We start from the raw sequence: 72,089 nt of genomic DNA on the forward strand, positions 1-72,089 counted from the left end.
GCTCAGGGAGCTGTGGGACTCTCCGCTCCCCCTCAGCTGCTTGCTTGCATATGTATGTATATCTGTTCTTATAGAGTTAAGTATGATTGTTTGATTATAATAGAGTCATAGATTTACATTAAAGTATTTTAGCTGTAATGCAAGGTATCCTACAGGCCACATCCTGTGTGAAAGCTAAGCAGTTAGTATACGTATGTTCGGGACCTTTGGCCCATATAAGTAATGATGAGTAAAAGGATAAGACATAGATGGTTATAACCTTTACCCTAGATAAGTCAGGAGACATCAAAACAGGGGGGGCTGTCACAGGTTATGCCCCAAGTAAACTTCACAAGTACACACAGAACCTACAAAAGGGCCAGAAATAACAAAGGTGAGATAAATGAACTGTCTGGAACCGTCTGGAAAGGATGTGGAGATGCCATTCATACGCATGAACCTGCCAGCCTATAGAATGGGTGTACCCTGATAGTTTGGCGGTGACAGATCCATGTTTGGACTTGGAAGGACCCATATTCTCAGGGTATAAGAAGGGGCAAATCGTGCTTCTTGGGGCGATTGATCGTCAGCTACTCCTCCTTGAGGCTTCTTTTAATTAGTGTTAAGATTTTGTTCTTCGTTTATACTTAGTATTATTTGTAGTGTTAGTCTTAGTCTTATAGTTCTTAGCCCTCGATCATTGCCTACTCCTCCCCTCTACTCAAGAGTTGAGGAACCAGACATTTCTCTCAACCAGGTCATCAGGGAAGGTGTGAGTATATTAATCCGAAGCATAGAGTAGAAATATACATATCATATGAGTCTCTAAAATTAAGACTGTATTATCCATTATCCATTTGATTGTTCATTTTCTCTATATCAGTCATTTGTCTATCATTGTATGTTACCTTAATAAAAGCTTATAAAATTTATACAGATTTGGCTATCACTGTGAACCTTTCTGTTGTGCACCCAGGGATCCCTATAAAACTCTTCTGGAGCCTAGTTCCTGGACAAGAACCTCATTATGTTCTGATCAGAAAGCAATTGGCGAGTCTATAACCCCATTCAAATGACTAAGACACCCAAAATCAGGCTACAGCTCCACACTGTAATCTCATCAATAGCTCTTTGTCATTGCTGCTTGCAGCAAGTCAGTTCTTTTGCCAGACCATCTTTCCGAGAAATAAGCACTGAATTTGTTTCTGGTGTCTCAATAAGCTACTCTCTCAACTTCTTACTAATTCCTTTCTCCTGGGATCAGGCTTGTCATGCCAGATCCAGCTTCTTTATTTTTCTTATTGATTTTCTCTCTAAAGTGTTACATGCAGTCTATACGCAATCCATTGCTATTCCTTTCACTTCCCAAGGTATTTTTTTAACTTTGCTTTCTCAGAAATGGAAGACCTTAAATGCCATGGATCTGGGTGATCTTCGGGGGTTTGATTGTTCAGCATTTTTGCTAACTCTCCACCATAGTTTTCATCGCAATCCCACACAAAGGGTTCAATGAGTGTCTGTGGGACCATTGGGACAATGGCTTGAATTCGCTTCTGACCTTGGCCAACGACTCTTGTTGTCAGTCAGGCAAGCATGCTGATGTGAATTCCCCTCTTGAGGCCGTGGAATCGTGGAAGAATCATGGAAGGTGAAGGTTGGAAGGGACCTCAGGAGGTCATCTAGTCCAACCCCCTGCTCAAAGTAGGACCAGTCCAGACCAAATCATCCCATCTCAGCTTCTGCAGCTAGCTGAATCAGCAGACCTCTTTAGCACTGCCTATAAATTACCACAGCCTTGGATCAGAGGTGAAGGCACTCAACCAGGTCTATTGCAAGCGAAGCACAGTTCTAGTGTCCCATAGGAGCTAGAGGTGCACTAGGATGTGTATGCTCGTCACACTGGACCGGCTCAGTTAACGGCGGGACTTACTGTTATCCCCTAGGCCGGACAGAGATGTCTCTGCTAAGATCCCCTTCTTATACCTTGATACAACCAAGTTACACAATGCCTCTTTGATATCTTTGATGTCGACTATTGTTCCTTGTCTCTAAGTCAAGCATAACATCTTCATCCATCCTCCTGTCTCTATTTTACGGTCGGGATGTCTCTGTTCTGTCTTTCATGATCGTGTTCGTGCATTATTGCATCTTGGGGAGAGCTTGTATCGTCTCCCTGTTTTGTACTGCTATTCGGAGAGTATTTGGATTGTCTCCCAGGATTATGTTTCTGCATTCACCATATATCAGGGGAGTTGTTCTTTAACAATACTGTGTGTTTCTGCTTCTGCTTTTAGGAATGCCAATGGATTACTAATGCTGTATTTCTGCCAACTTCCTGTATCAGTCAGTGAACTTGTAAACAAGCGAGCAGTTGCTGTTTCCTAAAGCAAGACTTTGGTTTAGGCCTCAGCTCTTGCATCCAGGTCCATTATACTAGGCCTCATGTCTCAGGCTCTCACTTTCTACTGCAGTCCTCCTCTTTTTGTCTTTTTATGGGGGCGATATTTTACCCATCGTCCTGGAAAAGTATAGTGCATGGACTGAAGATGTCCCAGTGGGCTAAACTCTCTTACATGGCCACCTTTTACTATCATCCACACATGCATTCCCCTCTGTCCCTTAGTCTGCACATTCTCTCATAGAACTGGTGGACAGCTGTTATTTCCTAATTATTTTTAGTCCTTTATGGTGGGCCTGGCAATGTTAGGTCTGGGACGATTCAATGAAGAAATGTAGTAGCCACCTTTTTTATTGCAAATATGCCTTCTTGTCTAGTAACCAGCAAGGGAGCAACAACAAAGTGCCCACAACCTCAGGTGCTGCCTCCCTCATTAGTAACCACACTCACATATGCATATCCTCTGCATAATCTCTGTGATATAACTTCAACCCTTCAGACACACAGAGCCTTTACTAAACTCAGTGTTTGCATGGTATCGTGCCCCATCAATGAGAGGCAAAGAAACCCCACAATAGTATATATGTGCATGGTGGTCAAGTCTGTCACTCACAGGACACCCCACCTTTTATCCTGTTGTTTTAAGTTGTAGGCAAAGTAATGATAGATGGATATTTCCATCTGGTACCTTACACAACTAAGCTAATAAATGCAATACAATTCTTCTATTACATACTAATAACATGCCTAAAATAAAATTGATTATACCCAGGCATAAAAATAAAACCACCACCAAAACAATAAACATTTAAACAGTATTCATTACCTTGACTTCATTAATGGTCGAAGCTAGCCCCGTATTCATATTATGCCATAATTTAATTCTTTTCCTTTGACAATGCAAGTAACAGCAAAATCCAAACAAGGCAGATATAGTTATCATTTGCACAAAACAAAAATCAGGCTGAGTGTTCTGATCACGGGTTGTAAAGTGACATCTTCCGGGATAGCCCACCAAGGTGTCTCACCTCCTTTTCTACATTTAATATTTCCTCAGATTGCTGTTGAATTAGAATAGTGATAGGTACCAAAGCATCTTTTGACTGTGCTGCCAGATCTTGTATATTTAGGTGCAATTGTTTAATAGACAGGAGTAATTCCATTATTAAATATAGATATGGTGTATATATGTATGTATATGACACCACCTCATATTTAAGTATCACAATCCTTTTCCAATCTGCTGTTGTAGTCTGGCCCTTTCACATTGGTACCGCAGATAGCAACACACTTCTATTGGGGCAGTTAGAGTTATCACCTGCACCATCAGTCGTTGTAGGCTGAGTGTTGAGATAGGCATTATTACAGTGTGTCCCACATTGCTATGTAGATAACTAGTACAACATAAATTTGGAGTAGTGACATTACAAATGAGGCCTTTATATATACATTTCTTGTGCTTAGCTACTACAGCACTGTCCATCCTGTCACCATCTGGTAAGCTTTGCTGGGCAGGAAACAGGAACTACTAGCTTCTCTGCTCCATCGGTTGCCTTGCTCTGTGTTACACCAGTAGCAGACATAGATCTAGTTGTACGTTATAGATGCTGTCTTCCAGATAGCCTACTGAATGGACAGTACCCCATTTACAAAATATTGCTGGGTCGGGATTTAGTATTGGTACCCAGATAGTTGAACAAGATCATTTTGAATAACATGTGCCTCAGTTAAGATGCAGTGTCACTGACTCCAAACTGTGATTCATACCAACAGGGGGCTTGTTTACACAATTTGTAGTTATTACGTAACTTAATAGTTTCTTTACCAGTTTAGTTTCTCCTTTCCTTCATGTTGTTTGCTGATATTAGTTTGTTAATTTTTACTGGTGTGTTGGTGAAACAGTTTAGCAATGCTATGCACATTGTAAATGGTGTACAGCAATAATGCTGCAGTAATACAGTTGCTTTTACACAGTAGCCAAATTCAAATTAAATGGCAGATTAACCAGGTCCAGCTAGTGGTTCTCTAGCTGATTGCCAACTTAATTGTCCGTACAAGCTATACTGAGGTGTACACCAGCCCAGTCTGTTGTTTATAAACTACTTCATTTTTCTTTTCTTGATGCCTGCTATTTTCTTCATTGTGTACTGATATCTTTTGGCATCTTCGATCTGTGGGAGGCAACCTTAAACAGCTTAAGTTAGTTAACATAATACAATTTTTGCATGTTTGTTTTACATTTTTGTTTTCAATATGCAAAACTTAATACACAGATTCAGTTAGTTTGTTTACAGTATAATAGGGGCCAAGTCCTTTATAACACAAGCTATACTTTTGTAATTGTCCTACATTCATTTTTACTTGAGGTGCATTACTAATATTTTATACTAAATATAATGCTTGCTGCTAAAATAGATGCTCACAACCTTCTATGACAAGGTGGACTGCTCTCCCCTGCTCAGCAGTCAGTTTTACCCAAAGAGTTAGTAACAGAATTTTTACCCAACTTTTTTAGACTGTAAGCAGGGTCTGAGTCATCGTTCCCTGCTGATCCAGCCAAAAGGGGTGGGGCACTGGATTTACATGGGCACTGAATTTGCATAAGCACACGTAGGTGCTCAGCATGATGGGAAATGGTCATTTTGGCTCGTGTCGGGTTACAAATCACTGCAGTGTTAATTGCGCAGTAATGAAAAGTTGTCCCCTTTTTGTATGAACAAAAGGCAGCAGAACTGTGCTTTGTCTGTTGTGATGAAAGAGTCATGGTCATCTGACAGAACTGGGCAAGCAAGGCTTTCGCATGCCAGAAGCTTTGTGAAGATAACAATGGGGATACAGAAAGGGTTATTTTCTCTTTGTGTGGTGAGGGTTTGTAAAAGGTTCTTAGGTATGGTTTAAGCATTTTCTAACACTGTTCAAAGGTGTAGCTAATGAAAATTCCTTTGGGGAGTGTTTTGTTTTATTCAAGTCAGGTACATCCGTGCTGTGTTGGCAATAATGTTTTCTCATATAGTCTGAGTTTACTGAAGCTGCACCAAGAGCTGAAATTATTAAAGGAATGGGGGAAACCTGGAGATACTGATCTGCAGGGGTCACAGTTGAGCTTAGTGACCAGCAGGCAGTGTGGCCAGTGGGGGAGAAGGCTAACCTAACCCAGCAATGAAGAGGTGAACAGTGCAGTGGTGCAGCTATGATTGTCAGTGGAACAAGCACTGTATCCTCCTTTCCCCAGCTAGTTGGGAGGTGGACTCACTTGGATACATCCCCAAGCTCTAGGTCATCGCCAGCCCAGGACAACGACTGTGAGTGGGAGTGAGGGTTATAAAGAAGGGAAAGATGAAGAACGCTGCCCCAAGTACTCAGGGAGGCGTGGGGTGGTTCTGCTTATGGTTCTTGTATTTATGAATTTGGTTAGCACTGGTTTCCCAAACTAGTGCTGAGTTACTTCCTTCCTTTTATTAAAAAGTTTTCTTTCTACACTGAGACTCTGTGCTTGCCAGAGGAGAAGTGTTGCCTGTGGGGGGGTGCCCAGGAGTAGTGTGCAATGTCCCATGTGATTGGGTGGGGGCTCGAGCCGGTTTGGTGTGTTATTGGTGAAAGGAACCCCTAGATTTTGAACCCGGCCCTTGTTGGTAGTCGGAAGGGTTACACTTGTCATACCAATTCCACTTTTGTTAACCATTTAGAAGCACAGATTTTAACAACCCCTACTTCCCTTAAACATAGCATAAAAGAAAAGAGCACACAAATGAATTCAAAATCAATTTTAAATGCAGGTCTATGTAAATATTTTGAGGGTATTAAACGCTCACGACACTTGGTTGTATTTGGGAGACAAAGTTGGAAACCTGTTGAAATTGTTTGGTTGGCATTAACAATTTGCAACATAACTATATATACTATTTCTGTCTAGCTTTTTTTTTGTACCATTTTTGCTATAACATTCTTATTCTCTAATTCAATATTTAATAAAGGTACAAACAAATTTCTAAAAACCCAAACAAAATTTGACATTTTACTAATATTACCTTTGCATTACAATTGAGGTTTTCCCTTACATTTTTTCCTTTGAATACTCTCCCGCACGATTAATAAAATAATTGTTTTTGTTTGCAATTGCATTATGTGTTTTGGCTAAAAATATATGTACATATATTTGTAACTGAGGCCTTTTGTAACTTTGAAAAAAATGTTATTAATAATATTATGATGGTATATCCCAATCATAATATTAAAATAGTGTGGTACCACTTATGTGAAAAATAAAGTATAAAATTGCCTTTTGTTACAACAAAATAAAAAAAGTACTCACATAACACACACACATTGAACATACATGACATGAAAGACAAGCTTTCCATTAAAAACAAATGGTGCCAGAATTATATTTACAACTATACACAAGAAAGCATTACGAGCTAAAATTATTAAGTCAATGCATTTCAGAATATAGACAGGTAAACCAAAGACTGAAACATTTAAATAAACCTGTTATTATCCCTTTTATATAAAGTTATTTGCCAAATTTGTTGCATTAATTTAGTAATGTAAGGCATTTTTCATTACTTTCTATTACTTTATTTTAAATTCTCCTATATGGAAATAATGAAAGCCCATGTTTCTAATATTAGTCAGTGGTTAGGATTCGAAGCAGTCTGCATTTCTGTTGCTTGACAATCATATCTTCAAAAAAGTTAGGAATATTTCCAGCTGTTGCATTCCTAACGGGTTAAAATAATTAATTTACTGGACTTAGTTAAAGTAAAGTTTTTACCTGTTTTTGTTTTGCTCTGTTTCATTTTCAGTTGCTTCGTCTTTTTTAGTGATGGTGGCTTCGGTAATAACCTTAACTTTTTAAAAGAAAAAATCAGAAGTGAGGAGAGGCAGGGGGAGGGGAGAGGGAAGAGCAACCTGACCTGAGACAAGAGAGAATAATTAAATGTATCAAGGTACCTTAAAGTACAGGCAGCAGCTGCGATTTTAGCAAACAGAAAAGAAATAAAGAAAAACTTAACCGGTACATAAAAATATTTAAGAAAGAAGGTGATATTATCAGCTCTGGTTTTTATCCTGGCTCTAAGAGGAGATTGGGGGTCATTACCTGATTTTGCAAAACCTGAATTTGTCCCTCCAGTGTCTGTTGCTTTTATTTGTATGCCAAATGGATTGCAGGAGTGCCCTTGCCTGCTGTATGTAGCTAACTGTTTCTGGATAACTCCATGTGTTAATGCATACATTTTAAGTATCCGATTGCTTACTCTTAGTTTTTCACTTTCAAATTCTTTTTATTCACTCCCCTGTGATTAAATCGCAGCTCCTGTCTTCTAATGTACTCTGTGAACTCTTCCATTTTTTCCTTCATCTGATTTACCAATCCAGTGAAAGAATTGTCTTCTATTTCTCCCTCCTGTGCACTTACTTCTTCCGTTCTGACAGGTATCAGTCTGGGTCTCGGTTTAAGTTTTACCGGAACTTGGCTCTCATCATATGGTGATGGTTGCAATGCAATAAAACCTGTGTTATTTTTTAATTTTGCTAGGGCCACCATTTTCCATTTCTGTCCCCATTCTTCAGGCACAGGGTAACTACTTGAAGTCTGCAGTTGACCACAAATATTTCTAATAGGGGACAGCATGTCTCTCTTCTGCAGATTCTTTACAGCTGTTTCCCATGTTTTATTTTGTTTCTGTGTTTGCTGTGGGGTATCATGTCTCTGGACTGCTTCCTGCCCTGCTAGGAGAGTTGAAACGTTCCAGGTCTGTGTTGCTGTTGTTAATTCTTTTAACACTTTCCTTATATTTGTTGCCACCTCCGACACCTTAAGGGCCAGCTGTCTTAGCCATCTTACAGCCATGGCCACAGCTTGTAATACTCTACACTTCTTATTCTTAGTACTATTTTTCAGGGCAACAGTCTCTGCCCTTGCCATACAAATTCCTGTCCATGTTTCCCCACTCTGTTTTTTAAACTCACATGGACCACCTTTACTTGTCACCCAGAGTGTCCACAACTCATCAAACTCTGTAGGGATTTGAAGGGATGGTAAAAGGGGATTCCCTAGATCGTAGCTTTCTGCCATGTTAGGTCACAACCCCTTCCAGAGGACAGCTCACTCACTTACCAAATCAGCGGTCAGGGTCACCAGTGTGGTCAGTCAGTCAGGGCGTGCGTGCTGGTGTGAGTTTCCCTCAGGACACCTTCTCAGCTTCTGCAGCTAGCTGAATCGGCTGACCTCGTTAGCACTGCCTATAAATTACCAAGACTTGGCTCAGAGGCGAAGGCATTCGGTCAGGTTTATTGCAGGCTAATGCCCCATAGGAGATATAGGTACACTAGGACATGTATGCTCGTTACAATGGACAGGCTCAGTTAATGGCGGGACTTTCCATTATGCTCTAGGCCGGACAAAGATGCCCCTGCTAGGATCCTCTTCTTATACCCTGATACAACCAAGTTACACAATGCCTCTTTGATGTCTTTGATGTCAACTATTGTTCCTTGTCTTTAAGTCAAGCATAAGGTCTTCATCCATCCTCCTGTCTCTATTTTACGGTTGAGATGTCTCTGTTCTGTCTTTCATGATTGTGTTCATGCATTACTGCATCTTGGGGAGAGCTTGTCTTGCCTCCCTGTATTGTATTGCTGTTCAGAGGGTATTCGTATTGACCCCAGGGATTAAGTTTCTGCAATCACCATATATCGGGGGAGTCGTGTTTTAATAATAGTGTGTGTTTCAGCTACTGCTTTTAGGAATGCCAGTGCATCACTAATGCTGTATTTTTGCCTAGTTCCTGCATCAGTCAATTAACTTATAAGCAGGAAAGCAGTTGTTGTTTCCTAAAGCTAGACTTTGGTTCAGGCCTCAGATCTTGCATCTAGGCCCAATATTGGTCTCATGATCTTACTTTCTACTACAACTTTCTTCAGAGTTCTCTGTTAGGAAGGTGTCCCTCCTTGAGCCACTCCTCGATTTAAATAAGTATTTTATTCTGCTGAGAAGTGCTTCCTTCCCCTTCAGCTGTTAGCAGCTGGAATACACGAGAGTGGAATACGCTTGGGTGGTGACCATGGTAACCCCACAAAGTTTTCCTTGATTCTCTCTTAGCGCTGTAGTGCAGAGGAGAGTTTTGGCAAGTTTATTGATGACAGTGAACCATCTGACTCAGTCTGTTGCGCCTGATAGGGGCTTTGCCCGTATGCAAGTGCTGGGTGCCTCACACACAACGGCTATTTGTCTAATTTGTACTACTCTATGGTAATCTGCCCCTTAAATATTACTTGTCAATAAAACATTTCACTCATTTTAAGTACCTGTGGCGTCAATGGAAGTTTTGGGCCCCCTACTAGAAAAAGGATGTGGACAAGTTGGAGAGAGTCCAGCAAAGGGCAACAAAAATGATGAGGGGGCTGGAGCACAAGACTTATGAGGAGAGGCTGGGGGAACTAGGCTTGTTTACTCTGCAGAAGAGAAGAATGAGGGGGGATTTGATAGCGGCCTTCAACTATCTGAAAGGGGGTTCCAGGGAGGATGGAGCTAGGCTGTTCTCAGTGATGGCAGATGTCAGAACAAGGAGCAAGGGTCTCAAGTTGCAGTGGGGGAGGTGTAGGTTGGATGTTAGGTAAAACTTTTTCACTAGGGGGTGGTAAAGTACTGGAATGGGTTACCTAGGGAGGTGGCGGAATCTCCATCTTTAGAGGTTTTTAAGCTGAGGCTTGACAAAGCCCTGGCTGGGATGATATAGCTGAAGTTAGTCCTGCTTTGAGCAGGGGGTTGGACTAGATGACCTCCTGAGGTCCCTTCCAACTCTAATAGTCTATGATTCTATGATTCTACACAGAGACTCAGCAGGCAGGGGGGCGTCGATACTTCAGACATTCCCTGGGCTCTATTTTGTATTCTTAACCTCAGTTTTATGTCCCTGGCTTCCTTCTTGAATAAGCAGGAGTCAATTCTGCTTGTGAGTTGCAGGTCACTTACCATGGGCCGATATAGGTCACATGACCAGAGCTGAGCATAGAATGAGGTACAGCCAGGAAAAGTTTCTGGGTGGAGCATGCCCAGGAGAAGATTCTCGGGGTGACTAAAGGTCATTAGCAAAAAGCCAAGGATTTGTAGGGAGGGTTGTAGCTCTGTAGTCAACAACTGCAGTGAGAAATGTTGGCAGCCTCCCAGGATGAGTAATGCCTGACAATGGGCATGTGCAATATAAGGTTAAGAATAGATAGTATAAAAGAACTGATGGCTAGGACAGTATAAAAAATGGACAGTTGGCAGGCAGAAGAAACAGTCCGGAGCCAGAGAGAAGAGCTGCTGAAAAGAAGCTAAAAGCTGCTGGGAGACCTGACTGCAGACAGAGGAGCAGAGCTGACTAGGAAGAAGCAGCAAGCAGCAAAAAGCAAATAATATGGCAAAGCCAATGGATAGAGTAAGCCTGTCAGTTTTTAATGGTAGTATAGCATAAAGTTAAGAACTGCTGTCAGCAATTTCTTACTGGCTGGCCATCTGCACCGAAGGGCACCGCTTAGAATAATTTAGGCTGTGCGCTTGTGGTTTAGATACTTTTTAGCTTAGATACTTTTTAGCTTAGTTTAGCTGTCTGTTTTTTTTTTTTTTAAGATTACTTTGTAGTAGGGATTATTAATTGCATTAATAAAAAGTTACTTTTTTTTGTTTGCTTGTGTCAATTACTTTATCAAAATGTTATAGAGGTGCTCCAAGTGTTTTCCTTGACTACCCTGGAGACCCATACGTTGGGAAAGATGGATAAAGGGGGTGGTGGGGCACCCAAAGCCTATTTTTCAGGGTTACAGCATCAATTATGGATGTGTATCCTGACATCCACTGAAAACAGCAGTGTTCAACAATCCTCCTCTCCTGAGTGAATTCCATGAGTATATTGTCTTGAGAGGATTGGTCAGAAAATAAGGCCAAGGACAACATTTGACTGGGCATTTTTTCTTTGTTTATAATTAAGTTTAAAAGAATTGGAGGTGTGTGAATGTAGCAAGTCTCTCTTCTTTTGTAGCAAGAGGAAAATACATTACTTATATGGGTAGAATATTCAGCAGAACCTATGAGAGTTGGGTGCCCAAATCCCATTGAAATTCAAAAGGAGTTGGGTGTCTGGAAAAAAAACAGACTGGCTTGAAAATCCCTGGACTTTTCTTTCTTTCTTTCTTTCTTTCTTCCTTTCTTTCTTAGCTGGGATAGGCAGGGATTGTTGTTTTCCAGAGCTGGGAATGGGCAACAGGATGGATCATGTAATGATTCCCTGTTCTGTTCCTTCCATCTATATCACCTGGCATTGTTGACTGTTGGAAGACAGGATAATGGGCTAGATGGATCATTGATTTGATCTGGTATGGCCATTCTTATGTTCTATCCTCCCTCTCTCTTCTATCTATGCGTCTTCTATTTTCTATCTGTCTTGTATTTATTTATCTTCTAGTTTCTTTCTAGTTTCTGTCTATTACCCAGAGGTACTGCAAGTGGCTAGGGGAGGACAGTTGCAGTGCCCACAGCAGCTGAAGAAAGATCAGTGTGGCATCACGGCCACCCCAACTCTTGAGTTCCCCAATTCAACAGCTGGGGAGAGTAAAAGCTGCAGCTGGAAGCAAAACAGCTTTGAGTGGAGAGCTATCAAAGTATATAGCCAAATGGTCAGAAACTGAGCATGCCATGGTCTTAGGTTTAGGACACAAGCATGACTTTTTGTCCAATTTGGGGACCAGGCTGAGCCCTGTCTCCATCACGGCCACTGCCAAGTGTAATCATTTTTGGGGGGTGGGGGAAGGCATTACCTAGTTCAGATGACATATGAGAAATCTATTTTTTCATGTGTTCCTATTACAGTCAATGGGTGTAATCAGCATCCACAGTGCTGGTGGAGAAAAGCATGGGAAGTGTTGGGAAATGTCCAGGAGTTTCCCCTCATGGTGGTTTGCCATGTAGTTATAGCTATGTTGTTCCCAGGATATGAGATTTTGAATGATTTCTTGCAACACGTGTTGACTCCTTATGTTTAACAATCTGGTCCGCCTTGTATTTAGCTGTGACGCTCTGAGGATCTTTCCCAGACCTACAGAAGAACTCTGTGCTGACCAAAAGCTTGTCTCGCTCACCATCAGAAGTTGGTCCAATAAAAGATATCCCCTCACCCACTTTGTCTCTTTCTCCTCACAGAGTTTCCCCACCTGTTGTTTCAGCGTAGGAGAGTTGTGTGAAAATCTCTCTAAATTGGCTTTGGGTTCCACCCAGAACATGCTTTAATGGATTTTCTGCATCTCTGTACATTGCCCCCTCCCTGACAGATTTTTGAGAGCTGATACATACTCTTGCCATTTTTTCCCCAGGGTGAAGGTAAAGTCCGAATTTCCCATGAGCTCTCGGAGGGGGAAAAATTAGGTACAAGTAACAGGAAAGTGCGGGTGAAGAAATGCCTGGAGAGCCATGGGATTCCCTGTAACCTGGTAGGAGTCCTTCAATGTCTTATGGAATTATGGAGGCACATACAGGACATTGGCATGGTAACAGTTACTTGTGCAGAGCTGGTGAAAATGTGTTCATCCAAAAGTTGTGGGTTAGTTTGTTTGTTTGTTTCAAGGCTTTTAGAATAAAACAAACTGAATCCAATGAGTTTTAAGTGAATGATTAAAATTAAGTGAAAGGTTCAGTGCTATACTGAATTGGGATGAACTTAAATACATTTAAATATAAATGATGGGTAAAACAGGTTGGGAAGTGTATTTTGTTTTCTGGAAAAAAAAAGAAGAAAACTATTTTTTTATTTAAGTTGAATTTTTTTCAGATTCTTTTAAAACCTCAAACCTGATTTTTTTTTCTTTCCTAAAACCAAGCATCATTTTTGATTGCAAACAATGATTTTTTCCCCAGGTTTTGGGCAAAATCCCAACAAATATGAATAAAAATTCCTTTTAATCAAAAATGCATTTTTCAGCCAACAAACAAACAAACAAACTGTGATGAAATATTTTCCAGGAGTTCTGATAATTCACAGTATTTTTGCCGCATGGAATACATACGTCATATATTATAGCAGCTATTAGAGTTATTCTTGTCAATCAAAGTTTGTCAGTCAATGAAATGAGCTTCATTACTGCAATCTGGAAAGCTTGTGAGTAAAGCTACTCATGGGAGGAGTCTCATTTAAACTAGTGTAAATAAAGATATGTAAATAAAGACAGATGTGTAAACGTTTGCAAGAGTGCATTCTAGAAGGTATTCTTTTAAACTCCATGATGGGGGCTGACATAGGTGGGAATGGCAGGTATTTGACTGTAGATACCATGGAAGTAATTTAGGTGCGCAATGGTGGTTACTCAGTAATCTCCATTTATATGTTGCTGTGTCTTTTCCCTTCCTCAGGATGATGTGCCCAATATCGCAATCCTGGGAGCGGGAGGAGGGCTGCGGGCCATGATAGCCCTTTATGCAACCCTAGAGGAGCTGCAAAAGCAGGGTCTCTTGGACACCATCATGTACCTGTGTGGAGTCTCAGGTTCAACTTGGTAGGCACATGTCAAGAAAAGCTTGAGTGAATGTGTGTCCCTCTGTAGAACTGATAGCCACGGGAAATTATTGCTGTTGTTATTATTAACCAAAGGACATGCAGGTTCTTCATCACCAACCAGACTACACTGTCTGTCGATTTCCTGAAGAGGTGAGAATGTGTGAGTATGTCTACACTCCAATGTAAGCCTGGGGTTCAAACACAGGCTCAAGCCTAACCTCTCTTCCATCTACACACAAATCATGCTAACCCAGCATTTAGACCCAAGGTCCCAGGACTCCATGAGGGTGGAGGGTGTCAGCCTGAATCAGGCCAGGACTCAGGGTTCAAGCCCTATTAATTTGCAATGTAGATGCAGTGCCACTGGACTCATGCTCTGGGAGGCCACAAAAGATGCCCCACAGGCTGACTTCCTTTGTCCTCTGGACAATCCCGTTTGGTGGACAGTCATGTTTCTCCCACACTGCACCACAAACAAAGGACTAATGCAGCTGCATTTTAGGAAGGCGCTGGAAAGTCTGGGATATGGGTGGCTGAATTCAGCCCGCATAACGCAATGTAGACTCTGGAGCCTCAGGCTGGGTCCCAGAGTTCAACAATTCCAAGCCTGTGGTTACAAATGAATGTAGACACTCTAGCCATAGGTTAACAGACCCGGAGCCTGCTAGCCTGAGTTCTACTATCCCTGGGCTTACATTGCTGTGTGGACATGCCTCTTAGACCTGGTCCTTGTAAGATTTCTACATTAGCAAAAGTGACAGGGGCTCAGCCCCATGGTTATAGCTCTTGCAATGTTGTTGCATATCTCTTGATGTCTGATGGTGTTTCCCTTAAAGCCCAAGCTCCTTCAGTCACGTGAATCGTGTGAGTGTCATGGCTTATCTACACTTAAAATGCTACAGCTGCACAGCTAGTCCACTGCAGTTACGTCTCTGCAACGCTTCAATGTAGACACTACCTACACCAGCTGGAGGCGTTCTCCCATCAGAATAGTTAATCCAACACCTTGAGAGGCGGTAGTTAAGTGCATGTCTTCATTGACAGCAGCAAATTTGCCGCTGTCAGATCGATCTATCCAGATCAATTGAGTGGTCAGTGAAGACCCGCTCAATCGATCCGGAAGTCGATGTAATAAAACCACCCCCTGAAGCGGCGTGGCGCTGCGTCGACTGGAATGCGTTTCCTGTTGGCACAGCACAGTGAAGATGCCACGTAGAAGAGGAATTACAAAGTCAACAGGAGTTACGCAAACTACTCTGTGTAACTTGCGTAACTCTTGTCGACTGCCGCCAAATTTCCAGGTAAGTGTAGACCTGACCTAAGCCAACAGAAGAATCCCTCTATCGACCTAGCGCTGCCTACATAGGGATTTAAGTCAGCTTAACTATGCTGCTACAGAGTGTGGATTTTTCACACCCTTGAGCAAAACCATTGTGCTGACCTAACATCAGTTTTCAGGATATTATGAACCATGCGTCTCTGGCCCTGGTGGTTATGGAGAAAAGCATGGAAATGTGAAACCTATCAGCACAAAAGCCAGAAGGCAAATAAAAAGAACCCATTTTTTAAGCCAATCTCAGGATTTTCTGTGGCCTGACTTGTGATTTTTGCCACTCTTGTAGTTTGCTTTAGTGCTGAAAGCAAGATAGCAGAATTGTGCCTGTTCTCTTGTGTTGTACAACCGTTTCTGCCATGGGAATAGTGAAAAATGGATATAACTGGGGGTCATTAAACAGGAACAAGTGACAAGCTGGCACACAAGATGGGGAAATCCACGTGGAAAAGAGCCTACAATGATTGCAAGATTGTAGGATAAGGTGGAGAGTTACTCTCTCAATTGAGAAGAAGATAGTGTCCTTCATAACATTCAGCTGATCTAATGGGGCCACACACAGATAGCCTTACTCACAGTGAGTAGCGATTGACACAAGAGCCTAAGGGAGTTAAGCACTCATTTGTTGGTGCAATTCAACAGGAGACTGACACCAGTGGTAATTATCACAGGTACTCATCTGTCCCCCACTAGTATCTGAGCACCGACGTGTTTATTTCCACAACACCCATGAGGTAGGCAAGTGCCTGTATCCCCATTTTCCTCTGGGGAACTAGGGCTCAAGGAGACTAAGTGACTTGGTTGCAGTCTGTGGGAAAGCAGGGAGCTCAACCCACATTTCCTGAGTCCTAGGCTAATTTCCTAACCAATGAACCATCTTTCCCCTCATGACTTTGCAATTCCCAACCTTTCTGTACAAATAGTCCTACTGAGGTCAATGAAAGCATGGCAGAGTCAGGATGGACTGGGCAGGTTTGTGGAGGTTACAAATGTCCTAGATGTCCAGATCTGTTCAAACTGTGTGTCATGGACCCTGCATATTGCTAATAGAGATTCTCCATTTTCTTAGCCTAGTAATGACCTGGGGTTTCAGACGAGAACTTTAATTTTCTCTCTGCTGATGCAGTGGCTTTCCACAGCACCCAGCCAGCCATGCAACTCTTCCATGTTAAAAATGAATTAGAATGATAGAACGATGAGTGAAAATATTCTAATAAAAAACTGTGCGGAGAGTAAAAGGGCTGGGGGAAATAGCCACATCCCGGTCTCCTTGCCCCGTGTGTTGTGTTTCTGCCACAGGTGTATGTCCTCTCTCTACAAAAATGGGGACTGGGCAGAGAAATTGCAGGCCTTGGAGGAACATATGCGCGATACTCTTGTCAACTCCACCTGGAGTCTCACAAAGGCAACAAAAATGCTGCTCGAGGCAGTTAAAGATGAAAACTACTCCCTGACGGATTTCTGGGCCTACACCACTGTCTATGGAATGTTACATGAGGTGGGTGAAAAACTTTCCCTTCTAGAATGTTCTAAGGAACTTGTCTGGCCCCCATTACCATAGGATCTGGGCCCTTCATGATCTTTTAGTGTATTTAGCCTCACAACAGCTCTGGGAGCTGGGGACGTGTACAGAGGGGAAACTGAGGCACAGAATGACCGTGGGCCAGATTTTGAAAGGTATCACTTCGTGGGAGGAGCACATAGACAACAAGCACCCATTGATTTCAATGGGATTTACGTGTCTCAATACTTTTGAAAATCTCACTCGGTGCCTAAATACCTTTAGAAATTCCCTGATTGACTTGCTCCAGGTCACATAAGGTGTGTCTACACTGCACTGTAAATCTGGGTTGGTGGGACCCAGGCTGCTGTACCTGGCATGTCCCAGCCTGTGCTGGAGAGTCCACACTGCACTGTAAACCTGGGTTGAAAGGATACGTTTACACTGCAAAGAAAAACCTGCTGTGCTGAGTCTCAGAACGTGGGTCAATTGACTTCGGCTCATGGGGCTCAGGCTTCTGGGCTAAAAATAGTAGTGTAGGTGTTTTCACTTGGGATGGTGCCTGAGCTCTGAAACCTGGGGACGGGGTGGGTCTCAGACCCTGGGCATCAGCCCAAATGAGAATGTCTCCATGGCTGTTTTTAGTCCCACCACCCAAGCCCCGTGAGCCCCAGTCAATCGACCCAGGCTCTGAGAGTTGGTGCTGCGGGTTTCGCTTTGCCATGCAGGCTGGACCCAGGTGTCACAGAGCAGACTCGATATCTATCTAGCTATTATCTCAGCATGTGGTAACGTGTTGGCTCCCTAATCTCTGGCTTGGACCAAGCTGTCAGGGCAGGGACATAGACAATGTTAAAATAATAGTTTAAAATTAGGAGTGTGTTTGTGTGAATCTCTAAAATCCTGTCTTCACAGCTGGACAAGGGACACTTGTCTGAGCAGAGGGATGCTTCTGAGAACGGAAATAACCCCTATCCCATATATGCTGCAGTGGATGAGCAAAGATTTTCCAAAGTAACTGAATATGCTCCAGGTAAAAACAAGCAATCAAAATCCAGGTATTCTCAGTGTAGAGAAGGCTGTCTTTTATTTCATCTACATGCAACTCTTTGAGGCAGCAGAGATGCCGAAGTTATCTTTAGAGCTATTGAAAATGAAAAAAAACAAGTGAAAATTTTTAAATCCTCTTTTTTGTTTGTCAGGGTTGTTAATAGGCCCCTTATCCATATTGCATGACATTTTCTGCAGTTTTTTCCCATTTTTTCCCCCTAGTAATTTTATCAACATTTTATATTTTATATTTATTTATAATTTATATTTATATTTAATTTTATATTTTTCAGCAAAATCTTGATTTTTGGTAAGAAAAGAGTAAATGAAACAAATCCATAACATTTTTGCTTAAAATTTCAGTAAAATCTATGGCAGAAATTTTCACAAAACATGGAAAATTCAGGTAACATCTACTGCTGACAATAAATTTTGTTTTGAAAAAAGGTTAACTTTCATGCAAAAACTTTTTTTGAAAAAAATTCAAACTCATGGTATGTCTACACTGTCGACAGGAGGGCATCTCCCGTTGACGCAGAGCCATGAAGACGAAACAGTATGTCAATGTAAGTACGTTGATGGGAGATACGAAAGCTACATTATGTACTTTGAGTATCTCCTGTCGACTGCTGGTGGCAGTGTAGACCAGCCTCAGTCTTGTTTTCTTTTTTCCTCCCTCCTAGTTTAGTATATCTTTTTAGGTGGAGACACACTTCATTGATTATCTTGTTTACTTATTTAGATTTAGCAATATTAACATTGCAATATAAAGTTATGTCTATTCAAGCATCTGGGAAGCTAACATAATTAATAACACACTAAAATTCCAGCAGCATGAAAAAATAATTTCAAAAGAAACTCACCAGCCATCTCTCTATTCACTTTTAGGTTTGACTAGAGCTGGTCAAAAACATTCTAACAAAATCAAAACTTTCCAGGAGAGTGTGTCAGTTCTGACAAATAATTTTTTTTAAAAATATCCAAATGAAGCCTTTCAATTTTTAGGTTCAAGATGTCATTTTGCTTCAAAATTTATTTTATTTTCAGTTTTATAAATAATAAATTAACATGAAATAAAAAGTCAAAATCAAAATGAAACTTTTTGATTGACCCGAACCAAAATTGTTTTGAAAATTTCTTTTTTCAGGAATTTTTAATTTTGTGTTTGTTTCGTTTTCATTCCAATTCAGAAAGGAAACATATTTAAGAATTGTGGAATTTCCCTCTAAATGGGAAATACAGCTTCCGTACAGTCCTAAACATGACCAGCATTTCTCTTATATTTTGGATGGGGTTTAAGACCCCCATGTGGTGGTTTACACATTCTGGGAGGTGCTAACGGACTAAGATGCAGTGGGAACCAATAGGAGAAATTGCAGATGCATTAGGGGATCACATGGGCTTTCTGGAACATGGAGAGAACTCTGCATGGATGGGGCATCTTGGAAAATGGCATGAAGATGACAATGGGAGAAGGTAAGGTAGAAGGTGGGGAGGTAGGGTGTTCAACGGTGAAGCAAAGGAAGTGATCAAGTCGAGCTGGGAGAAATGTTTTCAATAATTTTTTTTTCTCTGAAAATGCATTTTCAGACCCCTATTTGTTGAGTTCACATCAAATAAAATGAATAGTTTCAGTTGGGGAAACAAATTCTAAACTAAAGAGGAAAAACATTTTGCTTCTACTTTTCGATTTAAAATTGTCTTTCAATTTCAAATGTGGCCATTAAAAAAAAGGGGAGGAGAACAGCTGAATCAAGTAGGGAAAAATGAGTCGACCAAAATGTCTTGTGTGACTTGAAATGAATAAAACAAAACCTTCATTTTGTGTCAACTCAAAATATTTTTTTATTTACTTTTTAATTGTGGGGGAGGGGAAATAGCTTATTTTCTCTCAGTTTGAATCAAACTGGATATTTCTTCATAGTTTTTAGTTCAATGGAACTAAAAATTCCATTATTTGCTTTGCGTTAGTAGTAAAAACTCTGAACTTAGACACAGGTGGCATGGGGCTGTAGCTGGAGCTTGGGAGATGAATGCAAATAGGAGTCAAGGGTAGATGTGAAGATGTGATAACATGGATGGGAAGAAACTCTATTAATGTAGACACTGGATGAAGCACATTTACATTCCAATGAGTTATGGATACCTCTTGCCACCCTTCCCCTGATGCTTTCTCCTGGTGATTCATCTGCCTCCTCAAAAGTATTGCTGGGTTTTGCTTCCAAACTCTTTCTTATTATTTTTCAGAAACCTGGTTTGAGTTCACTCCTCATGAAGCCAGCTTCCTTGGCTGGGGGGCAAGTGTACCCATGGAATACTTTGGAAGTGAATACAAGAATGGGGAGCTAAAGAAGAAGAAAGAAGAGAAAAACATGAGTTACCTACAAGGTGAATGCTCATCTCCCTGCTTATTAGCAGATAGAAAGAAGTGAGGCTGGTTTGATGGATACATATTGCAAGTCAACCATGAAATTCTAAAATCAAGTAATATTTACATATAGTATAGAGCAATGTGAAGTGTCCAGCCACAGAAACTATCAGTCCTCAATCCATCTAAACATACCCTCTCATTTCTTCCTTCCATTCATAGAATTATAGAAGATTAGAGTTGGAAGGGACCTCAGGAGGTCATCTAGTCCAACCCCCTGCTCAAAGCAGGACTAACCTCAGCTATATCATCCCAGTCAGGTCTTTGTCAAGCCTCAGCTTAAAAACCTTTAAGGATGGAGATTCCACCACCTCCCTAGGTAACCTATTCCAGTGCTTCACCACCCTCCTAGTGAAAAACTTTTTCCTAATGTCCAACCTAGACCTCCTGCACTGCACCTTGAGACCATTGCTCCATGTTCTGTCATCTTCCACCATTGAGAACAGCCTAGCTCCATCATCCCTGGAACCCTCCTTCAGTTAGTTGAAAGCCACTATCAAGCCCCCCCCATCACTCTTCTCTTCTGCAAACTAAACAAGCCTAGTTCCCTCAGCCTCTCCTCATAAGTCATGTGCACTAGGCCCCTAATCATTTTCATTGCCCTCCGCTGGATTCTCCACAATTTTGGCACATCCTTTCTGTAGTGGGGGACCAAAACTGCACAGAATATACCAAATGTGGCCTTACCGGTGCTGAATAGAGGGGAATAATCACATCCCTCCATCTGCTGGCAATGCTCCTACTAATGCAGCTCAATATGTTGTAAAACGTCTTGGCAATAAGGGCCCATTGTAGACTCATCTCCAGCTTCTTGTCTACGGTAACCCCCAGGTCCTTTTCTGTAAAATAGCAGCCTAGCCTGTCGGTCCCCACTCTGTAGCTGGGCATGGGATTCTTCCGCCCTGAGTGCAGGATTTTGCACTTGTCCTTGTTGATGCTCATCAGTTTTCTTTTGACCCAATCTTCCAATTTGTCTAGGTCACTCTGTATCCTATCCCTACCCTCCAGCATATCTACCACTCCCCCTAGCTTAGTGTCATCTGCACCCTTACTGAGGGTGTAATCTACCCCATCCTCCAGATCAGTAATGAAGATGTCCCCTCTTCTAACACCCAACGAATACCCTCTATAATAATGCCAAAGTTTTATGTGGATAGTTGAGTGGGGCAGAAAACAGGTTTCCTCTACCATGAACATTTTCGAGTTATCAAAAGAAATTCTTTCCTGAATCGAAACAAAAATCAAAATCTCAAAAATTTTCACAAACTGAAAATCAAAATAAAGTTTTGGATCAGGTCAGTTGAAATATTTCATTTCAATAAGAACATGTGAGCGGCCACACTGGGTCAGACCAATGGTCCATCTAGCCCAGTATCCCGGCTTCCGACAGTTGCCAATGACAGGTGCTTCAGAGGGCATGAACAGAACAGTTAATCATTGAGTGATTTGTCTTCCCTGTCTTCCAGTCCCAGCTTCTGGCAATCAGAGGCTGGAGACACTCAGAGTATGGAGTTGCATCCCTGACCATCTTGGCTTTGAACCCATTATACCTTTGGCTTTCACAATATCCTCCGACAACAAGTCCCACAGGTAGATTGTGTGTTGTGTGAAGAAGTACTTCCTTTTGTTTGTTTTAAGCAAGCTGCCTATTAATTTCATCCAGTGACCCCTGGATCTTGTGTTATGTGAAGGGGTAAATAACACTTCACTGTTCACTTTCTCCACACCATTTGTTTTTATAGAACTCTAACATACCCCTCCTAGTCACCTCTTTTCCAAGCCGAAAAGTCCCAGTTCTTTTAATCTTTCCTCGTACAGTAGCTGTACCGTACCCTTAATAATTTTTTGCTGCCCTTTCCTGCACCTTTTCCAATTCTGTTACATATTTTTGAAATGATGTGACTGAACTGCACACAGTATTCAAGGTGTGGGCATACCATGGATTGATATAGTGGTGTTATGATATTTTCTGTCTTATTATCTATCCCTTTCCTAATAGTTCCTAACATTCCGTTAGCTTTTTTGACTGCCGCTGCACATTGAGTGGAGGTTTTCAGAGAACTAGCCACGATGACTTCCAAGGTCTCTTTCTTGATTGGTTACAGCTAACTTAGACCCCATCATTTTGTATGTATAGTTGGAATTATGTGTTCCAAAGTGCGTAACTTTGCATATATCAACAATTATTACAAAATGTTTAGTTTAATTATGACCATTTTTTTCTTTTTACTATTTTCTTTTTTTTTATTTTTACTTTTTCTTTACTATAATTATGTTAAATTTTCAAAAGTGGTTTTAAAAAAAACCCAACACCAGAGTTTTCATTTATAAAAAAGTAAAAATGAAACAATTTGTAACTTTTTATAAAATATTAAAATCTTTAAAAAAAACCCCATCAAAACTGACTCTTTCCTGTGTAGGTTTGGATGAATTGGAGTTTTCTCCCTAAATCTTTCAGCAGAAAATTTCCTGTCAGCTTCAGCACTTTTCATCCGTAGCTCTCGAAGCACTTTTCTCAATATGTTCATTCTACAGGTGGGACAACGACACAGGAAGGGAAAGTGACTCAAGTCACAACTGACAAGTCATTCAGTGCAGAAATGAGAGATAAGGTTTTAGAACCCAGGTGTCCTGACTCTCAGCGTGGTGCTCAGTTCACTAAATTGTTCTGCCTCCTTTTAGGTGATAATTGATGTTTGCATTGCCTGGCCGTTTATGTTTCTTGAGAAATCCAGCCTTAACGGAGGAGTTTACCTTCTAGATGTGGGAATTGAGCACCTAACTACCTTAAGACCCTGATTCTACTTCTTGATACAGATTAGATTCCTGCATACATCACAGAATAGGTTCTTAACTTGGAACTAGAAATAGTGTGAATTTCTTTCCTTCCCGTCCCCCTTTGGAAAAGGTGATATTACTTTTTTAATTATTGTCAAAACGTTCAGTGAAAAAAAAAAACCTCATAATAAAAAATGTCAGTTTAAAGCCACTGGAAAAAATATTTTTGTCCAAACCCTTCTGAAAACCAAGTAAGTAAATAAATAAATAATTAAATACATTTTGTTTTCAGACAATAAATAATTAAATAAAATATTTAAAAGAGTTTTCTAATGAAAAAAATCTTTTGATAAAAACAGACATTTTTCTTGACATTTTCATTTTGTCAAAAACCCAATTATCCATCGAAAAATCATTTGAACAAAATACTCTGATCAACTGTAAGCAGAACCTGAGTAAGTAAAGAGAGTCAAATCCTTTTATACTTTTTTCCTGCTTAATTTCAGGTTTGTGCGGAAGTGCCCTTGGTAGCAAAAAGGAAAATGAAAAAATCATAAAAGGTACGCCAGTTTCTGTCCTCATAGTATGCTGGGGTCAGAGCTCAGGTCCTCAACTTAGTGCAGGGAGATTCTCTAGAGGGGAGTCTCCTTCATAGAATCATAGAGTCACAGAATATTAGAGTTGGAAGGGACCTCAGGAGGCCATCTAGTCCAACCCCCTGCTCAAAGCAGGACTAACTTCAGCTATATCATCCCAGCCAGGGCTTTGTCAAGCCTCATCTTAAAGACCTCTAAAGATGGAGATTCTACCACCTCTCTAGGTAAACCATTTATTTCATCACCCTCCTAGTGAAAAACCTTTTCCTAATATCCAACCTAGACCTTGGCCCTGCAAGTTGACCGTTCTCCTTGTTCTGTCATCTGCCACCAGGAGAACAGAAAGCCCCATCCTCCATGGAACCCCCTTTCAGGTAGTTAAAGGCCGCTAAACTTGACAACCAGGGCACACTGCTGACTCATATCCAGCTTTTTATCCAATGTTACCCCCAGGTCCTTTTCTGCAGAGCTAAAAAAAAAAAAAGTCGGTCCCCAGTCTATAGATGTGCGTGGATTCTTCCCTACAGTGGAGGACTCTGGTTGTCAAGAAAATAGCATATTGGGCTGCATTTTCTTGGCATTGCCAGCAGGTCGCGGGAAGTGATTATTGCCTATTCGGCATTGGTGAGGCTGCATTTAGAATATTGTGTCCAGTTTTGGGCCCCCCACTGCCAGGAAAGGATGTGGACAAGTTGGAGAGAATCCAGCGGAAAACAAAAATGATTTTCCCATGGAGCACAGGACTTATCAAGGCTGATGAAGGCTTGTTTAGTCTGCAAAAGAGAAGAATGAGGGGGATTTGAAAACCTTTAACAACCTGAAAGGGGGTTCCAGGGAGGATTTAATGTTCTTGGTGGTGGCAGATGACAGAACAAGGAGCAACGGTCTCAAGTTGCAGGGCGGGAGGTCTAGGTTGGATATTAGGAAAAGGTTTTTCACTAGGAGGGTGATGAAGCACTGGGATGGTTTACCTAGAGAGGTGGTAGAATCTCCATCTTTAGAGGTCTTTAAGATGAGGCTTGTCAAAGCCCTGGCTGGGATGATATAGCTGAAGTTAGTCCTGCTTTGAGCAGGGGGTTGGACTAGATGGCCTCCTGAGGTCCCTTCCAACTCTAATATTCTGTGATTCTATGATTCTATGTTGAACAAAACCAGCCCCAGGACCGACCCCTGGGGAACTCCGCTTGTGACCGGTTGCCAGCTAGACACGGAGCCATTGATCACTACTTGTTGAGCCCTATGCTCTAGCCAGTTCTCTATCCATTTTATAGTCCATTCATCCAACCCATACTTCTTTAACTTGCTGATTAGAATACTGTGAGAGACAGTATCAAAAGCTTTGCTAAAGTCAAGGTATATCACATCCACCGCCTTCCCTACATCCACAGAGCCAGTCACCTCATCATTTCTGCACTGGTCTTAAATAATCCAGGTCTGGGGACCTGTACAGCATACTGCAAAGTGCATCTCTTTGTGTGCTCTTCTGTGGGGGAGAGAAAAAGGTTGTAAAGTACAGTGAAAATCCAAACACCAGAAATAGAAAAATGACTTTTTTTTGGTTTCTAAAAACTGAAATAAATTGCCATATAACATTGGTTTTTTTTGTTGTTTGCTTCCTTTCATGATTTGCGGGGGGAGGGAAGAAGCTCAAAGTGATATTTTCCCATTGAAGATTTTAACTTTGATGAAGCCACATTTTCAGACCCAAAAAAGTTGATCAAAATATTGATGTCAGTTCTAATTTGATATATTTAAAAAAAAACTTAATTAACCAGTCAATAAGTTAAATGGTGGGGAGGGGGGAAATAAAATCTGGATGAGAGTTTGAGCCATATGGACACACAGGAAGGCATCTGTAAGTCACTCCCACTCAAAATGTCACTTTGTCCCCCTCTTGTTTAACCACAAATAGCAGTGGCAGGAACTTCAGTAAGTGTCCTAGGCATCCCTAGAGGAGGACAGCGCACCACACAAATTGAAGAAAATTGTCACATGTTATAGATTTAGTGACAAGTTTCATGGAGAGCAGACAGAAATGGATGTGCTATAACTTCATCAATATATTTTCCCCCCTAAATCGTTGTAACCTAAAGGTTGTTTTCTAAAGGACTGAATTATTGTCAATGTATTGTGAAATGACTGACTCTACTAATTGTTATTTCTCCCCCCAGATATATTGTGTGGCTTCTTTAAGGGGAAAAAAGGATCAGGTCCACCATTCCCGGCGACTGTAGAAAGTAGGTCGTTATAGTCTCATAGACTCTAAGGTCAGAAGGGACTGTTATTATCATCTAATCTGGCCTCCTGCACAACACAGGCCGCAGAACCTCACCCTCCCACTACCATAATAGACCCCTAACCTATGACTGAGTTATAAGTCCTCAAGTCATGGTTTAAAGACTTCAAAGTACAGAAAATCAACCAGAGAATTCACCAGCAAGTGACCCATGCCCCATGCTACAGAGGAAGCTGAAAACCCCCCAGGGCCTCTGACAATCTGGTCCTTCCCAACCCAAGTCTTCTTTTAGAAAAAAATATTGAATGTTCATTGAAACACCAGAAATAAAAAATATTTCACTAAAAATTTTTGGAAAGAATGATTATTTTTACCAAAACCAAGACAAAGTGACTGAAAAAAAAATCAGTTTTCATATTCTATTTAATCATCAAAGCAATAGAAAAATGTAAACACACAAAATGTTGCTGTGTGGAATTTTCATTTGGTTTAATTTTTTTTAATTGTCTGTTTCAGCTAAAAAATTGGATTTCCTCTCATTTCTACCAATTTTGTTTCTTACGAAATGTGAAAATATTGACTTGACCTTGATCACGGTAACCTGACTGTTGCTTCCTAGTTGATTGTATGATTGTCCATGGATATATGAAATTACTGATCATCCTAATGGCATTTTCAGGTTCTCTGAAAGGAATAGTCGAAGGGTTTCCAACACCCACCATTGAACATGAAGCTGGTAAGTATATTTATATGGCTGCCTGTTTTGTCCTGTGTTGTTACTTGTTGGCCCTCAGAGGCCAATCTCTTAGGAAGAGGAAGAGATGCTACAAGACAGGTCTATTTGGTTTAATCTTCTTTGTTTACAAAAAAATGTACACTAAATCCGGATTCCATGAATAGAGTAGCAACAAAAAACCCCAGCAGTTTCCTTGCTCAAAAATCCCCAAATCTGCCACTCCAATGAACTCTGTGCCCTAGAAGCTCTGTCTCTCTGCTTCCTCTCGGGGTTACGCTCACAACTCCTTCTCTTGGCTTTCTTCCTCTGAGATACCCAGCCTTCAACCAGTATCTTAGCCTCTGCATATGCAACCAGGGAAACCCCTTAGTATGCATGGCTAAAATGAAACATATCCAAATTATTAAAATGATGTTTCAATTGATTTGCAACAGGAATATTTTGACAATTTTTTTGTGGAATTTTTGTGGAATGGGAAAACCATTTCCCCCCAGCCTGATTTGTGTGTGCCTTCTAATGAGTCTGAAGGATGTATGGCAGACCCATTGGCATTTATGAAGTCTGTGGATATATCTACATTCATGGCGGCTCTGTCAGCGCTGCTGGATTGATTTTGTGGGATCAACTGAGTGGCAGTGGAGACCCCCCTCAATCGATCCGGAAGTTGACTCAGTAAATCCATCCCGGCAACAGGATTAACACTGAGTTGACAGGAGGGCATTTCCCATTGGTGCAGCATAGTCTGGACGCTGCACTAATTAGAATTTAGGAAGTCAACGGGAGATACGCAAGCTACTCTACGTAGATTGCGTATCTGCTGTTGACTGCCACCGAATTTCGCCGTGAGTATAGACCAGGCCTGTGACTGTCTTCAGCTCAAAGGCATCACTGATGGCAATCATTAACATGTTTCAGTATGGCAACACATTCCTGGAAACCTGTAACTCTCTTTACAATAGTAGTATTGGTTCTGATTTGTATCTGAATTGGGAGAACTGAATTGTGAGTATTGGTTATCCATTACAATAAAGATTAATGCTCATATTCTCTGTTCGACAAATGATGGCTCAAGAAGAAACCATTTTGTAAATACAGAAATTTTTACTTATAGAATTAATTATGATGCTAAACAATAAAGTGGACAGGGCTGTGTTTGTGTGTGTGTGTGTGTGTGACAGAGAGAGAGCGAAAGAGAAAGAAAGAACGAGAGCGAGAAATAGCTTTTTGATTAAATGGAATTATTTTAAAAATATACAATTTCTGTTTACATTGACATTTTGAGGATTTTTGTAATAATATCCCTGACAACCCAAACTCTCTACATCCTAATTTTGCAGCTAAAAACAGCTTTCACAGAAAAATTTCCATCAGCCCAAGTGCTGATGTGGCCATATTGTCAGACAACGAGGAAGATGACATTAGGGGTAGGACTTTGGACTGACCAGAGGTGGATTAATGAATATATTTTGAAGACAAGAGAGGAAGAGGATGCAGTAATTGAGAGGGGAAATAATAAAGTCTGAACACTGATTTTAGCCATGTGGACACACAGGAAGGGATAATTTTTTGATAAGTTGAACAGGGAAAAAAACCTGGCAAAACATGGAGACGTCCCAGATTAGAGATAGGAGAGGGAAGAATCTATCCTGCAGTATTTTAACTAATATTTTTGTCCTTAGGCTACTCGAGAATACCTTCATTGTAAACTGAGTGTTGTTTCTTAGGGCTTGTTTACATAACTACAGATGGTGCTGCAGTTGGATCATTGTTGAGCTGTTTTGCCAATACTTCCTACAGTGATGGAAAGGGTTTTTCCATTGCTGTATTTAATCAACCCCACTGAGAAGCAGTAGCTAGGCCAATGGAAGAATTGTTCCATCAAGTTAGTGTTGTCTATGCAGGGGCTTAGGTCAGCTTAGCTACATCTCCCAAGGGTGTGAAATTGTTCACAACCCTGAGTGAAGTAGCTAAGTCGACATAAGTTTTAGGTGTAGACCAGCCCTTAGATGTTTGTTTTATTGTCTGTGGATTTATGAAATGACTGGAAACCCTTGTGACATTTTCAGGTGATATGGAAGGGGCATTACAGAGTGATCCAGTAGGATCTTCACCAGGTAGGTGTATATATTCCTGGATCTGTGACGCTGACCCTACAGCTGCAACTGCTATTATGTTCACAGCGTTGAAAAAGAGAAGTCAGATTAAAAAAACACTAAATACACTTACTAAAGGATTGCAATGTAAAATTTCTTTATTTTTTTTAAAAAAATCCAGAACCTTAACACAGGAAACAAAAGGAGAGAGAGAAAAAGCAGGCTGCTCCTAAGGCAGAGAGGCACAACTCTCCTCACCTTGAGCTAGGCTGGATTTTTGCAGAATGACTGCTGAAAAACCTAGATCACATGCCTCGCTCAAAGCCCCGGAGCCTACAAACAGACCAGGAAACCCCTTACAAATAAAGTGATAGCTAACAGGTGTTCAGTACATCGCCACTTCATTGCCGTCTGTGGAATTGCTTCTGATCTGATCCTGCCTGAGAAGATAATCATATACAGTTCGTTAATGACACAAATGATTCTCATGATTAATGAGTATGTTCTCTGTTTGCTGAGTACATGCTGAGAACCAAAGCCTCCTGGGAAGATCCTATTTCTTTATTAATCTCCATCCTTAGAGGTTTTTAAGGCCTATCTTGAAAAAGCCCTGACTGGAATGATTTAGTTGGGTTTGGTCCTACTGTGAGCAGAGGGTTGAAATAGGTTACCTCCTGAGGTCCCTTCCAACCCTCATCTTCTATGATTTTATGATAATATAGACAACTTTTTGATGGTCACCACCAAAGTATCTGAGACCTTAAGAAAATTCAGGATGGGCAACTGGGGTTCAATGAGAAATAAAGTTGGGAAATGTAAAGATGTCTAAACAAGTTAAAACTGAATCCAGTGTGGTTAAATGAGATTTGAGCATCTAACTTCTTCAGGCTTCTTTGAAAACCCAAGCTGATTACTATAGCTTTGTCATCATTGTATGAACTGGAAAAGTCTGTGGTGTCTCTGTGAAAATGATGCAATGCACCAAGTGAGATTTCTGCAGCTGGATTCCTTAATGTTGTCCAAGTAGCCAAGGAGGAATTTGCGAGGGACATTGCAAAAGAGGGAGATAATTTTAAACTGTGTAATATTCAAGGGGGCTGCAGTGGAATGATTCAAAGAGGGCATTTACTAATCAGAATCACAAGCAAAGGAAGGTCATTTTAGCAGCATGTTAGAAATGTGGACAGATTGGAGTGTAGAGTGTGTGTGAGGGGGGCACTCTCTGCATTAGGGAAGCTGTAGAGAATCTCACAGTTATTGTCACCTGTGATGTTCCCCTCTGCAATCTGGACTGGTATATCACTGTGTCACCCCAATCCCCCATTCATGGAGCATCTGACTCTGCTTTGCTGTGGGAGCCCCCACTCCTGGCCAGCTCACATACAGCCACCAGCAAGCAAGTTACCCCCACTCTCCCGACTCAGTATGTGAGTGCCTCTAGTTGGCCACTCAAGGAATTATGCAATGGTATGACCCCCCCCCCCCTCCAGCTAATATCCCCAGTCCCAGATGCCCCCTAGGAACTGACATTTTACAGACTTCAGTGTTGCCCATTGGACTCTGCAAGCTCATGTGTTCGTCAATTTACCAAAGAAATTGATATACACCAGCTCTGTCACTTTAAATGAAGTCTCTGCATACACTCAAACCACATGCACTGCTTTAGATAAAACAAACAAAGAAGTTTATTAAGTACTGGAAGATTTTAAATGATTATAAGGCAGAGGAAGGCAGGTCGGATTTAATCAAAAGTAAAGAAAGGCAAATCTCATTCTAAACTAAGCGTAACACTTTCAGAAGCCTTACAGTCTTAGGTGGTTCTCACCACAGGCTGGTTGGTTGGCCTCCAACCAGGCTCTCCCCTGTGGTCATGCTTCAGTTGTTTGATGTTATTTGTAGCTGAGTTGCAAGACAAAGAGAGAGCCAGCAGCCAAAATATCCCCCTTTTTTCAATATCCTGCCTCCCCCTTTGGGACCTCACTTCCCACCTTCAGGGTCAGGTGACCAACAGTATTCTTGCATGGTCTTCTCCACGTCCTGAGTCACTGAGCATCAGCTTATCAGATGCTTAGGCCTGTCCATTGTTCCTGGAAGAGCTGGGTTGGTTTATGCATCCCTTAGTGAGCTGTGAACCACCTTTCTATTTTAATGTTTGCCTAGATCCTCCTCAAAACATGTGAGCCACTCATTTGGGAATATTACATAGCAGAGCTTCATAACCATACATATGACATTGCAAGAAGCATACTACTATAACAATAATATTCAGGATGTCATGAGCATTCCAACAACACCTGACATGACATACTTCACATTAAACCACACGCAGTTACACCATAAGTGTGAACATGAATGATACACAATCACACCATAAGGGTGTACATGGGGTACAGTGTGTCACATCAACAGAGATGGTGCAGTCTGTGAAAAAGATTTTAGCCAAAAGGTAAGTTTAGAAGGGATATATTTTAGGTATATTGTGAAGGAGAAAGTGGCAAGATTTTGTCCCAGCCTAGTAGAGGAATCAAACATACTTATTAGATCTTATATTTCTACCACATTTTTTTCTTTCTTATGATACTCACAATCTGCAGGAAATGTTAACTTGCCTTAATCATTGTACCCTAAATGTAGTTTCCTAGGTGATAGTATTATTGTCAGCGATAGTGTGTCGTGACTGATAACCCAAATCTATTTTTCAGATACTAAGAACAAATCAATTACTGGAGACATTAAAAGCGGAGTAGGTAAGTCATTTTAATTCCCTGTGCATTGAGTTGGAAACTCCTCTCGTACATTAGAATCTTTGTGAGAAGAGATTCAGGCCCAATGTACTTCTCAATTAAACAGATTCCTTGGCTCTTGTTCAACCTGCCTCATGAATAATAATTCTCAAATGTCTGTTCAGGACAAAGCTATTCAAGACTAACCCTATCTATGTGTAGGGTTTTTTGTCCTACCCTTTATTAAAGTTTCTGAGCCCCTTCACAATCATTTATTAATGTATTTTCAGAACGTCGCTTTCAGCTGGGGCAATGTGATTATTCCAGTCTTATAGATGTGGTTCTGAGACATCATGGCAGATGTATGGTGGGGTTTTCAAAAGGCATGTAAAGGATATCAGAGAACAAGCCCTGTTGACTTGCAGTGGAATTTATGCTCCTAAATCACTTAATGCCAGATTTTTAAAGGCATTTAGGTGCCTAGTGGTATTTTCAAAAGCACTAAGGCATCTAAAACCCATTTTGGGTAGATCAAAATGTTTTGACTGAGTCAATTATTATTTTGGGGGTAAGGCTCATTTTGATTATGACCATTTCAGGTGTTTTGGCCATGTGTGTCTGTGTGTTTAAACAGTTTAAACATGGCCAGATTTAACATTGAAATACTGTTTCAGCTTGTTAGGTTGAAATTAAATATTTTTAGTTTTTCAAAATCATACAGCCAAAATGAAACATTTTTAAATGGACAAATGTTTAAACTTTTTACATTTTTCCCCATTAAAAACCATTTGCCAGAATAAATTTGGCAAATAATTTTGGACCATGAAAAATAAAATTAAAAAAATTTAAAAACTCAAAAAACAAAATGAAATGTTTCATTGTCAGTCAAATCAAACATTTAATTCTACCTAAAATAGCAATAATATTTATTATTATATTATTTATATTTATTATATTGTAATAATTGTTATTATTTCTTCTGTTTGCTGAAAAATTGGGAAAAAATCATTTGGGGATTTTTTAAAATTCTAATTGTTTGCCCATGGAGCCAAAAAATCAGTTATTTGCACAGCTCAATTCATCAGCTAAAAGAACAGGGTCACATGGTGGAATGTAGGAAATAACATAACTTCATCAAGTGTACTGTGAAGGATAGATCTTGGCAGATGACACGACGCATCTCAGTCCAGACAAGCATATGTGAGTCATTATGTGGTACAGTGGGGGAAGCCAGATGCCCAGAATATCACAGCTTCTGTCTGTCCCAGTAAAGAGTTCCCTTTGCTTTCCTTACAATCAACTATGCTTTGCAGTTTTTGCTCCGTATACAAGATGCTGTGATTTTTCCCCACGGCTCCTTGTCTGCTCTAGCAAATAAGAGATAAGAGAAACTCTGCTGATTTTCAGAAGTTCCTGAATATATTTAGATAGTTAGATCTGATATTTTAATGCTGGTTTTTGCCTTCTAACAGGCTCGATGGTGGATTTTGCTAGGATGTGGCAAAAAACCAGTTGTGATATCTTACACTGGAAATGGGGAACCAATAATAACTTTCTTTACAAATGCTGTAAGTAAAATACGGGTTAGTGACTCTGTGGTATGGATGTCTCCCTTTCCTAGGGTACTGTTTTGACAGCAAGTACAATGCACAGCATCTATGGGAAAAGTTTGTCTTCCTATATAGTATTTTAGGATTGGAAGAATTCAATTTATATTTTTTTTAATTCCGACAAACAATATCAATGTTTATTTTAAGCATTTAAAGATTTTTATTAATTTAAATTTCACAATTGCATGAAATTATGGATTTTGAGTAATTTTTAATTTTTATTGATTGAAATCTTCACAGTTGCTGACAACTGTGGGGAGAATCAAATGATATCACTCATTTGACACTGAGAGTCAAAAAGTTAAACCTTTATAAACCATTAATACACAAACTGTGAACATCACATGTCAAAATATGCAGAATAAACTTCCTTAAATCAACAAATCATACCTGTTTTTAATATTCGTTCACTAGTCTATTTCATAATGACCCTAATTTATAAGTCTAAATCACTGGATTTTCACTTTAAATTCTCAAGAGGCATTTTTCTTATTTTGCTTATCAGTAAATTTTGATTCTCCGTGGAAATAGATTTTCACTGGTTTGTCTGCAGAGGGTGAAATCCATGTTTACTGACAGATAAAAATCTAATACTTCCAAGAACATACCATCTTAAGATTGCAAAGTCAAGAACTCAAATATTAGGGCAGGTCAGAATAAAGCTTCCCCATGCAATTGTAATAAAGGGCCCTTCTTCATAGGCATTATGATATAGCTTTAATTACATGGTTATATTCCCCGCCCCCACTCACAGGACATATAAGAAAATTGAAAACTTGGGAACGGGAAGTATTAGGCAGCCTTAACTATAGAAGTTGCTTCCAACAGTGCCCATAATGATGCCCCATAGATGGGAGCAGATGCTCAAGAATGAGAAAGTGGTGACTGTACTGTATAATGTGGATGGAAGGATCAAGAATAAGAAAGGGGTGAACTATCTAGTATAATGGCCACTAGGGATAGCAGAGTCTGAGGGGTGGGTGGGGCAACTATATTGTATAATGGGCAAAGGCACGGGCACTTTTCCAAAGCACAATTGCAGTGAGTATTGCTTCTTGATCTTATCCACCTGCCATTGGGCAGGTGCAGATTCTAATCGCTTAGTATTAAAACTTTATTTTTGGATACATTCCTTTAGCTGCTATTGAATCCTCTGAGCTGGTGAAGGATAAAGTCATTTCTTTGGTTGATGCTGGCATAGCGATAAACTGTGCTTTCCCCCTGGTTCTCCGTCCAGACAGGAAAGTGAAACTGATCCTCTCCTTTGACTACAGCTCTTTTGAGCCAATTAAGGTAACTTCTATCATTGTCACCAGTTTTCCAATTGTTCCAATTAGGATTGAGGGCCCAGTGTGCCAGGTCAAGTTTGAACACAGAAAAATACATTGTCCCTGACCCCAATGGATAAGAGTCCAACAAACAAATTTATGATCTTTAAAAAACAAGCGAGCATTATTTTCTTTACTTCATTGCTGGAGAACAGTCCAGGACAGGAAGGAAGCAAAAAAATTTATCTCCTTCTGAACCCGCTAGAGGAAGGTTTAATGGAAAGAATCCAGCCATTCAAGTAGGAAGTTGTTCTGCACACTGAAGTCAACACTAATACTTTTGTGAGGTGTCCCAGGTCCCTGTAGGAGGAGATTTTCAAATGTACAATGGACAGTTTGGTGTCTTAATCAATGGAAATCAGTCAACAAATTCTCATGTGTGCCTTTGCAAGTCCACCCCTTAGTGATCTTAGGGAAGGAAATCTGCTATACATCTTATCAGAACGATGGAACCTTTGATAGCCTTGAGCTTTGATGTAACAAGTACTAAGGTGAATATTGACCCAGAGAGGAAAATATCTCCTGCTGAACCAAGGTGGGTGAGGTAATGTCTCTTATTGGACCAAGTAGTGTTGGTGTGAGAGATAAGCTTTTGAGCTTACACAGAGCTCTTCTTTTTGTCCTACTGAACCACTCATTTCTATCCTTGTTGAACAGCAGTGGGCTGCAGTGAATCTTCTATTTCTGTGCTGGGGTATTGGAGTCAATGTGCCATGTTTGATCCGTGCTTATGGCTGTGGGCTGAGATTTTTAAAGGTGCCTAAATGCGTTAAGTGCTTAACTCATATTGAATTTTCCAGGGAGGTAAATTCATGCTTCTTTGAAGTTCTTTGGAAATCCCAGCCAGAGGATCTCTGTGTAGACAGCCATGAGTTGCTACACAAACATTCTTCCTGTCCCAAGAGCAGAGGATATGGTTTCTACCAGAGTTTTTTGGGTTAGTAAATTTAATAGAGACCTCAGAGAAAAAAGGTAGCTCAAAACACAAAAATCTATCTGGTCTTGAGTATTTGACTTCGTGTGAACAGCAGTTCTTTTAAATAAAATAATCAAAATTCCCTCACTCATAGGTAATCAAGCAAGCTGCCAAATACTGTAAAGAAAACTGCATCCCATTTCCTGAGGTAGATGAGAAATTGCTCCAAGACACAGATAACCCCTCCGATTGCTACATCTTCAGAGGAGATGGTGCTCCCACCGTCATGCACTTCCCACTTTTCAACAAAGTGAATTGCCCGGGTAACTGCCAATTTTCTTAAAGGCTACTGTTGTCACTCTCATTTCTCTTATATGGATGACTTAAATACAGCTTAGTCTGGTTTGTGCTGGGGCAAGAGAGCAAAGGGACATAAGGATTGAGATAAAATGTCAGATCAATCTAATCCAATGTCCTGTTTCAGAAAGTATCCAATGATAGAAACTTAAGAGGAAGTTGGGGATAAACACAGAGTAGGTAGTTTTAGAGTTATCTATACATAGGGGATGTTTGTTATAGCCTCTGGAGTTTTTGGCTCTGAATTATAAGCATTTTGGACCAAATGTTCAAAGGTATTTAGGCATCTACAGATGCAGATAGGCACCTAGTGGGATTTACAAAGTGCCTAAGTGAATTAGGTACCTAACCTACTCAGGTGCTTTAGAAAATCTTACTAGTCGTCTATCTGCATCTTTCCACACCTCAAAAGCTTTGCAAATCTAGCCCTCTATCCCTTCCATTGTTTTAATTTTAACTAATTTAAAAGTGAATCTTCAAAATATCCATAAAGTGCAAAGGAGTCTAAAAGTTGGTAAACTTTTCTCCTTCTCTCAGCTGTCTGGGCATGCTCAGACTCCCAAGCAGTCTGCACAAATTCTATCTGCTGTGAATGCAGAGTGTGATGTCATTAGGTGTTTGTCTACCATGATGACAGGACTCTTGTAAGAACTCAGGGGCAATATTTTTAAAGGAGTCTAATAGAATTAGGTACCAAATGCCATTGTTCCCTTTGAAACCCACAGACAGGTAGATAGATGCCACTCAAGGTTAATTTATCTTAGTGCAATAGAGAGCAGAATATGCTCCTTGTTTTTTCACAAACATGCTAACATGGGCACTATAGAGAAAAGGAAGGAGGCACAAGCACAGGAGAGAAAGGGGAAGGAAAAGGGGAAAATAAGAGAATGAATTTGATAGAATCAGAGGAAACAGTCTGAGTCAGCAGACAACCTGAGTCAATAGCTCTGAGAAGTGCAAAGTATCCATTTCAGTTCAAGAGCCTGTTGACTCTGAACCCTAAAAATGACAGTTTACACAACTATATTAACTATGTCACTGCTGATCACTGTGGACAAAACCTCTAGATGCTTTGAGATTGTGAATAGATCATTTGTGAAACCCCTTTCCCCAACATGAGCCTCACTTGATTCTTTTCCTTAAGTCTGGGAAACAAGGTATCCCTCTCCCGACTGCCTGGGAACCCTAGAATGCAATCATAATAACAGTAGTAGATGTTATTGACACTACAGTAGTAATATTAATATCCTCATCCTAAAAATGTATTCACATCTTTTCTCACTCTTTTCTTTCAGCCTATGTGAAGGAATGGATGGTTAAATTCACCGTTGTTCGCTTTGTCTACAATGAGGGAGATGTCAACAAACTCCTCCAGTCAGCCAGACTGAATGTGTCAAACAACAAAGACAAGATCCTGCAAGAGATGAAACACATCATGGCTTGCTCCAGGGAGAAGTCAAGCTCTTAAAAAGACTTCTCCCTCTATGCCCTGCATAGGTTAAAGCCGCCTGGTAGATTTTGCCAACTAAAGAATTGTCAGTTAGCCAGAAAATGTCATTATTTGGGATCACACTGGGGAAGGGAGTCTCTGCTTCTGGTGTGAAAGCACTAGTACCTAGATCTTGAATTAACCCCTTACCTTCACTGCACCATAGTTAAACAATTCTGATTCGTCTCATTAATCAAAGAAAAATTCCTTCTTGGTATAAATCATTCCTTGCTTGCTGTTGTGAACTAATGCTCAACCAGTCTCTGATCTGTGAGACGCCAGATGCCTTTGTCTCCTGCTGCACAATTAATGTTCAATCTATAAAGCCTATGAAATCACACCATTCGCACACTGTGTACCTCTATCCTAACAACAGCCTGCAAAAGCACAAGCACCTAACACCTGAGGTAGATGCCATCTCCCCTAGTTCTTATCACACTACGGGGAATTTGATACATAGAGGGTGTAATAGAAAGTAAGAGTCTGAGACATGAGGCCTAGCATAACAGGCCAGATATGAAGCCTGACCTAAAGTAATGGTCGTCTGGTATCAAGCAAAGTTAACAGAAGTGAGGCTGTGAATACTGGCAGGCTCACAGTAACTGGCAAGGACAGAGCTGGTGTAACAAACACACATTCCAAAGAAGTGCTAGGTACCAGAACATTCCAGAAAGGCACCGGGACATCCCAATATGCCAGAGATAACAAGGGCTCACTGACCTCCTCAAATGACACTATAATGGATAGAAATGTCTTGTTCATGTGATGAATAGAGATGTTTTGACCAAACCATCCAGTACAAGGTAATGGGTGGAATCTTACCACCTCGAAGGGTGGTACCTTGCCATGTCAAGAGGTGGCAACTACACACATCAGAGGGGCAATACACAACTTTTTTGTATCAATGTATAAAAGAGGGTCTCAGAGGAAGCATCTTTGGCTGGCCGAGGGGGAAATGGAAAGTCCTGACATTTATTGAGCTGGTCCATTGGGACAAACATACATGTATTAGTGGTCCTATAGACTTTGCAGGATACTAGGACTGTGCTTGCCCACAATAAAACTGGCCTGGCACCTTCGTTGCTAAAAGGATCTGTGGTCTTATTGAATAATTTGATCTTGGAGTGGTGTCTCAATTACCTGCGCAGACCTGGGACAGCATACACACTGGGAGAACACACACACAGCCAACAACTGACAACAGAGGGGCTAGAAACATGATAAACTCATTTTGTGGGGGGGGGAAATCATTTTAGTTTTGAAGGTGTGTGCATTTTTTGTGTGTGAAAACATTATTTCAAATGCAATTGAAATAGTTATCAACGTTTTATTTTAACAGAAACCCATATTTTGGATACACGGAACATTCCGATAATATTTTGGCTGGTAAATTTTGACTTAAAAATGTAGATAAAAATGAAAAAAAGAAGAATATGTAATGGTGAACTTTCTGTTACAATCCGGCATGGCTCCATTCGAGTTGGTCCAGTTGCATATAGATGCAATGGGGAGCAGAATCCTGTCCAGTATTTTCTTCTAATGTCTGCAGCTTTTGCGAGCTGCATACCAATATGAACATGAAGACTCAAATATTTGATGTCTCGATCTCTAGTTGTCAGCCAGTAACATGTGGAGTGCTCCAGCTGTCGGTGCTGGATCCGGTTTTGTTCAACATCTTCATTAATGATCTGGAGGATGGGGTTCATTGCACCCTCAACAAGTTTGCAGATGACACTAAGCTAGGGGGAGTGGTAGATACCCTGGAAGGTCGGAATAGGATACAGAGTGACCTAAACAAACTGGAGGATTGGGCCAAAAGAAATCTAATGAGGTTCAACAAAGAAAAGTGCAGAGTCCTGCACTTAGGATGGACGAATCCCATACGCTGCTACAGACTGGGGACCGACGAGCGAGGCAGCAGCTCTGCAGAAAAGGACCTGAGGAATACAGTGGACAAGAAGCTGGATATCAGTCAACAGTGTGCTCTTATTGGGCTGCATTTGTAGGAGCATTGCCAGCAGATGGAGGGAAGTGATTATTCCCTTCTCCTCGGCTCTGATGAGGTCATATTTGGAGTATTGTGTCCAGTTTTGGGCCCCACACTACAGAAAGGATGTGGATAAATTGGAGAGAATCCAGAGGAGGGCAACAAAAATGATGAGGGGCCTGGAGCACATGACTTATGAGGAGAGGCTGAGGGAACAAGGTTTATTTAGTCTGCAGAAGAGAAGAATGAGAGGTGATTTGATAGCAATCTTTAACTACCTGAAAGGGGGTTCCAGGGAGGATGGAGCTAGGCTGTTCTCAGTGGTGGCAGATGACAGAACAAGGAGCAATGGTCTGAACTTGCAGTGGGGGAGGTCTATGTGGGATATTAGGAAAAAGTTTTTCACTAGGAGGGTGGTGAAGCACTGGAATGGGTTACCTAGGGAGGTGGTGGAATCTCCATCTTTAGAGGTTTTTAAGCTGCGACTTGACAAAGCCCTGGCTGGGATGATTTAGCTGAGCTTAGTTCTGCTAATCTTCTATGATTCTATCATTCTAAGATCATTTATTGGCTGGGGATGCATTTAGCAGTTTTCTGTCTATTAATCATGATCTTGGAACATTCTGTGAGCATTAAAATGGGATTGTTCTGTTAACCAATGAGAATCTCAGATACAGGAACCAACATAAAACTAGGCATCATACTGCAGATATTGAGCACCTGGAAACTGTAACTGCTCCACAACACAGCAGCGATTTGCACAAGCTGGGCAACTGGCCTAGCCTATCTTAGTGGCGCTATGCCTAATTTACACCAGCTGTGAATCTGGCCCTTCGTATTTATTTAGTTTCTCTGACATAGCTACGAGCAGTGTGAATTTAACATTTTTAAAGTGTCATGCAGCATTGTATGTGTGCCAAAATGAGCTATGTTTGTGCGCTGTGAGCAGAGAGAAAAAGAAATGAAATGTCTGAGAAAGAAAAAGAAGTTGGGCCTTTCTTCCCAATAGAAATTGAAGATCAGATATAGCAAATCTCTGCATCACGGAATTCCTCCAAAGTTCTCTCCCTAGTGGGAATGAATTGGTCTGTAACCAGTAAAAGTTAGGCCTGGTCTACAGTAGGAAATTAGGTTGGTATAACTATTTTGCACAGAGCTGTGAAAAATCCACACGCTCTGAGGGACGCAGTTAAACCCACCTAAATCCTGGGGTAGACAGCGCTAGGTGGACAAGAGAATTCTCCCATCGATCTAGCTACTGGGATGTGGATTACCTACGCCAATGGGAGACCGCCTCCCCTTGGTGTAGGTAGCATCTTCATAGAAGCACTGCAGAGGTGCAACTGCGACAGCATTTTAGGTGTAGACAGGTCCTTACACTCTTGTAATGACTGGCCCAGCTCAAAGAGCTATGAAAGTGCAGACGGTTTAAGAATTTTTGGTCTTCTTTTTAGTTTAAATTGACAGGCAAAGAATATGGATTTGAAACTAGGCACTGGATCAGACACCCAGCTGGCGTAAATCCGCATCGCTCTCTTGAAATCAAAAGGCCAGGTCATCATGTTTCATAACTAGCCTGAAATCCTTGGAACTGTAGCTGCTGACACCAGTTCAGGACATGACCCTTGGTTTTCAGTCTTTGCCTTTGCATACCTCTTAATGACCAACATCAAAAACCCAGGGCAGCCTGAGCTGTGGCTTTCTCTGGTGTCTGCATCCCAAGACCTGCTGATGCAAGGCAGGAGAAAAACATCCCTGCTCATCCAGAGGTAACTATGTGGAGTTAATGCAGGAACAGGCTACTCCAGGCCAGCTGAGATTCTGGTGCCACTAGGCTCTTAGCTATTGGAGGTCATATGTCTGTGCTAGAAACATATCTTTGACTTGGTAAATATCTTGAAACACCCTTTGTGCCTCAGCCCTGCCTTGTTTATAGCCAAGGGTCCTTCCAGGGATGCTGCCATCGTATGGGATCCAGCGTCAGTGCTGTTCCCCCTCTGTGCAGTCAGGGATCAGCGAGGGCAGGTTGCCAGGGTGGTTTGCTCCAGAAGTGAGATCAGAGCTGGGCTCACAGCCCTGGAGACCAGAGTCAGCTATTAAGGCCCAGAGCAGGTGCACAGCAGGCAGTGGCTGTATCCCAAGCCAAGTTGGGATCAGCTCTAGAGGTATGAGGGACTTTCAGTCCCTGATCCTATTTTCTCCTTCACTTTTCAGCCTAGCCTGCCCTAGGAGGGAAGCAGGGAGAGCCCATTTATGGCGTGGATCCTTGTCTGCTAGGAACTGCAGAGACCCAGCACCTGTGGAAATCCAGTAAAGAGACACAGAAATGGTTGCTGGATATTACAAAGATAGATAGATAGATAGATAGATAGAGGGGGTGTCTGGGGATAGATATATAGATAGAGGGAGTGTATGGGGATAGATAGATAGATAGATAGATAGATAGATAGAGTTTCCCAGCATTGGAGGATTAAATCATCACAAGTTGGGAAAAATTCCAGAAACACTGGCACAGTAAGTTTGCGATTTCAATGAACTATGTTAGTGTCTTAAAATAGAATGCGCGTTTAAGAAGAGAAATACGAGCTGCAACTGGAATTGCTTAAGACTTTTGCTTTCATTTCAGCTAAACACGTAGAGCCAGTCAGATTTATTTTTTTCAGGGGAGAATTTTGACTTTGCATAAAAGTCCCCACGATCCGGTGTTTTGCAAACAGAGAACCAATTATTTTCTGCTAAAAACTATAAATCTTCATCCCAAATCCCCCCCTCTCCAGCAATACAAAAAAAGATTTCAGTTTTTGGATAGAGAGAGAGATTAAAATTCCCAGGAAGATTTGTTTAACTGAAAACCCACATTACCTTTTAAAACAATTTAAGCAGAACTTTTCTGACAACCTCTCGCTGGTAATGTAGCTGTCTGCCTGGCTGGGGATGTCTTATGATACCACAATTTCAAACATCCATTTTTATTTCTGTTTGAAAGAAGTAGCTGCAGAATGGGAAAACTGAGAAAACAGCAGGGTTGATAAGCCCTGGAATACGTTTTATACCTACTAGCACCTACTAGCACCTTGAAATTCAGGGTCAGCACTGACCATCACAGCCTATATCTTGACTCTGCCCAAAGACTGCCAGTAATCCATACAGCACAGACATCGAGTCACATATGGAAATGATACAACACAGAAGGGCAAACAGATGCTACTACTCCATCATTAGCGAGAGATGGTATTGTTGCCATAAAACATTTTGTAACCAGGTGGCAAGACATCCATACACAGACTTGGGGAGGAATCATTCCAGACAAACTGACACTTAGGAAGCTGGGTGAGTCCATTGTATTTCCCCAAAACTGGGAATCAGGCTGTATTGACATTTTAGTATTTTAGTTTCATACCCAAGTTTTAAGTCTCTTGCTTGACAGAACTGAGGAACCCTCTCCACTAGGTCTTCTGGGTCTGACTTGTAATATTTCCCCTTTTTTAATGCATTTGATCAAGGCATATATTAAGCCAGATCCTCAGCACTGGAATGGGCTACCAAGGGAGGTGGTGGAATCTCCATCCTTAGAGGTTTTTAAGGTGTGGTTTGACAAAGTCCTGGCTGGGATGATTTAGTTGGGGTTGGTCCCGCTTTGAGCAGGGGTTGGACTAGATGACCAGCTGAGGTCCCTTCCAATCCTAATCTTCTATGATTCTATGAGAATGGCGTAAACTGATGCAGCCACATTGAGTTTAAGGGAGCTAAGCCAATTTGCACCAGAGTGATAACACACCTGACTAGTCAATGGAAGTGAAGAGAACGGTAAGCTTTTGACATTCACATTATAAGACATTATGGAAGGAATCAGGGTCATGCCCTCCATCACTCTAATGCTGACCATGGCTCTTCTCCTTTCCTCCACAGCAGGACACGATGTCCAACAAAACTATCATGACGGAGTTCGTTCTCCTGGGATTCTCTGATCTTCGGAAAATGCAGATTTTGCACGTTGTGTTTTTTCTAGTGATGTACCTGGCAGCCCTATTGGGGAATCTTCTCATCATCACAGCTATAGCCCTTGATCACCATCTTCACAGCCCAATGTACTTCTTCCTGATGAATCTGTCCGTCGTAGACCTTGGATCCATCTCTGTCACCCTCCCCAAATCCATGGTCAATTCCTTCTTGAACAACAAGTCCATTTCATATCATGGATGCGTCACCCAAGTCTTTCTCTTTGTCTTCTTCGCTTCAGCAGATATCGCCTTACTCACCGTCATGGCGTATGATCGATATGTCGCCATCTGCCAACCACTGCACTATGCAAATGTGATGAACAGGAGAGCTTGTGTCCAGATGGCTGCCGGTGCCTGGATCAGCGGCATTCTCAATTCTGCAGTGCTCACTGGGAACACGTTTGCACTTTCCTTCTGTGGAGACAACACAGTGGATCATTTCTTCTGTGAAATCCCCCAGCTCCTCAAGCTCACCTGCTCTGTATCATATCTCAGTGAAACTGTGGCTATTGCCTGGAGTGCATGCTTAGTCTTGTGCTGCTTTGTTTTGATAATTATGTCATATGTTAAAATCTTCAAAACAGTGCTGAGAATCCCCTCTGAGCAGGGCCGGCGTAAAGCCTTCTCCACCTGCCTCCCTCACCTCACTGTAGTCTCCTTGTTTATTTTCCCTGGCACCATTGCCTACGTGAAACCCACCTCCAGCTCAGCATCAGTTCTGGATCTCGTGGTGGCTGTTATCTATTCGCTGGTCCCTCCAGTGATCAACCCCATCATCTACAGCATGAGGAACAAGGAGATCAAAGCTGCCCTGGGGAAACTCACTGGCTGGAGGGCATTCACCAAGAATTAAATGTCCGTCTTTCTTCCTTAATCATTTCATTCTGAGTTTGTTTAGAGCTATAAACAACTGAGGACAAAATTGTATTCATAAGAACATAGTGTTCAAACTTGTTTATACAATAGTAAAAATCAAGACTGCCTCCTCCAAACTGAGTGGCCTTACTACCGGGTTATACCAGTGTAAATCAGAACAGAACCTGTCTCTCCACATACACATCTATCTGTTTATCTTCGAGATGTATGCAGTCACCGTCATCATGGTACCACAGAGCTTTGCATGTAAAATCAGTAGTTACGCTACAGCGGCGTCCCTAGTGGATTTCATGAAGTATCTGTCTCTTCTCCTACTTCAGGATAAAAAATCTGCTTGGGGTATGAGAGGCTTTTTAGTTTCCTTGCTTGCGTCTTCCTATGTTTTGTCTAGTTTATTGATTTGTTTTCTTTTCCAGATTTGTTTTGCTATGTGGGTATGTTTGATTAGATGGCATTGTCTTCATCTTTCTTTCTTTCTTTCTTTGGTCAGAGAGAGCTGAAATTTTCCTTTGCACGGGGATGAAAGAGCAGAAAAGAGTTTCTGTATGTGTCAGGATGGTTGCATTCCTGTGTGGGTGATTATTTTAATGCATCCGGGATTTGATCATGTTATTAATGGTTTGTTAGAGCATCTAGAGCCTTGAAGAGGCATTTTTAAAATATATTTATCTAAATAGATCAATAAAAATGTTGTAACATTCTTGCTATGATGTAAAGGGATTTGTGAAGAAAAACTTTTTGCCCTGTTTCCTGTTGATAATCTGCCCCTTGATAACGAGGTGAAATTTTTGATCCCATTGAGATGTTTGGCGTGATGGGCATGAAGTTGCTATGCAGTATTTTATTTTAGGTTTGGGTTTTTTGTTTGTTTGTTTTTGTTTTGATTTGTTCTTCCTTCTGTGGTAAATGGGGGAAAAGGCTGTCTGGTCACACAGCTCAGAAGCAGTTACAGCTCCAGAGGGAAGAACCGCAGGCAGCAAACCCAGTTAGACCTGTTGGGAAACCACAGCTGGTGCATAGAGGGCTGTGACCCAGGACCTATTTTGAGAGGGGAGAATCGTGTAATTTGACCCTAAGAGAGGGTCAGGCATGAGGCCAAGAAGAGGTGCACTCAGAGATACCAGGAGGGGGGCAGAGATGCAACTAGGGTTGTAAATATAACAGTTGGGATTTACACTTTCACATCAAAGGGAGCTGGATTTGACCAATGGCCACCCATCCGCACAAGGTTCTGAATGTGTCTAAAGGTGCTCTGGATCACAGACGTTGGTTGTTGTTGTGGTTGTTGTTATTATATTAATGATTAATGATTAATGATTGATATTATAATACCATATTTGGACATCGCCGTATATTCTAAATATATGCTAGATAAAAGCAAAGCTGTCTTGAGTGGTTACATTTTAACATGCTCTGTTTCCCTTTCCTGGTTGGATACACTGATGCATTATAAACAAGTTTCCTAAAAACGAAGGGGCAGCTCCTCACTTGGTCCAAATCATCAGTGCTTCTTGTCCAAACACAGAGATTATGAATTTAAAACTCAACCCCTTTGAATATTCTGAACTAAGGCACTGATCTGGAAAAACCCTAAACAAGTACCGAACTTTAATCACGTGAATAATCCCATGGGAGGCTGAAACTAAATATGCTAAAATGCTTTCTTGGTTTAGGGTGTATGAATGAGCTATTCAGCTGGGCCTGTGGTAACTAGAATGCATCTCCTCTTCATTTGTAGAGGAGTTCAGCAAGTCCCTTGTGCTTCTTTGAAAATCCCATCCCAGGTACATCAAGTTCACTGATTCGATGAACATTAACGTCTGCTTTGCTGGAGTGTTCAGGGAATGTACATACAAAGGGCACATCCATTCAGCTGACTTAAATACATTTAAAAAGTAAAATGACTATTCACAGAAACATGTTTTTCCTGTATTCATTCTGTGCTTCAGATGCCAATGCGTAGGAGCTCACTCAACTTTCCGGGAGACATAAAGGTGCAGCTCACAAATGTTGTATCTTGTAATGCTCTGCTATGTATTTCAGTAAATACCAATGTCCATTCATCACCTATCAGCCCAAACTCCTGCCTACACAACTCAGACATCTAGAAGTTAAGCCTCATTAAAACCATCCAGGTCCTGAGTCTCTCTTCTTCTGTTGGTGGAGGAAGGAGAATGTTTTGGTCAATGAATGTGCCATGTTCTGATGGTGGTGCCGTGGTGGTGGTCCTGTGGGGTGCTGTGACTGGTGGGACATAGAACATCAGTGTGCTGCACAGCCGTGATGGGGATCAGCAACCCTTCTATGACCTGCCGTGGAATCAGCTCTGGTGCATAAGTTGCTCATGCAGACAGTCAGGGAGGAAGAATGTTCATATGGTTAAGGACTAGCACATGGTATCTGAAGACGTGGATTCCACACCTTCTTCTGCCGCAGAGTGACCTTCACCTTACCTCTCTGTGCCTCAGTGCCCTGTCTGTCACCCCGGGGTAATATATACAGTGCTGTTGTAGCCATGTTGGTCTCAGGATATTAGAGAGACAAGGTGGGAGAGGTGATGTCTTTTACTGGACCAACTTCTATTGGTGAGAGAGAGACAAGCCTTTGAGCTACACAGAGCTCTTAATGTCTGGGAAACTTATTCAGGGCAGGACCACACTAGAAGTGCAACTGGGTTGCAGCTAGTCTGGTGAAGATGCTGTCTGCCAATGGGACAGCACTTAGATCACTGTAACTTGTGTCACTCGGTTAGATCAATTTAAGCAGTGGTGTAGACCTGCCCTTAGACTTCACTGGAGGACACACAGCATTTCCTCCTATCCATGGAAGGACAGAAGGAATACATCCCATCCAATGCATATCTATCTATCCTCTATCCCAGCGTTTCTCAACCTTTTTTTCCTGAGTGGTACTCGGGTCAGGTACAGTCAGGTCAAGTACCACTTGATCCGACTGTACCTGACCCGAGTACCACTCGGGAAAAAAAAAGGGAGGGGACTTGTGGCGGGGTTTCGCGGCGGCAGCGGGAGGGATTTCCAGCGGGGTTTCGCGGCGGCAGGGAGAGACGGGCGGCGGGGTTTCGCGGCAGAAACAATACCCGCCGCCGAAACCCTTCCACTGTTTCCCCATTTTCGGCAGCAGAGTATCACAAGGGTGGGTGGGAGGGCCCATCCGGCGGTGGCGGCGGCGGATTCAGCGCCGCGTGTACCACCCAGCCCTCCGGTAAGTACCACCGGTGGTACCACCGGTTGAGAACCGCTGCTCTATCCTTTATCATCTATCATCTATCTATTCCAGTCCAATCCAATCCAATCCATCTACCGTGTAGTAGACAGCAGCAATATGTGCATAAGCACACTCAAAAATATAAACATGGATATGATCAGGGCCCTAGTTTAGAAAAGGAGAGTGCAATGGGTTCCCCTGGGGTACAACCTGGGACGGGGGTTCCTCTGTGCCTTCTTAATTCTCCAAGCTGGGCTGTCTCTCACAATGCTTTCCCTGTGTGAAGGAGTGAACCCCTCTGGGTGCTGTTATCACTGAGGCCAACAACCAGCTAGATCCTATCAATGCTGCTTGAGCTACTCATGAATCTCACAGAGAAAGACACCAGCCAGTCCAACCCAGCTCCCTGCCTTGTGCCCCAAAGTTACACCGTCCTCCCCTTGTCAGAAACCGGACCAGTAAAGGTTTATTACCCAGTTTGCCTCTCTTTCAGTATGGCGAAAACATACACAAGCTTTTGTTAAAGCAGGACCAACCCCAACTAAATCATCCCAGCCAGTGCTTTGTCAAACTGCATCTTAAAAACCTCTAAGGATGGAGACTCCACCACCTCCCTAGGTAACTCATTCCAGTGCTTCACCACCCTCCTAATGAAAAACGTTTTCCTAATATCCAACCTAGACCTTGTCCATTGCAACTTGAGAACATAGCTCTTAGTTCTGTCATCTACCTCCACTGAGAACAACTTAGTTCCATCCTCCCTGGAACCCCTTTTCAGGTAGTTAACGGCTGCTATCAAATTCCCCGTCATTCTTCTCTTCTGCAGACTAAACAAGCCTAATTCCCTCAGCTTCTCCTCATAAGTCATGTGTTCCGGCCCCTAATCATTTTTGTTGTCCTTTGCTGGACTCTTTCCAATTTGTCCACATCCTTTCTGTTGTGGGGAGCTCAAAACTGGACCCAGTACTCCAAATGAAGCCTTACCAGTGCCAAATAGAGGGGGAATAATCACTTCCTGAGATCTGCTGGCAATGCTTCTACTAATGCAGCCCAATATGCCGTTAGCCTTCTTCACAACCAAAGCTCACTGCTGAGTCATATCTAGCTTCATGTCCACTGTAACCCCCAAGTCCTTTTCTGCAGAGCTGCTGCCTAGCTCATCGGTCCCCAGTCTGTAGCAGTGCATGGGATTCTTCCACCCTACGTGCAGGACTCTGCATTTGTCCTTGTTGAACCTCATCAGATTTCTTTTGGCCCAGTCCTCTACTTTGTCTAGATCATTCTGTTTCCTATCCTTGCCCTCCAGCATGTCTACCACTCCCCCCAGCTTACTGTCATCTGACAACTTGCTGAGAGTGCAATCTACCCCATCCTCCAGATCATTAATGAAGGTGTTGAACAATACTGGCCCCAGTACCGACCTCTGGGGCACTCCACTTATTAGGGCTGCCAATTAGCCATGGAGTCATTGATCACTAGCCATTGAACCCGATGATCTAGCCAGCTTTCTATCTATCGTATCGTCCATTCATCCAACCCATCCTTCTTTAACTTGCTGATAAGAATATTGTGGGAGACCATATCAAAATCTTTGGTAAAGTCAAGGTATATCACATCCAGTGCTTTTCCCACATCATCAGGGGGTGGTGCTTGGAAAAACCATACTTTGCAGCAGTATAGACTGGGAGTTGTCAGATGGCTCTAAGTGAGTTAGGAACCCCATGTCCACTGAAATCTAGTGGGACATAGATGCCTAATTCCTTTAGGTCCCTTTGAAAAGAAACTAAGATCTTTCCAGCTGAAAAGCTGGATGTTAGGATCATGTGTCCGAGATTGGCAGACGATGGGAATCTGCAAAACACAAACAGCATACAGAAGTCAGCTTTGATAGACCGTGAGCTATACAAACTCAAGACTGACATTGCCGCACTTGAGGAAACAAGAATTGCAGATGCTGATTCTCTCTAAGAGGCCTATTATGCCTTCTTTTGGCATGGTAAAAGCAGTGAAGAAAATCATCTGCATGGTGTCGGTTTTGCTGTGAGAAGTAAGTGGGCAAAGCTCCTGGAAACATCCATTGGGAAGTCAGAGTTCATTACCTCACTTAAATTTCAGACAATCATCAGCTTTGTGAACATCATTAGTTCTTATGCACCAACATCAAATCTAGCCCCGAGGAGAAGGATATATTTTACGACTCTTTGTATCAAGTCGTCAAAAGAATACCATCCGCTGAGCAACTTTTCCTTCTCCGTGTCTTCAGTGCAAGAGTCAGCGTAGACAACAACTCACATCCAGATTGCCTAGGACATTTTGGCATTGGCAAGATGAATGAGAATAGCCAATGACTTCTTGAATTCTGCACCGAAAATCAAATGTGTATTACCAATTCATATTTTCCAGCAAAAGATTGCCACAGAGTGTCATGGCTACATCCACAATCAGGCCACTGACACCAATTAGATCTTGTGATCATCAGGAGGAAAGACATACCCTCAGTGCAGAACACTTGTACATTTCACAGTGCTGATTGGGACACAGACCTCGCTTTGATCATTAGCAAAGTGAAGATTACAGCTAAGACCTATATAGAGCAAAACTTCGGAGCAAGCCCAAAATCAATGCTACTAACAACAAAAACCAGATGAAATGCCAAGAGTTTGTGAAGGCTTTTGAACTCAGCATGCATGGGAAGTCACTACCAAAGAAGGCAGAGTAATTTTGGGAATGTTTAAGAATGACAATCCATGAAACAGCTTTAGCTACATTTGGGGGAAGGAGATCATCAAAATAGGATTGATTTGAAGAAAATGAAATGGAACAATTACCTTTTATTAACACTAAGAACACAGCCTATCTGGAGCATGATAAGAAGCCAACAGAGAGCAGCAAAGTGAGACTTGGACATGCAAATACCAAGGTACAGACAGCAAGTAGATGTTGTGCAAACCATTACTGGACCAAGCTCTGTGAAGAGATACAGACAGATACAGACAGAGGAAATCTCAAAGTCAGGTATGACGGTCTGAAGAAAGCTCTAGCCTCGACTGTCAATAGGGTTGCCCCTCTTCAATCGCAAAGTGGTGACATTATTACTGATAAAAGTAAGCAGCTCTCTCGCTGGGTTGAACAATATTCAGAACTATGTGCACAGGAAAGGAACATCACCAGTGAGTCATTGGATCAAATACCAGCTCTACATGTCATGCCAGACCTAACTGTGGAGCCCACTGTAGAAGAGCTAAGCAAGGTCTTTGATTTGCTATCAAGTGGCCAGGCTCCTGGAAAAGATGGCATCCCATAACTCATGTTTGGGCTCCCTGTCTTGAGTTACTGGTTTCTGGAGTGAACTAAGGACCTCAGATTTTTGCCCAGTTAATATAACAGCTGTTCACCTTGTCCCAAAATGAAGGCCACTGGGAGTTTCATCTCAGAAGAAGACCTCAGAAGAGACTGAAGAATAACTTCAGTTTTGATATTTTGGAGGTACAGAGAAGTTCACGTTGTTGCTTTATCAAACTGGTACTTCCATCTGTGGCAGGGCCCATACCCAGAGCTTAAGACAGAGGGGAAAATGTGAGTAGAGGTAAAGTTTTGAAGGCACAAATGACACACCCCTCCTTCCATTGGCTTCCAGTGGGAGTTAGGGTTCAGATTCCCAAAGGGATTTAGGCACCTAATTGACCCTTTAGGTGCCTATATCACAGAAACAGACCCTTCGGGGATTCACAAAACCACTCATCAGCTGCCCCTGAACCCTGTAACTGCCTCAACACATTCGGCGGTCATGTTTTATCAGCAAAAGTTCCCCAGGTGTCTATGTTTCTGCCTCTGGGATGGGAACAGCAGCCTCACTCCAGGTGGCTGGAAGTGTGAGCCCCGGAGCGATGCCTGGATGGGGAAAGACAGGCTTTCCTGGGTGCTCAGAGCTCACCTACCAGAGCAGGCCTGTAGAGGCGAGTTCACAGAAAATGGCCGGGGAGAAGGAGCTCCTCATCACTTTTAGTCCAGCAGCTAGGGTGCTCCCCTGGAATGTGGGAGACCCCCGTTCAAGTCCCCCGCTGCACCTGAGGGGACAAGAGAGGTGAATTAGGAGCTACAACCTCTTAGGTGAGAGCCCCAGCCCCCGAGTTACATGATAGTCTAACGTGGGGAATCCCTGTCTCTCCTGCTGCAGCTGTTCCGCTGTGGATAATAAGCAAGGAAGCCACTAGAGCAGCAGAAGGAGATCTTGGCTTTCCCACGTACCTGCTCTAACCACCAGGCTATACAGTCACTCTCATACTGGCTCTGTCTTGCCCAAGGATTCTTTCACTACGTATCAACTCGAGAGCTTCAGCAGGAGACAAGGACAGACTCCCCGTACCAGAACACCCCCACCGCAGCATTTACCTGAGAACTGGCAGATATGAATTCAAATCTCTTCCACCCTTCGGATGCAAAGGGGGTGGGGAACTGCAACCCTTGGTCTCCCACATCCCAGGGGAGCACCCTGACACCCTGGCTGAAATTACAACACCCCCTCTGCTCAGTACTGCCCACTGGTGAGCTTTGGGACTCCCTGGTTGGCAGGCTGGCTTTGGTGTGTCCCATTCTGAGAGGCCTGCTTCCTCGTTCATTATCTAGGGACCCCAAGCACCTAACTCAGGCTTTGTGGACCTCAGTGTTTTTTCTCAGTGCCTGAACGTTAGATGTGGTGACACTGAGCATCACAAAGCCTGAGGCCTTCGTGAATCCAGCCCTACATAATTTACAGGGAGTGTCTATACAACCAAGAAACACCCAGGGCACAAGTGTAAGAGCCCAGGACAATTGGCTCAGGGTCACTGGGCTCACTGCAATGCAGATGTTTCTGTTCAGACTGAAGCCAGGAACCGAGACCCTCCCCTCTCGCTGGGTTTCAGACCCAGGGGTACAGCCCAGGTGGGAACATCTGCACGGCTGCTCTTATCCCTGCAGCCCATGCCCAGCGAGCCCAAGTCAACTGACCCAGGCTCTGGGACTCAGCACGGCAGGTTTTTTCTTTGCAGTGTAGACATAGCATAAGTGCCATTTGTGCTCTTCAAATTCTCCCCTTAGATCAAGCGATCACTATCAGAGTGTGGAATGCTTTCCCTTAATCCCTTCAGTCGTCATCCCCAGGGTGACAGCACGGTGACTTTCCTTGCTATGCTGCATAAAGCTAACGGTGCATGTATCACCTGATTTTTGCACAAAAAAACCCAGCAACAGACATCATGCAATAGGCTTGAAAGCTGCTCCCCTCAGCGTCTCCTTGTGCTGTAACTCATCGTCTGAGCTGCCTGAATTGTTACCTTCCCCTGATGAATATTCAAAGACGTATATTTAAAGGATTGTCACTTTGGTGTCATTAAAGAGACCTGAACGTATATTCTGCTTGCACGAGCCGCCTTCAGTAAAACAGAGATGCTGACCTTCTTGGAAACTGAGAAGGTAGGTGAAAAATATCTCCAATACATCACTAAACATAGCTCTAAGTGAAAAGGAGCACCGTGTTTGGTTCAAAGCATTTCATGGAAATTCCTTGGCCAGATATTTAGGTCCCATAAATTAACATTATTATGGGAAAGGATTATTAGCAGAAAGCTGAATATTGAGATTTTCCACAGGTATATCTACCTCTGTGTTTTTTGTCCATATCTGTCTACCTATCTACACCATTCATTAACCCTTCTCTCTCTATAGAAATATATGAATAATGGCAGATATCTATGGAGCGGTGGATAGACAGATGAGTGAAGGGAGAGGTAGAGAAACAGTATTAAGAATGCTGGGGTGGACAGATAGAATCTTTTGGCTTCTATGTTCATGCAACGAAATACATAAAATTTCCATTTTCCTTCTGAAATCCATCCCATAATAATATGAAACTGTAGGGCCACTGTGCCTAACTGAGTAAATTACAAAAACATATTGCATCTGTATTATCAGAAATGAAGTCATCAGTTATAGTAATTCATATTCAAGCAATCTGATTTAACCACTTTCTAGATTAGCCTAATTTGTTCAATATGTTATCTTAAAGTCATGATCTATCTATCTATCTATCTATCTATCTATCTATCCCCATACACACCCTCCATCTATCTATCTATCTATCTATCTATCTATCTACCTATCTCAACTGTAAGATCAGTGTAAGATCATTAAAAGCATCCCCTTGCATTGCTTTCTTGCCATTAGTGTGACAAGCAAATACCTTTTTGTTACATGTATACAATTAGGTGATTCTCAGCCCACATCATAAAAGCAGGTAGCTGCAAACAGAGGAGTAGATTTTACCAATTGCACTGGATTTTCTTCATGACTTTAAGCAAACTAATGCAAGAAACTGGTGCCCATCAGTATTCTTTGTGTCACGCAAATATGACAAACTTTGAACCAGAATACGATGTAAGGAATGGCAGTGTCATGTTGATTGATATTGAATTCAAAGGATCCTATTCTTGACCGCTTTTTGCCACGGTGAGCAAAATACCCACTGACTTCAGTGCTGTAGGGTCATAATTTTTTGGATATCATGAACAATAATGGGGGTTTCTAGTTTTCAGTACCTCTCCGGGTCAAATTCTTGTCAGAATGTTTTCTGTCTTCCTCAGATTTAATGCTCAGGCCAGCTCAGGTGAAGTCAGTTGATAACAAATGCTGCACGGAGGGCCATGGATAGAAGCGGTCCTTTTTTTAGAATTCATAATTTAAATTTGGGACTAATATCAACTTTCAAAAACATTTTTAAAAAATCAGGCTGTATCAAGAGAGACCAGGTGTGTGACTGGTGCAAGTACAGCTGACTGTGGGTGGGTGCTTGTGACTGGTGCAGTTACAGGCACCATTTTGGCAGTTGGGGGTTTGTCTGTTTGAGTGATTGATTGGATCCAGGTGGGGTTAATTGCGGGGGTGGGGCTTTGAGGGGTAAGTGCAGGGGCGGGGCAGCTGCCCCAGCCTTATAAAAGGCAGCCAGCTGCGAACCAGCTGAGCGGTGAACAGAGGGGTGGCTAACAGAAGGAGAAGGAGGGAGTTTGCCTGAGAGTTTGCCTGCAGAGAGAGCACACTTCAGGTTGTTGCCTTCCAGACGTTTCTGAGCAGGAAATTGAGAATCTGAGGAGGCTCACATAGCAGAGATATGGAGAGGGAGAAAGCCGTTGTTGTCACCTGCACTGGATGTGCTATGTTTGTCTTCCTCCCACAGGACAGAGATGACTTCATCTGTACCAAGTGCAGGCTGGTTTCCTTATTGGAAGAGAAGGTTAAAGGACTAGAAACAATCCAAATGTCAGACCCTGCGGTGCATTACAGAAAACAATGTCTTTCTCCATCAGGCACAGGCAGAGAGTAAGGAAGATTCAGAGAAGTAGCCGGGCAGGCGAAACTGAAGAACGGGGAATGAGATTGGCAGCATGTGACCTCAAAAGGAAGAAAGAGAACCCATGTGCCCACCATGCAGATAGAAGTAAGGAATCGTTTTCATCCTCTCTGCACAAGTACTACGGCGGAGAATGATTTGGAGGACCCTTCAGGGGGAATGGATCATCAGGAGACCCGTTTGATCAGAAGGCAAGAGATGAATTCTCCTAGGGATGGGGGTTCCACGACCACCATTCCAAAAAAGGAAGAGAAGGGTGATGGTGGTCGGGGACTCCCTTAAGGGGGACGGAGTCATCCATCTGCCGTCCGGAAAAAGAAGCTTACAGAGAAGTGTGCTGCTTGCCTGGAGCTAGGATTAGAGATGTGACGGAGAGACTGCCAAAACTTATCAAGTCCTCAGACCGCTACCCCTTCCTGCTCCTCCATGTGGGCACCAATGACAGGGGCCAAGAATGATCTTGAGCGGATCACAAGAGGAAGATTAGACTATGTGGCTCTGGGAAAAGAGATTAAGGAGTTTGAAGAGCAAGTGGTGTTCTCAATGCCTTTCGTCCCTGTTCAGGGAAAAGGCCCAGGTAGGGACAGTCGCATTGGGGAAGTGAATGCGTGGTTACGCAGGTGGTGTCGAAGGGAGGGCTATTTGGATTCTTCGATCATGGAATGCTGTTCCAGCAAGAAGGATTACTAGGAAGGCCATTGGGATTATCTAACAAAGACAGGCTGGCTAACCTAGTGAGGAGGGCTTTAAACTAGTTTCAACGGGGGAGGGGGACCTAAGCCCGAAGGTTCAAGTGGGAAAAATCATGGAGCAGGTCCTTAAGGAATCCAAAGGCAGAAGTAGGAGGGTGCAGTAGGGAGGCAACACTGATTCATACTGTGAAAGTCAGGCCAGTGACTTATCTCAAGTGCCTGTACACAAATGCAAGAAGCTTGGGAAACAAGCAGGAAGAACTGGAAGTCCTGGCACAGTCAAGAAACTACGACATGATTGGAATAACTGAGACTTGGTGGAATAACTCTCATGATTGTAGCGCTGTCATGGATGGGTATAAACTGTTCAGGAAGGACAGGCAGGGGAGAAAGGGGGAGGAGTTGCACTGTATGTAAGAGAGCACTATGACTGCTCTGAGCTCCAGTATGAAACTGGAGATAAGTCAGTTGAGTGTCTCTGGGTTAAGCTTAGAAGCAAGAACAATAAGAGTGATGTCGTGGTGGGTGTCTGTTACAGACCACCAGACCAAGAGGATGAGGTAGATGAGGCTTTCTTTACTCAACTAGGGAAAGTTTCCAGTTCACTGGAGGAGGGCCTGATTCTCATGGGAGACTTCAATCACCCTGACATCTGCTGGAAGAGCAATACAGCAGAGCACAAACAATCCAGGAAGTTTTTGGAGAGTGTTGCAGACAATTTCCTGGTGCAAGTGCTGGAGCAACCAACTATGAGTCAGCAGTGCTTTTCTTGACCTGCTGCTCACAAACAGGGAAGATTTGGTAGGGGAAGTAGAAGTGGGTGGCAACCTAGGCAGCAGTGACCATGAGATGGTCGAGTTCAGGATCCTGACAAAAGGAAGAAAGTTAGAGAACAGCAGGATACGGACCATGGACTTCAGAAAAGCTGAGGGAACTTTGAGTCTCAGGGAACTGATGGGCAGGATTCCCTGGGAGGCTAAAATGAGGGGAAAGGAACCCAAGAGAGCTGGCTGTATTTTAAAGAGACCTTATTGAGGGCACAAGAGCAAACCATCCCGATGTGCAGAAAGAATAGCAAATATGGTAGGCATCCAGCTTGGCTTAACAAAGATGTCCTTGGCGAACTTAAACACAAAAAAGAAGCTTACAAGAAGTGGAAGCTTGGTCAGATGACTTGGGATGATTATATAAACACTGCTTGAACATGCAGGAATGAAATCAGGAAGGCCAAAGCGCAATTGGAGTTGCAGCTAGCAAGGGACGTAAGAGGGGAACAAGAAGGGTTTCTACAGGCATGTGGCCAACAAGAGGAAGATTAGAGAAAGTGTGGGCCCCTTAGAGAATGAGGGGGCGACCTAGTGACGGTTGTGTGTGGAGAAAGCTGAGGTACTCAATGCCTTTTTTGCCTCTGTCTTCACAGACAAATCTAGCTCCCAAACTGCTGCACTGGGTGGCACAGAATGGGAAGGAGGCGAACATCCCGCAGTGCTGAAGGAACGGGTCCAAGACTATTTAGAAGGATTGGAAATTCACAAGTCCATGGGGCTGGATGCAATGCACCCGAGAGTGCTGAGGGAGTTGGCTGAGGTGATTTCAGAGCCATTGGCTATTATCTTTGAAAGCTTGTGGGAACAGCTGGGGAGGTCCCTGAGGACTGGAAAAAAGCAAATATAGTGCCCGTCTTCAAAAAAGGGAGGAAAGAGGATCCGGGGAACTACTTTGTGGTCAGCCTCACCTCAATCCCTGGAAAAATCATGGAGCAGGTCCTTAAGGAATCCATTTTAAGGCACTTGGAGGAGAGGAAGGTGATCAGGAACAGTCAACACGGATTCACCAGATTGTAATCTGTACATTATTTGGTGGTTCATGCAGAAGCTGATTGACCGAGTGTATAATTGCTGTTAGTATTTTTTATAACCCTGACAATTCAGTCAATGACTAAATGATTCAATAACGATATTTATATGATTCTATGATTCTATATCCACGTGATTAAAAGCTCAGTAGGAATTCAACAACAATTGGACATGGATATGCAGAATGAGAATCCCCCATTTACAACAGGTAGTTCCAGAGTGTAAATAAGGACAGACCCCATGTTTTTCCACTGATTTCATTTGTGATATTTGTGATTGGATAGCATCCATAAATCCATAAATGTTTCCTTGTATGAGGCAAATGCTAACTCATGGGTAGGTTAGGAAGAAATTTCCCTCCGAACAGATTATTTAATGATTTTCCGCTTTAGAGTTTATTACACTTTCCTCTGAAGTGTCTGGTGCAAGCCACTGTCAAAGGCTGGATGCAGGATTAGATGGGCCTTGGTTCTAATCCAGTCTGGCGGTATGACCACACCCCTGCACTCATTGTTTGTTATCTCTGCAGGTGAAGAATCCTGTGCATGTGGGAGATAAAAACCAAACTGCTGAATTTGTCTTTGTGATCATTTCCAACCATCCCAGGCTACAGGCCTTGCTCTTCACAGTGATCTTAATTATACATCACATCTCTGATGGGGAATATTCTCATCGGCATAATAATTAAGCTCAACCCTGCCCTTCACGTCCCCATGTACTATTTCATCTCCAATCTGTCTTTGGTCGATATCTGCTACACCTCGGTCACCATCCCCAAGATGCTGGCGATCCTGCTTTCAGAGGACAGAACCATCTCATTCACTGCCTGTGCTGCTCAACTTTATTTCTTTATTGCCCTGGGTGCAACTGAATGCTTCCTCCTCGCCGCGATGGCGTACAACCGCTTCACAGCCATCTGCAATCCCTTGCGCTGTGTCTCTCTCATGAACAAGCGACGGTGCATCCAGCTGGTGGCCGGCTCGTGGGTCAGTGGTTTGCTGCTCTCCTTGGGTCAGACCTCACTGATAGTCACTCTGCCCTTCTGTGCAGACAACCGGATCAACCATTTCTTCTGTGACGTGAATCCCCTCTTGAGCCTGGCCTGCGGAGACACCTCCAGGAACGAGATCGCTTTATTCGCTGCCTGCATCTTAATCGTGATCATCCCTTCCATGCTGATCCTTGTGTCCTACAGTAGAATCATTTCCACCATCCTGAAAATCACATCAGCCCAGCAGAGACACAAAGCGTTCTCCACCTGCTCGTCCCACTTCATTGTCATCGCGCTGTTCTACGGCTCTGCCACTGCCATGTATCTGTGACCCACGTCCAGCTACGCCCCTGAAAGGGGTAAATTCCTGGCCCTATTTTACTCTGTGGTAACCCCGACACTGAACCCCATCATCTGCAGCCTGAGAAGCAAAGATATCAAGAAAGCTCTTAGGATTCTGATACTTCGAAAGTCTTTAACCCCGAACTGCAAGCAACCAGCCACCGCTTAGCTGGGGCCTGATTCTGACGTCAGGTATTTTGATTGGACACTGCTGTGGTGAGGCTTCTTTATTCTGCAGAAGAGAAGAATGAGGGTGGATTTGATAGCAACCTTCAACTATTTGAAAGGGGGTTCCAGGGAGGATGGAGCTAGGCTGTTCTCAGTGGTGGCAGATGACAGAACAAGGAGCAATGGTCTCAAGTTGCAGAGGGGGATGTATTGGTTGGATATTAGGATATTAGGCGGGTGGTGCAGCACTGGAATGGGTTACCTAGGGAGGTGGTGAAATCTCCATCCTTAGAGGTTTTTAGGGCCGGCTTGACAAAGCCTGGCTGGGATGATTTAGTTGGGGTTGGTCCTTCTTTGAGGAGGAGAAGGGCCTGGTGGTGGAGAAGGGCCTGGTGGTTGGGGTCATCTATGTCCCTCTAGAGTCTTTGGAGGACCTGGGCGTATGGATGGTGGTCACCTCTGTACCGCCCTTCCTCCCCAATGCCACCTGTCTGCCACTCCTCTCTACCCTACTTAGCTGCAAGGACCCTGCCCTCCGCCACATCCTGTCATTGCACCAGCAGGTGAAGCTCCAGCTGCCGCTGGTGTTGCATGTTGGGGAGACACTCGAGGGGTCGTTTCTGGTGTCCTATGAAGGGGCCCAGTACTGGGTCCCCTACTCCACAGGGCAGAATTGGTGCTAACTCTGCTGGGCGATGGGGCACATCCGGAGGGACTGCCTCCTGGCCTGGCAGGGAGAGACGCCTGTGACGCCCTGCAATGTAGTGCAGGGAGAGCGCCAGCCCGGTCATCACCAGCACCCCTAGACGCCCAGTCCTCATTGCCACTCCTCCTCTTCCATTGCCTTACGTCACCTTTGCTGAGGTCCTGGGGGTGCACAAAAAGGAGGATTCCTGGCCTGGCCCAGCAGACCCAGACTACAGAACTACCCCAAGTGAGCCGGGCTGGAGACACTGGGCAGTTGCTGGTGCTGGAAGGTGTGTGTAGGGACAGACTGCTTAGCAAACCTATGTGCAATGGGACATCACTTTCAGACTGAGGGGTAGATGGCAAGAAAGGGCGGTGGTGTGGGGAGTCCTTGGGGACTGTGGGAAGGTGTTGGAGGATTGGTGGTCCTCAGTTGTTGTGTTGTGGCACACAGCTGTGTACACACTAACAATGGGTTGAATAAGAGGCCCTGTAGAAAAGCTAACCTGTCTGATTACCACCACTGCACAGGAGGGCTTGAAAGGGGGCCAGGTTGACAGAGCCACAGGATCTCAGACCTGTGTTAAATCACTCATGAGGACAAGCCTGCAGGATTGGAGAAAGAGTTCCCCCCGGGTCCAGCCTCCAGCAGGAGCAAGAAATAATGTGTTAAACAGGAGAGTCCAAGAGAGGCCAAGGTGCTGGGGAACTCCCACTTGGACAGGACTGTGGGGCTTTAGCTGAGGTTTCTGGGAAAGGGAGATGCCTGTCTGCGTTTTGTGACCCAGCTCTGTTCAAGGAAACCAGACCTGTATGCATTCGGTAAATAACCAAATCGCTTTAAAAAACACTCTGACTCCAAAGCACCATCTCTGCTCCACTGAGAAAGTCACCTATGAGCTGCCAGATTTCCTACTGTTCAACAAAGGAAAACACACTCACACACATATGTAAAGAGAGAGAGAGAGACCCAGCCAGGTGACCATTTTATGCAAAAAAAATAAAGAAGTTTAAAAACCTTTAAAAGGTTGAAATATAGTTAGTAGTCACACAATTATCCTGTCAAAGAACGAAAGAAAGCAAGAAAGTCAGTCCAGTCTAGTGCAGTCCAGTCCTAGTCTTTGTTATAGCAGAAAATGTAAATGTAAAAAGTAAATACTGGGTGAAATTTCCAAGCAATGTGGTTAATTTCATTTAATTTATATCCTTTTTTCTTGGGTTAAAACAATGTTGATTCTCTCTCTCTTGCTTTCTCTTTCTGTATCTGTCTCTCTTCCTGAAACACCAACTCCTGCTTTGAAGAGAAAACCCATTCACAACTCTGCAGTCTGCTTTCACCTAGCAAAGAGACAACAGGTCAACTGCAGTTGAGTTTTGCTCTGTAGTTGAGTATCTTTGACCATGGACTGGATCTACCATTATCCCACCATTTGATACATTTACTAACAAATACACAACCACACCAGATACTTCTACTCTTTAACATTAAAGGGTTAAATAAAAACATATTCCATGCCACCATGGGCAGGGAATAGCATAAAAAAATTAAGTGGGCACGAGCTACGTCAAGAGCAGCATTGTAAAGTGACAGACAGCTCTCAAAACTCCTCGGTGCCTCTGCACTTTCTCCCAAGAATAGCCACATACTAGAGACAGAGAGAGAATTTGTAGCTCTGACTCAGTCTAACTGAAACAAAAGTTAAGAAAACATGTTCTGGAGTTTTGTGAAAGGCAGAAATTTTCTGACACTTCTTCTCAGGGCCTCCTTCGCCTGTTTGTTCCTCAGGCTGTGTATGAAAGGTTGACCACAGGGGCCAAGACCATGTGGAAGACAGAGAACACGTTGTTCAGCTCTCGCAGTGCAATGATGTTTGGTAATATACAGACCATCATTACGGTCCCCCAAAATACTGTACGCACAATGAGGCAAGAGGAGCAGGTGAAAAATGCCTTTTGCATCCTAGTGGTGGAAGGAATTCCCAGGATGGAAGATACAATAAAACCATAGGGTTATGGTTATAATAAAACCATAGGAATATGAGCTTGCAAGGTTTACTGGGCAGCACAGAACATTGCAAGATGGCAGTGCCTAAATCTCTTAAGTCCTTTTCAAATCGCAGCCAGATATTTCATTATCCCTTCAACCAAGGAAAATATCAATTGATGCAGAAACCCACCACCTGTAAAGACAGCTCTGGTCATTGTTTCATTTATTGAGGTATCCCACTTCTTGGTGCAGAAGAACAATCATTCTCGTGGCTATACTCACGTGCTTCCTGAATGGTGGACACAATAATTTGGCAACACTGCCAAATACAGAGAGAAAATAACCTCTCAAATGCTACTCAAGATCTCCCTGTTTATGCATCTCAGGATCAGATTAGTCCTTTTGGCCACAGCGTCACACTGGGGTGATCATGTTCATCTGATTATCCACCGTGGCCCCCCAAATTGTTTTCTGAATCGCTGCTTCCTGAGATAGAGTCCCCCAGTGTGTAAGCACGGCCTACGTTTTAGGTGCGGGGTCATGACATGTGGGGAGGGTCACAGTACGGGGGTCAGGCCCCAATGTGGGATTTGCCTGTGGTCCCACTTAGCCTTAATTTGCACCGTTAGGGTGCCATGTACTGGTTGGGGTTATGCCTTCCCCATTTTTTATTGTAGCCTCTCTGCTCCTAACAGCTGATACTGATTTTCTTGAATTCAAGCAAAGATTTACATAGTTAGGTCACGAGGATCTCATTTCCATCCCTGATGTTGCCTAGAAGCGTCAGATGTCATGGCTGTGGGTTCATTGACATTCCCCTTATGGTAGAAAAAAGGAAATAATTTCAAACACTTTCTCCTCTTTAGCCCAGACCCCCACTGGACAACACCCCTCTGCCCATCGGGCTGACCTGACACAGCCTCTGCAGCCTGGCTCAGCCTCAGCTGCCTCTGTAAAATGCCCGTGGAGATTGTTCTGATTGGGGGTGATCTGAGACATCCCCCCACAGTGGTGGGCCAGCCCAGGGCCAAGCTGGCTGGAGTGGCTCATGAACGTGGATACCAACCTCTGGGCAGATGGTTACTAGCCAGGGCACAAACCCCAAACTGGCTGCATGTTCTAGAATTAGATTTCACTCACCAAGTATGAAATGTGAACGCCTCAAGCACTATAACAGCCTTACCATGTAGTCACAGACTGTCCCCTTGGGCACCCAACCTATCCTGCCACCTAGAACAGCTTGCTTTTGTAAGAGATGGTCCCGAGTAATGTCATGAAAATTACTAATACTTTCCCCTGGTGTTAAAAACAGCTGATATGCCTTTTTGTATTTTCCAAATCTGTTCTGTTCCACGTTGTTCTTTCTCAAAATTTCTCAGGTTTTCTCTGAGGATGAGGACTGAAAGGTCGGACACGGAGTGATCCCTTGATGATAAGTGTTCACCCATGGGTGATATTGTAAGGGGTCAGGGTGGAGGCGACCTGGCCTACTAGTGATGGCTGGGCTTGTATCCACAGGTCAAGGATGGCCATGAAGGGGCAGTCAACGGCAGTTGCTAGAGCCAGGATCGATGAACAAGGGCAGGGGTCAGAGTTGGAGATTGGAGATCAGAAATCAAGGTGAGGTCTGGAATCAAAGCAGGCCTCAAGTCTGTGTGGTTACCTAGACTTCTTCCTGGGCCACCCTCCAGGGTTAAATAGTGACCATGGGCCAATCACAGGGCCTCAGGGGTCTCTCACTCTGGACCCTTAGGGCAGTACTTCCTGCCATGTCTAATCTCTGCATTGCTCCTTGGCTGAAGCTCTCCATGGCCCCCTGTTGGTGACAAGGAGCCATCAGCTGGCCCAAGCCCCCACAAACCCAGGTTCGGTTGTCACGGATCCTTGCAGGAGAGGGTGGTTTTGGTTGTTGTCAATTTCCTGCATGAGTTCATTTGAGACAAGGGTAGAGAGATGGCAACTACGCCTGAATTCTCACTAGGTCTTGAGTGGGGCCATCTTAGGGTACGGCTACCGTTGAAACATGACAGCGTCATGGGTGCGCCACTGTCACATGGACATTCATTACAGCGAAGGAAGGAATTCTTCTGTCGCTGCCATAAATCCACCTCCCTGAGAGGTGGTAACTAGGCAGACGAAAGAATTCTTTCATCAACCTAGTGGTGTCTACAGCAGGGCTTGGGTTGCTTTATTTACATCGTGCAGGTCACTTTGTTGAGTAGACCAGGCCCGTGTCTGTTTTCCCTTTGACTCCTTACGTGACGGCTACTCTCTCCTTTTTTTCTGCCTTGCCTGCATCTCTGACGTCATGCATGTTGCTCCAGAGAATCCCCCCACAGGTCAGGCTAGGACGAACCAGACTTTACACGCATCACGCTGAGCAATGATCCAATAGGTCAGGTATCAGAAGAGAGACGTCCTTTGAGAGGGGAAGGCTGATGGCTTCAGGATCGTTATTTATTTTGTCTGTAGGGAAAACCCAGGAGCTCCCCTGGCTCAGTTGTTCCAAATATTGTTCAGCAGTATCAGGAGAGACCCCAGCTTCTTTAGCAAATGGTATACACATAAGGAGGCATCTGCATTTCAGAAACAGCAGAGAAGGAACACGTTCCAGGACAGATTGCGGTTCTAGCACCGGCATTTCTCTTTAGTGAGTCTTTAAATTTGGGCGGTGATGGAGAGAATGGAACCTGAATCCCAGAGAAAAGAGAGACCAGAATTCCAAGCTTGAAATATACCCGCATTTCAGGTAAGCATCATCATCCATTCCTCTAATTTCAAAATTAAACAACAGAAATAAGTAGGAATACCTTTTGAAAATAGCAGGTGAAATCTCGACCCTGTTGAACTGCATGGGAGAGTTCATGCACTTTAACAGCACGAGTATTTCACTCATTACGGACCCTGGAGATGAGACACTTCTGTATCACCCGTGTGACTCACATGTTGGCTAATAAAATGGGCATATCTAAGGAGCATAAAAAAGACATGTGAAACTGGTCACTGTAACTAAGCACTAGGCTAGCCTGGGAATATCAAAATGTCATTTCATAACTCCATGTATTAGCAATCTCAATGTTATCAGTTGTTATCAGATAAATTAAAGCTGGAGAAGCTTTCCAACATTTTCATTTTGTAGTTCATTCCTTTACATCCTCAACTGATGAATTTTGTTATCCTAAGAAAGTATAAAATCCATGTAATGCACAACTCAGGATTAATAATCTGATAATGAAAATTTCTGCATAACTTCATGTTGCCAATGTCTGGTTATGACCTGAAATAGAAGGATTTATTCCCCTTAGACCTTTCTGTCCTAGCTACTGTGGCGGTGGTCATTATTTTTATTATTCAAAATAATTCTCTAAACCTTTTCATTCCAATCCTGTTAATGCTTTTCCACGCCAGTGAGATTTACGTGTTAAGTGATTTTCACATTCAAGTAGATACAAAAAGTGTCCAATGTGATATAAATTAAACCGGGACAAAACTGAGACTGAGGTTTACAAAAGTACCAAGAACCAGAAGATGGCTGGGCCTTTCAAAAAAGTTTTGTAAGGTTTGGGGTGTCTAACCCACAAGGCAGTTTTGAAAATCCCACCTAATTTTCTTATGCTTTAACAGTTCTTTCCCTATTTTGGCTTGTGTTCCTTCTCCTTTGTTGTTAATGCTAATTGTGTGCAATATCTCATCACCTTGAACCTTTTTAGTGAAGACTGAAGCAAAATAGGCATTAAACACTCCCCTTTCCCCACCAAGTGGAAGACCCATTACTTTCCTTTGTTTTGCTCCGAAGGTATTTTAAAAAAACACTTCTTATCGCCTTTTATGTCCTTTGCTAGGTGTAACTCATTTTGTACCTTAGCCTTTCTGGTTTTCTCCCTAAGTGATTCTGCTATTGTTTTGTACTCCTTCTTAGTAATTTGCCCATGTTTCCACTTTTTATAGGCTTCCTTTCTGATTTTCAGGTCATTAAAGAGCTCCTGACGGAGCCATGTTGGCCTCTTGTATTCTTCCTATCTTTCCTTTTTATCAGAATAGTTTGCAGTTGTGCCTTTAATATTGTGTCCTCAAGAAATTGCCAGCTTTCCTGAATTCCTTTATCCTGTAGATTTTCTTCCCATGGGACCTTACCTACCAGTTCTCTGAGTTTGCTAAAGTCTGCTCTTTTTGATGTCCATCATCCTTTTTCTGCAGCTCTCTCTCCTTCCTTTGCTTAGAATCATTAAATCTATCATTTCATGTGTCCTGTCACCCAAATTGCCTTCCACCTGCAACCAATTCCTCCCTGTTGTTCAGAATCAAATCTAAACTGGCTTTCCCCCTGGCTACTTCATCCACTCTCTGAAGAAAAAAATTGTCCCCAATACATTCCAAGAACTTATTGGAAATGTTGTGTTTTGCTGTACTTTTCCAACTGATGTCAGGGTGTTAGTACCAAGCAATGTGGTTTGGATAGTTCTGTTATTTGTTCTAGAAATGCCTCATCCACCTTCTCTTTCTGATTTGGCGGTCCATAGGAGACCCTTGATGACAGCTCTATCATTTGTTTCCTTTCCTATAGATACACCCGATGGCGACCATAGAATGGGGAAATCAAACGTCCATCTCAGACGTCATCCTCCTCGGATTTGGAAATCTTCCAGAACTACAGATCCTTCTTTTCCTGCTGTTTCTAGTGACCTACATTATGTCTGTGTCTGGGAATATCCTCATTGTTGTGCTAGTTGTGGCTGATCAGCACCTTCACACCCCCATGTACTTCTTCCTGGGGAACTTGTCCTGCTTGGAGACCTGCTACTCCTCCGCCATCCTACCCAGGATGCTGGCCAGTCTCCTGACTGGGGACAGGACCATCTCATTCAGAATGTGCATCATACAATATTATTTCTTTGCTTTTCTGGTAAGTGTTGAGTGTTACCTCTTGTCTGTGATGTCTTACGACTGGTATTTAGCGATATGCAAACCACTGCATTACGCAGCCCTCATGAACGGCAGGTTCTGCCTCCAGCTAGCAGCTGGCTCTTGGATCAGTGGGCTTCTGGCTAGTAGCACATTGACATCCTTGATATCACAGTTATCGTTTTGTGGCCCCAACGAAGTTGACCATTTTTTGTGTGACATCACCCCAGTAAAAAAGCTGTCCTGCAGTGACACCAGCCTGGTGGACACCATGACTTTCATTCTGGCTTCCATATACACCCTGCCCCCATTTCTATTAACCCTGGTGTCCTACGTGTGCATCATCGCCACCATACTGAGAGTCCCGTCCACCACCGGGAGGCAGAAAGCATTTTCCACCTGCTCCTCTCACCTCACCGTGGTGACACTTTTCTATGGGGCCCTGATCATTGTCTACGTGCTGCCAGACACCGACACACTGAGGGTCCTTAACAAAGTGTTCTCTGTCTTCTACACCATTCTCACTCCCATGGTCAACCCCCTCATCTACAGCCTGAGGAACAGAGAGGTTAAGGAGGCCCTAAGAAGAGCTGTCAACTCATTGCTAATTTTCACAGGAATTGAGACAGTTCAAACTAAGGGCTTGTGCTCCTGGGGAAAAGCCCGGCGTAGCTAGTGCAAATCATATTGGTGTGCAATGAGAGCATCAGTGCAGAATAACAATTGCACTTTAAATTCACACCCGAGCTATTTCCTACTAACATCCCTGTGAAGAGCCGTTTTGAGCTACTTTCTCATATATTTTAATTCCCTTCCCCAGTGGTAAATTGTGAAAAAATCTTTTTATTTTAATCTCTTTCTCTCTTTCTTTGAAACATGAAAAAGCAAAAGAAAATTTGAAAGTCAGAGAAAATTATACTTTCTACATCCTTCTTCTCCCTGCCTTTAAAAGAACAAGAACCAAGACCTGAAAACTAAGAGAAAGTGTGTGAGTGGGGGGAAGATGGAGGGAGAATTTCAAAAAATTGGGAAAATTAGAATGTGAGAAAGGGGAGAGGAAAGAGGAATTTCTCCAAATTAAAAACATTTTAAAATGTTTATTTGATCATAGTCAAAATTTCAGACAAAGTGAGAGCTGATTGTTTTCTTTCGACAAAGATTCACAGGAATTTTCACATGGTTTTTAATAGTCTGGTGCCTCGGGTGGCTTCTGTTAAAGCTTTTAATTGGAAGGAGGCAACAGTTAAGTGACTTCTGAGACTATGTTGGCAGAAAAAGCACATGCCGAAACTGTTCTATGTGTCTTAAACAGCCAACAAAAACTGAAGTGAATTTTCACTACTTCGACTAGCACCGCCATCTTAAAATATTTTTATTGCAAATTTGATTTAAAATTGAAAGAAAAGAATGGTAATTACATTAACATCTATGCTAATTTTTGGTAGATCTGGTCAAAAATGGTCCGGGAAGGTTTGGAAGATTTGTTTTCTTCAAATGTAGATTTTATTTAAAATTTTGTGCCACAAAAATTCAGTTTTCAATGAAAGCAATGTGCCCCCAAGCTCCCCAAAACTGCTAAATAAGAAAAGAAAAGTTGGCCGGGGGTTGAGGGGAGCAAGGGGAAATTTACCTTAAAAGTACTCAGTGTCAGTATGACCAACATATTTCCCAGCCTTAAACTGGATTAATTATTGAGCACTCAGCTTCCAATATCTTGGGCCTGATATATCCGAAGCACTGAGCACCTGCAGCTCCTGTCAACTTCAATGAGATCATCCTTAGGTACCATTAGTATACACTCTCATATCTATCTGTCTGTCTGTCTTTCTAGCTATCTGATGTTGAGGACATGCAGGTTGGCTTATCATTGAAGGAGAAACTATGAATATTTTCTTCTGTAATTTATTTGTTTACACTGTATACTTCAGTCCTGGAACACAGGTGGTCACAAATGACACACAGGCAATCCCCCTCTGTTAGAAATCTCATCCCACACTCCAATAACTCCACCTCAAGAATTGCCTCTAGTTAGAGAGATTAAAACAAAGAGCAAACCCCCTTGCTATTTGCAACAACTCCTTCCAAAAGAACTGCATCATCAAACTAACAACAATAGAGCATTTCTTCAAAGGCTGAACAGTTGCTCACATGTTAAGAAAAAGATCTTGTAAGACTATGAGTAATGGTGCCATCTGTTGACTCTAGCCACCACAATATATTAGAAACAATGTATTTTGTATGAATAAAATCAATTCCTGTAAATCTGAAGCAGAATAGATGTTAAAGTTATGAGGCTGAGTGGAATAAATATTTAAGGTGTACTTGAATCATAGATCTATTTGGAGGGTTTTTCCTGCAGACTAATCCTTTCAAAGTATTCCCAAAGTAATCAATAATACATTACTTCTATTGAAAAGTAGTTACTAATATGTGTGACACTCTGCGTCTGAAAACACCACCTCAGAAACTCCATATGACTCACCAATGTCATGTAATTTTAATATGTTCTGTACAAAGTACACCTTGTGTGGTATTTTAAAAGTCTTGATCTGCTAAAAATTCATAGCCCGTTGGATTGTACCTGCTGCTATAGTATGGTATATGTATGCTATAGTATGCTGCTATTAGAACATGGCGTGAGATGGGAACCACCTATCCCAGCTTTTCAGGTACAACAGTGAAGTGACAGACTTGCTAAAGACCCAGCCCGGAAAGATTCCACTACCGGGGATTGCTTACAGCAAGGCTTTGCCGTAGGACGCATCTTCACAATGGGTTTGCTTGAGCAATGGGAAGCAGCCACGCCTCACATGCATGGACTGTGCTAGCAAGCTGCAATGGACTATAAAAGGGGGCGTGAGACATCATGGCTGGGCTCCACTCCCATTCTGCTGAACACATGACAGGTCGTCTGGAAGACAAAAGGACTTTGAAAGGGAGGATGGGAATCCCAGGCAAAGAAGGTTGCCCAACCTACCTTTAAGAAACAGCTTGTACCAGCTAAGGAGTGTGAGACATTGCTATGGGCTAGACTATACCTAAAAAGGGAGCTTGTGTGGCTGCGTTATGTCAACGAGTAGAGCTCTCCTGCCGACATAAGAAAACTATCTCAACGAGCGTCAGAAGCTATGTCATCAGGAAAGCATCTCCCGCCAAACAAGCACTATCCCCTCTAGCGCTTATGGCTGCAAAACTTGTGTTTTTTTCACACCCCTGAGCTACAAAAGTTTTGCCGGCATAAGTGCTAGCGTAGACAAGGCCTGAGTTTGTTAGTGTGTATAAGCCCTGATCTACACATACCTGGCGATTCGGCGGCATTCAATGGGAGTTACGCAAACTATGCCAAGTAGCTTGCGTAACTCCCGTCGACTGCTGTGCTTCCCTTCTGCACGGTGTCTTCACTGCACTGCGCCGATGCAAACTGCGTTCCCGTCGACACAGCAGTGCACCACTTCAGGAGGTGGTTTAACTACATCGATTTCTGGATCAATTGAGCGGGTCTTCGCTGACCACTCAATTGATGCAGAAAGGTCGATCTGACTGTAGCGACTTTGCCACCATCAGTATAGACATGCCCTGACTTAAACTGCGATCTTATGTTTGTTTCATTTGGTAACTTCTTTTAATGTCTTTACACTTGCCACTGATAATCACTGAACATCTAGTTTTCTATAGTTAATAAACTTGTTTAATGTTTTCTCTTCAAACAGTGTGTCTTTGAGTGAAGGGTGTAGCCAAACTACTCAGTAAGAGAAGCTGGTGCATACCTCTTCCACTTTGAGGGAAGGCGGACTGGCTAACACTCTCCACTGGTCAGGCTTTTTGACCAGGGTCAACGGTCCTGGGCTCCTGGGCTCAGGATCCAGCTGGAGTTTCTCTACCGTTGGTTCATGAGCAGCTGGAAAGCATTCATTGAACTGAGCTGGGTGTGGTCCCTGCTTTTGGATGGCTATGTAAGTGCAATACCTGCCAGAGGATTGTGGTTTTTCATAGCATCACAGTGTGAAAGGGAGCCCAAGCTGGTCAGAGGGAGGGCTCAGTGGTACCCCAGTTCCCAGGCAGTACACCCGGGTTTCTGCATGCCATCGCAATATGTAACAAATTACGTTTGATATTATTATTATTAATAATAATTTTATACGAAGCTAGTGCATAGGGCTCCCAGTCATAGATCCAAAAACCGATGTCAAAAACACATAACAAAGCTGCAGTCCCTTCCCCAAAGACTGTACAATCAAAGTGTAAGACACAAGACAGGTGGATACAATAAACAAAGACAACGAGACAGGGCGAGTCATTATGACAAGAACTGAGCACTACCCACTAGAAGGGCTGGTTGACAAATTTCCTTCTGGTTTTCATCTGAAAATTGCCTTTGTCACTCTTTTTTTTCCTTTTCTTTTTTTTGTGAAAAGCTTTTAATGGAAAACTTGTTTTTTCATTGAAAATCCCAAAGCAGAACTATTTGGATGCATAAATTCCTTGGCAGAGCCTCATGGGAGGTGTAGCTCAGAGTCCCTCATTGTAGGAGAGTGCCCTCATCGGAATTTATGGCATATTCTGGGGAAGGCTTGTGTATCTCCCATCATTACGTTCCCTTACCATGGTGTCTCTACTGCACTGTGTCAATAAGAAACGCCTTCTGGTCAGTGCAGCATTGCTTTTTTCGGGGGGGTGGGATGGATTTATTGCACGGGACAGAGAGAACTTCTGAAACCGATTGAGTGTGTCTCCACTGGCCGCTCAATCGATCCTGCTGCATTGATCTCTGCAGCCCCCGCCCTGTAGACATATCCTGAAGTTCTCTTTGATTGTCTTTTCCACTAATCTTGAGATAAAAATACATTTATCAATAGAGCTGGGCCAATCTTTTCTGATGGAAACTAGGCTTGTTAAGTAGTCATTTTTTACTAACGTATGGAAATAATAATAAAAAACATTGCTTTGCATATTTTCCAGTTTTTTTCTGAGAAAAAAGTGGGGAAAATATTTTCTTATATTTATTTAGGGTTTTTTCTTTCCCTTTTCTCAGTTGTACTTTAAAAATGGGGAGAAAGTAAAAAGGAGAAAAAGGGCCCAAAAGTTAAAAAAAAAGTGGGGGAAACCCCCCAAATTCATCATTTTGGGCATAACATTTCATGTTATTTATTTGAAAGAAAAAAATCAGTCATTTTCAAAACATGCAAATGAAAATGTTTTTGAAATTATGAGAAATATTTTTCTTTACTTACCAGCTCGATATTTATAACTTTTTAAGTGGTTTAAAAGTTGTTCCACTATGGAAATAAATTAAGCCAAAATGTCTTCTTCTTACTGAATGCATATGTTATCCAGGTGTACCAGAGTCCGATTTTTAGAGCCAAGAGAAATTGCAACATTTTTTCTTCCTTCTAGACCTGCTGAGCAAACACAGTTCTATGAGAATGGCTAGATGCTATTTCTGGCTGGGATATCTTCAACAGACTTGTCAATAAAGAACTATTCAGCTACACCTTTTAGGCAATATTTATGTAGCTTCTTTATATTTCTTCAGTGAAGGTCTTTGAGAGGAAGAGATGGGGATTTCACATTTAATAAACAGTAGATGGAGGAATCTGGGTTCTATTGAAATTCTTTAGGGTTTGAACCTGAGACACCGTCTCAGTATGATGCACCTTTCCCCTGCAGCTGGGAACACCACAGGGTAACACGGCCTTCAGAATTGTTCCACAATAAATTAAGGTTAGATTAATAGATTTGAAGGCCAGAAGAGGCTTTAGATCATTCAGACTTCCCTCCTGTATATCACAGGCCATAGCATTTTACTCGGTTTTCCTTTGGGGGAGTGGGAGATGAAAGGAGGCACAGAGGGATGAAGTGACTTCCCAAAGGTCTCAAAGGATATAAGTGCCTCTTCAGTCTGAGTATTC

General features: G+C 42.6%; 3 protein-coding genes and 1 pseudogene across 3 annotated transcripts; all 4 read left to right on the forward strand.

Moving 5' to 3' along the window:
* Positions 1-10,788: 10,788 nt before the first annotated feature.
* Positions 10,789-38,152, forward strand: LOC137149789 (cytosolic phospholipase A2 gamma-like). Its single transcript, XM_067543385.1, has 14 exons — positions 10,789-10,803; positions 12,731-12,847; positions 13,764-13,906; positions 16,541-16,739; positions 17,658-17,775; positions 20,040-20,180; positions 25,766-25,831; positions 26,510-26,566; positions 28,633-28,680; positions 31,362-31,406; positions 32,855-32,950; positions 34,131-34,285; positions 35,391-35,559; positions 36,889-38,152. Exons 1-14 carry the CDS (start codon positions 10,795-10,797, stop codon positions 37,059-37,061), a joined length of 1,536 nt encoding a protein of 511 aa, XP_067399486.1. The 5' UTR covers positions 10,789-10,794; the 3' UTR covers positions 37,062-38,152.
* Positions 38,153-42,987: 4,835 nt separating this feature from the next.
* LOC137149786 (olfactory receptor 14A16-like) lies at positions 42,988-43,923 on the forward strand. The gene has a single exon (XM_067543382.1). The coding sequence runs from the start codon at positions 42,988-42,990 to the stop codon at positions 43,921-43,923; it is 936 nt and encodes a 311-aa protein (XP_067399483.1).
* A 226-nt stretch (positions 43,924-44,149) lies between these two features.
* LOC137149787 (olfactory receptor 2G3-like) lies at positions 44,150-58,605 on the forward strand (annotated as a pseudogene).
* A 7,246-nt stretch (positions 58,606-65,851) lies between these two features.
* On the forward strand, positions 65,852-66,856 carry LOC137149788 (olfactory receptor 6B1-like). Its single transcript, XM_067543383.1, has one exon. It carries the CDS (start codon positions 65,852-65,854, stop codon positions 66,854-66,856), a length of 1,005 nt encoding a protein of 334 aa, XP_067399484.1.
* Positions 66,857-72,089: the final 5,233 nt, after the last annotated feature.

Source organism: Emydura macquarii, unplaced genomic scaffold (genome assembly GCF_026122565.2).
Source record: "Emydura macquarii macquarii isolate MOO-44397 ecotype Brisbane River unplaced genomic scaffold, CSIRO-AGI_Emac_v2 contig_834, whole genome shotgun sequence".
NCBI lineage: Eukaryota > Metazoa > Chordata > Testudines > Chelidae > Emydura > Emydura macquarii.

Coding starts and splice junctions, on each gene's coding strand:
- LOC137149789 (XM_067543385.1), top strand. Junction 17,776..20,039: donor AGTAACTGAATATGCTCCAG/GTAAAAACAAGC, acceptor ATTATTTTTCAG/AAACCTGGTTTGAGTTCACT. Junction 34,286..35,390: donor GCTCTTTTGAGCCAATTAAG/GTAACTTCTATC, acceptor CCTCACTCATAG/GTAATCAAGCAAGCTGCCAA.
- LOC137149786 (XM_067543382.1), top strand. CDS start 42,988: ATGTCCAACAAAACTATCATGACGGAGTTCGTTCTCCTGGGATTCTCT.
- LOC137149788 (XM_067543383.1), top strand. CDS start 65,852: ATGGCGACCATAGAATGGGGAAATCAAACGTCCATCTCAGACGTCATC.